This window comes from Dipodomys spectabilis, unplaced genomic scaffold (assembly GCF_019054845.1).
Source record: "Dipodomys spectabilis isolate Male_0828 unplaced genomic scaffold, ASM1905484v1 ptg000157l, whole genome shotgun sequence".
NCBI classification, from domain to species: domain Eukaryota; kingdom Metazoa; phylum Chordata; class Mammalia; order Rodentia; family Heteromyidae; genus Dipodomys; species Dipodomys spectabilis.
In genome coordinates, this window is record NW_024870834.1 from 5,855,446 (window position 1) to 5,914,076 (window position 58,631).

The window sequence follows — 58,631 nt, forward strand, 5'->3', positions numbered from 1 at the left end:
AATTTGACTAATGACAAGCCTGTAACACAGTCCCAAGTGTCCTCATTTGGAAGTTGAGGGAATTAAGGCTCAAAGAAGTTAAGTAACTTGTCTAAGATTACCAGCCTTACTAAGGACCCCACAGAACCTGGGCGCCTTAGACTCCATGCTCTAGTTCTTCCAAGCTATGTTGACCTTAGCAAATCAGTGTTAGAAATAAAAGGAGAGAGAGAGAGAGAGAGAGAGAGAGAGAAACAGGACAGAAGAGAGAGAGAGAGAGAAAAAACAGGACAGAAACATTTCAACACACTCTGGGGAGAGCAGAATTCGTTCAGAGAAGCCATTAAGCAAAAACAAAACACCTTCCCACAGCATACCAAAACACGTGCACACGCAGAGTATATCCAGGGTACTTGGGGGGTGGAAATTGAGAAGATTATCTTTTTTTCTCTTTTCTTTCTTTCTTTCTTTTCTTTCTTTCTTTCTTTCTTTCTTTCTTTCTTTCTTTCTTTCTTTCTTTCTTTCTTTCTTTCTTTCTTTCTTTCTTTCTTTCTTTCTTTCTTTCTTTCTTTCGATTGTGGACCTTAAATACTGGGCTTGGGTGCTGTCCTTCAACTCTTCAGCTCAAGGCTAGTGCTCTACCTCTTGAGTCACAACATCACTTCTGGGTTTTTAGTGGTTTATTGGAGATAAGTTTCATGGCCTTTCCTGCCCTGGCTGCCTTCAAACTGTGATCCTCAGATCTCAGCCTCCTGAGTTGCTAGGATTACACGCGTGAGCCACCGGCACCCAGCCAAGAAGATTGTCTTTTAAGGCTAGCCTGAGGGGAAAAAAAAATCATGTGACTCCACCTCAATAGAAAAAGCTGAGCACGGTAGTGTACATTTGTTTTCCAAGCTACATGAAAAGTCTAATGGGCCAGCTTGGGTAAAAAGTGAGACCCTATCTCAAAAAGAATCAGAACAAATGCATACAAGGTGGAGGGGTGGCTGAAGAGGTAGAGCTCCTTCAGCAAGTGTGGGGCCAGTTCAAACCCCAGTAATGATTTAAAAAGAAAACACACACACACACAAAACTACCAAACAAGCAAGGAGATAAGAATGATAAAATATGGAACTTCTAGAGTTGGAAACTATAGTAAATAATAGATGAGAATTTCACTAGACGAGCTCAATGAAAATCTGAACTATCAGAAGAAACAATTGGGGAACTTGTAGATCTATAGAGTGTCCAATAAATAAAAAAAAGAAAAAAAATGAAGAGGAGAAAGGAGTCTCAGAAACCTGTGTGACATCATCAAGCACAGCAAATATGTGCAACGAACTCCAGAAGGTGGAAGATATAAGGCAACTGAGTCGGTCATGAGGGCATGAGAATAAAGAAAGGACAAAAAGAAAACTCAACAGACCAACAGGCTTTATTTGGGAATGAAGTCTGGGAAGGGCGACCAAGTCTCCTTCAGCCTGGCTGAAGGGGAAATGGTGCCACCCCCTTACAACTAAGTCTCTTTCTCTATTAGGCAGAAATAGTGAAGCGAGGGGCAGGTGGAAGCAGGGTGAGGGAGGTGGAGGCAGGGTGGACGAGCAATGTTATGTTGACTGAGGAGTTTCAAAGTCTCCACAGCCTCTGTGTTTGTCAAGAGTTTCAGCATCAGGCCTTGGTCTCAGACTGTCTTCCAAGACTGCTGGTGCATTTGCTTAGGGATACAGGAAAAGGAGATGATTCAGCAGGTTGACAGCGAGGACAGTTCTAAGATGTGGCCATCAGGGGGGAGGGTGAATGCTCTCTGTGAAGTCTTTTTCCATCAGAAGGGACGTAGGGGAGATTTGAAGGAAAAAAATGACTCCCCCCCCCCCCCCACCAAAATTTACTGAAAAAAAATCCACCTCTATATACTCAAACCCAATGAGCTCCAAACAGGATAAACACAAGGAGTCCCCACTGGTGTACAGAAGACACAGAAAGGAGTAAATGGTTAAAACTACAAAGGAAGAATGATTTACCAACCCCCCCCCCTCTTACCCATACCACACACTCACCGGAACAGCTGTAAAGGATGACTTCACATGAAGAGTGCTGGAGGCAAGAAGGCAGGGGCTACAAACTGCGGGTGCAGAGAGGAAATGAAAGGCCAACTAATGATTCTGTTTCCAGCAAAACTTCCCTTTAAGCCAGGCACCAGTTTCTCATGTAATCCTAGCTACTCGGGAGTCTGAGATCTGAGATCATGGTTGGAAGCCAGCCCAGACAAGAAAGCCTGTGAAACTCTTTTTCTTTTTGTCAGTCATGGGGCTTGAACTCTGGGCCTGGGCACTGTCCCTCAGCTTCTTCAGCTCAAGGCTAGTGTTCTACCACTTGAGTCACTGCCACTTCTGGTTTTTTGGTGACATATTGGAGATAGTCTCACAGATGGGGCTGGGAAGGTGGCTCAGTGGTACAGTGCTTGCCTTGCATGCATGAAGCCCTGAGTTCGATTTCTCAACCACCACATAAGTAGAAAAACCTGGAAGTGGAACTGTGGCTCAAGTGGTAGAGTGCTTGTGTTGAGCTGAAGAGCTGAGGGACAGAAACTGCCCCAGAGTTCAAGCCCCACAACTGGCAAAAAAAAAAAAAAAAAGTCTCACAGACTTTCCTGCCTGGGCTGGCTTTGAACCATCATCCTCAGATCTCAGCCTCCTGAGTAGCTAGGATTACAGGGGTGAGCCATGGGCACCCAGCTGAAATTATTATCTCTAATTAACCATCAAAAGAGTTCAAAGTAGAGATGTGGCTCGTGATAGAGTGCCAGCCTGGAGGGGGTCAGGGGGAAGCTCAGGGACAGTGCCCAGGCCTTGACTTTAAGTCCTAGGATCAACACACACACACAACTTTCCTTCAAAACTGAAGGCAACTTTTTCACAGCAGGTTTGCTTGCAGAATGCAGGTGCCATAAAACCACCTCTAAGTCAAAGCCAAAATTGAAAAGGAAAAGACCCTTATCAACATTGTTGTCATTGGCCACCACTGCTGGACATCGGATCTACATTTGTGGTGGTATCCACAAAAGAACAATTGAGAAGTTCGAGAAGGAGGCTAGTGAGATGGGAAAGGGCTCCTTCAAGTATGCCCGGGTCTTGGATAAACTGAAGCCTGAGCACGAGCTTGGTATCACCATTGACATCTCCCTGTGGACATCTGAGACCAGCAAGTGTTATGTGACCATCATTAATGCCCCAGGGAACAGATACTTTATCAAGAACACAATTACAGGTGCTCACCAGGTGGATTGTACTGTCCTGATTGTTGTTGCTGGTATTGGTGAATTTGAAGCTGGTATCTCCAAGAATGGGCAGACCCATGAGCATGCCCTTCTGGCTTACACACTGGGTGTGAAGAGATATGAGGAAATCATTAAAGAAGCCAGCATTGCCAGGTGCCAGTGGCTCATGCCTGTAATCCTAGCCACTCTGGAGGCTGTGATCTGAGGATCTCAAAACCAGCCTGGGCAGAAATATCTGTAACACTGTTATCTCCAATAAACTACCAGAAAACCAGAAGTGGCACTGTAGATCATGTGGTAGAGTGCTTGCCTTGAGCTGAAGGACAGACAGACAGCAACCAGGCCCAGAGTTCAAGCACCACAACTGACCAAAAAAAAAAAAAAAGAACATGTCAGTCAAATGTGTTCGCCTGGGCAATGTTGTTGATGACAGCAAGAATGATAGAATGATCCAGCCATGTAAGCAGCGGGCTTCGCTGCTCTGGGGGGTCATCCTGAACCGTCCAGGCCAGTCCAGTGCTGGCTATGCCCCTGTGCTGGATTGTCACACCACTCACATGGCTTGCAAGTTTGCTGAGCTGAAAGAGAAGATTGAATGCCATTCCAGTAAGAAGCTGGAAGACGATCCTAAATTCCTGAAGTCTGGGGTAGCTGCCATCGTTCATTTGGTTCCAGGCAAGCCCATGAGTGTGGAGAGCTTCTTTGACTATCTTCCCCGGATCGTTTTGCCGTTCATGGTATGAGGCAGACAGTTGCTGTGGGTGTCATCAAAGCTATGGACAAGAAGTCTGCTTGAGCTGGCAAGCTCACCATGTCTGCCCAGAAAGCTCAGAAGGCTAAATAAATATTAGCCCTGACACCTGCCACTTCAGTCTTCAGCAGTGGTGGAAGAACTGTCTCAGAATAGTTTCTCTCAACTGGCCATTTAAGTTGAACAGTAAAAGACTGGTTAATGATAACAATGCATTGTAAAACCTTCAAAAGGAAAGGAAAATGTTTTGTGGACCAGTGTGTGTGTGTGTGTGTGTGTGTGTGTGTGTGTGTGTGTGTGTGTGTGTGTGTGTGTGTGTGTGTGTGTGTGTGTGTGTGTGTGTGTGTGTGTGTGTGTGTGTGTGTGTGTATCTGAGTTTTGAAAATCAGTACTTTTTAATGGAAAGAACATGACCAAAGATCTGTCATGGAATTTTGAGACCCATTAAAAGTTAAGTTTAGGGGCTGAGAAGGTGGCTCAGTGGTAGAGTGCTTGCCTTGCATGCCTGAGGCCCTGGGTTCAATTCCTCAGCACCACATAAGCAAAAAGAAAAAAGCCGGAAGTGGTGCTGTGGCTCAAGTGGTAGAGCGCTAGCCTTGAGCTGAAGAGTGAGGGACAGCGCCCAGGCCCAGAGTTCAGGCCCCACGACCAGACACCCCCCCCCCAAAAAAAACAAAAAACTTAAGTTTAATAAGAAAACAACAGCAACTACTACTACTACTACTGAAGGCAAGATAAATACATTTCCAGATAAACAGGGGCTGAGAGAAGCTGTGGCTAATAAACGTGCCTTCTGAATAGTAAAGAGTGCTGGGGTCATGGCTTAGTGATAGAGCATCTGCCTAGCAAGTTTTGAGGGCTTGAGTTCACACCCTAATACTCCAAAAGAAAGGGGGAGGGGCTGGGAATGTGGCTTAGTGACAGTGCTTGCCTAGCATGCATGAAGCCCTGTGTTCAATTCTTCAGTACTGTATAAACAGAAAGTGCCAGATGTGGTGCTGTGGCTTGAAAGTGGTACAGTTCTAGGTTGAGTAAAAAAGCTCAGGGACAGCACCGAGGTCCTGATTTCAAGCCCATGACTACTCAAAAAAAAAAAAAAAAAAGTGAGGGAGAGAGGGTAATAAAACAATTCATTTGGGCTGGGAAGGTGGCTCAGTGGTAGAGTGCTTGCCTTGCAGGCATGAGGCCCTGGGTTTGATTCCTCAGTACCACATAAACAGAAAAAGCTGAAAGTGGTGCTGTGGCTCAAGTGGTAGAGCGCTAGCCTTGAGCTAAAGAGCCAAGCTAAAGAGCCCAGGCCCAGAGTTCAGACCCCATGACCGACAAAAAAAAAAAAAAAGAATTCATCCAAGTGGCACTGTGGCTCAAGTGATAGAGCATTTGCCTTGACCTGAAGAACCCAGAGACAGCGCCCAGGCCAGAGTACAAGCCCAACCACCAACAAAAACAACAACTACATTCAGCCTGGAAGGAGATGCTTCTACTTTATTTGTTTTGTTCACTTCAAAAACATAGAAATACACTAGAGTACACTGATAATAATGTGGAAAATAGGCGAGGCATGCTTGCATATTATTTATCATTGATATAAATATAAATTGGTTCAAGCCTTATGGAGGTCAATGGAGAAATGTATATCAAGATATTAAATGCATAAACTCCTGCTGAGTTTTATAAGCTTATCAAAATAATTTTTTTTGTCCGGTCCTGGGGCCTGAACTCTGGGCCTGAGTGCTGTCCCTCAGCTCTTCAGCTCAAGGCTAGCGCTCTACCACTTAAGCCACAGAGCCACTTCCGGCTTTTTTCTTTTTGCTTATGTGGAGCTGAGGAATCGAACCCAGGGCCTCAATGCAGGCAAGGCAAGTGCTCTACCACTGAGCCACCTTCCCAGCCCTTAAATTTTAACTCCCACTTTCCCTGGAAACATTGTGAACCTGGCCTTGAGAGTAGATACTTGCTGCATTCCCTTCAGCTCCTAGATTCCCAGGGTGTACTTCCTTTTTGCATGCAATGCTCAAGAATTAAACTAAGCCTCAGTGTGTTTTTATCTTTTAGCAGCAGAGGGCGCTTAATACTTAAAAATATGGTCTGGGAAGGTGGCTCAGTGGTAGAGTGCTTGCCTTGCATGCAAGAGGCCCTGGGTTTGATTCCTCAGCACCACATAAGCAGAAAAAACTGGAAGTGGCGCTGGGGCTCAAGTGGTAGAGTGCTAGCCTTGAACTGACGAGCTGAAGGACAGCAGCCAGGCCCAGAGTTCGGACCCCCCGACTGACAAAAAAAAATCCAACAAAACTTAAAAATATGATGTGGATGTGTGTTATCCTATCCTGTTGTTTAGAGAGCACAGAGTATAATATTTCCATAAATGGACACTGGGTGATCCAAGGTTCATTTGAGTTGCATTCCTTTACCTCTTCTTCTCTTTGTGAATTTCATTCTTCTGTCCATTTTCTTCTGTGTCTGCCTCATTTTGTTTGATGTAGGTGTAATATCCCTTCACATCACTGTATGAAGTCATTGTTCTGTGGCCCCCTGTGGTAGAATCCACAATGTATGATAGAACTACTACAATGTGGCCTGAGCAGTACCTTGAATGGATAGGAGGAAAGGTGCATGCAGAGTGTGGGTGAAGAGGATGGACCTGAGCTGGGAACATCCCAGCAGGAAGGAAGGAAGGCAGACCAGACTATGGCAGGCCAGCTAGTTAGGGGCTTCCTTCTTTAGCATATCTCCTTTCTTTTGCATTTTAACATTGGTTGCAAGAAACTAGGTGACACATTCAACCTTTCCCTGGTATGTCCTTGGTCAGATTACTCAGGTGTTTAAGTAGACTTTCCATTCTCCATGTTACTCTGGTGGACAGCATTGCTAAGCTGTGCCAAGACTGTATACCATGTTGCTCTTTTCTTCTTTCTTATAATAATTTCTTCCTCTCTCTTAAAACCTTCAGTGTCAGTTTTCCCAAAGGCGATCATTAACACACTCCTCAAGATCCTTCCACTTTCCATTCTTTGCCCGATCTCAAAGCACTCCCCACATTTTAATATTTTTGTTAGGATAGCACCCGCATCTAGACACTCATTTTTGCGTTAGGTATCCATTTCTGCATAATTATCCCAAACCCTAGTGGCTTAAACATGCTATCCTCTCACAGTTTGCGTGGGCAGGGACTATTTGTTTGACCCAAGGTCTCACTAATTAGTCCAGCCTGGCCTTGAACTTGTGATCTTCCTGCCTCAGCCCCTCAATCACTGGGATTACATGCCTGTGCCTCATGCCCACTGTGGATAAGGACTTGGGGCTCAGACTCTTTCATGAGGCTGTTTGTGTGCTGTAGTCTCTTGGCGAGGCCTGGAGGACTGTCTTCTAAGGTGGCTCCCCGCTCATGTCCATGTGGGCCTCTCCATGGGGCTATATTTGCATTCTGCTCCAGTGGCAGCTGGCTTCCCTCACTAGGGACAGGACTCTAGTGAGCTAGAGAGCCACCTACTCCCAGGGGCACACAAACACACCCCACTACTGAGAATTAAAAAAGGCCTCTCTGGGTGCTATGTTTACACTCCCTCCCAGCCTAGTCTCCCATAGGATCTTATCCAAGAAACCAAGAAAGAAGTCAGAGTGGCTTTTCTGGTTCTGTCTGGGAAGAGACTATGTGAGAACCAGGAGGTGCATCTCATTACCAGCCATCTTAGTGGCGGACAGCCGCAGAGGAGATGGAATAATCCAGACTGCGGAGGATGTGGTGGAAGCACAAAGCAAGCAAGATGGACCATCACTCACTGGTGCTGACGCTGACTCATAAGCGCCTAGTGTCCCTTGCACAATGTAACACACGGTTGAGATTTTCATAAGATGATGTTAAATCAGCCAGCTGCCGGTGGTTCATGCCGATCATCCTGAGAATTATGGTATGAAGCTAGCTAGACCAGGAAAGTCTGTAAGATTCTTAACTCAAAAAAAAAAAAAAAAAAAGATTCTTAACTCAGGCTAACTACCAAAGAGCTAGACGAGGAGTTTCAGCTCATGTTAAGCACCAGCCTTGAGCAAAAAATGCTGACAGATAGTGCCCCAGGCCCTGAGTTCAAACTCCAGTACTGGCACAACAAATTCATTTTTTATTCATTCTAAAATTAAAAAACATAAAATGTGTCGGGCACCAGTGGCTCACCCCTGTAATCCTAGCTCCTCAGAAGGCTGAGATATGAAGATCATGGTTCAAAATCCACCCAGGCTGGAAAGTCTGTGAGACTCTTATCTCTAATAAACCACCAGAAAACTGGAAGTGGTGCTGTGGCTCAAGTAGTAGAGCACTCACCTTGAGCTGAAGAGTTCAGGGATAGCCCCCAGACCCAAAGTTCAAGCCCCAAGACACACACACACACATTCTTCTGCCCCTCCTTTCTCTACCTAGGGCCTCCACCCCACTCTCCACTATTTGCAACAGCCCGTTGCCTAGAGGCTAGATGAAGTTGAGGGTCTGGGTGGAACTGAGGACCTGTGTGTATGTCTGTGTGTCTGTCTGCCTTGTGTCTTATCTATTTAAAAACACACACACACACACACACACACACATACACACACAAAATCCAGGGGCTGGGAAGATGGCTCAGTGGTAGAGGCTTGCCTTGCATGCCTGAGGCACTGGGTTCAATTCCTCAGCACCACATAAGCAAAAAGAAAAAAGCCGGAAGTGGCCCTGTGGCTCAAGTGGTAGAGCGCTAGCCTTGAGCTGAAGAGCTGAGGGACAGCGCTCAGGCCCAGAGTTCAGGCCCCACCACCGGACCCAAAAAAAAAAAATCCAGGCACTAGTGGCTCATGCCTATAATCCTAGCTACTCAGAAGGTTGAGATTTGAGAATCACAGTTCAAAGCCAGCTTAGGCAAAAAGTCCCTATGAGACTCTTATCTCCACTTAACCTCTCAAAAGCCAGAAGTGGTGCTGTGGCTAAAATGGTAGAGCACTAGCCTTGAGCACAGAGAGGCTCAGACACAGTGCCCAGGCCCTGAGTTCAAGCCTCCCCGACTGACTGACCAAAGAAAAAAAGTATAAAAATTTCCAAACTGGGCACTGGTGGCTCATCCCCATAATCCTAGCTATTCAGGAGGCTGAGATCTGAAGACCATGGTTCAAAGCCAGCCCAGGCAGGAAAGTCTGTGAGATTCCTTTTTTTTTTTTTTTAATCATATAGTACATTAAAAACAACAAAGAAAAACCTCTTGTGTCTGTATCTTGGGGTTTGTGAGACTCTTATCTCCAATTAACCACCAGAAAACTGGAAGTGGCACTGTGGCTCAAGTGGTAGAGCGCTATCCTTGAGATAAAGAGCTGAGGGAGCGCCCAGGCCCAGAGTTCAAGCCCCATGACTGACAAAAAAAAAAATAAATAAAAATAAATAAATTTCCAGAGCACTAAATGTTAATTCCTGACAGTAGTAATTTTGGATAGAGATTGGAGGGACAGTCTTTAGATATCACAGGTGTGTAATTTTTTTGGATTATGGAACAAATCATCTCTCAGATGTATTTCTGTAATATATGCGTGTTAGAATATAGCACAAGTAAATACTATGGCATTAAGAAAACAGGAAATTGTTCTTGATATTTGTAGGAAAGAGGAATTGAAAGCATTATTTCTGAATCAGTCACACCACACGAACTTGACCAACTATGAGTCCAACAAACTGCACATTGCTTTGTATTCATAACCCAGGAGGACTTATGTTTTGGGCAGGCATGGCCATAGGAGGCACAGAACAGATGTTAGCATCATGATCTCATAGATTGGCAAAGTATATCAGATGCATCACCTGACCCAGACCAACCCACACCATCACATGACAGCCAATGTCTGAAAAATGCTTCTGCCAGAGACCAAGAAGTGCTTACTGGCAAAGAAGGAGATGTCAATTGTAGGCATAAACTAAAGTTCTTCCCTAAGACTCAGCAGAGGGGAGACATGTAACTTGTACTCCTAGGGTTGGCTTGAGAGCCATAGACTCTGACTCACACTGATTGCCCCTGAGTGTGTTAGAAACTCAGGAGATATACATATGAGACTTAATGCTATGTCCTGTAAGGCTGATGGTGGGTCTGTGGTGTTTATTTTTCTGTGGTCTCATTGGTGAAACATTTTATAATTATAAAGTAAATGATTTCTAGTAATGCCAGGACATACACTGCAGTGTGATGCTTTAATAGAAGTCCCAGCCAATGCAATAAAAGAAGAAAAAGAAAAACCTTTTACATTGGGGCAAACGAGCCACATACTGTCATAGTATTTGAAAAAAAGAAGAGACTTTTAGGGAGATTTGTGTAAAAGATTTTTTTCTGGTAATGTAGGAACATTTGTTCAGGGGTGGAGATGGGGTAGATACCAGAGCCTCTTCCCTGGCTGATAGGGAGAGGTAAAGTAAGGTGAAAGGAGGTAAGATTCTTAGCAGAAAGCATCTGTACCAAGTAGGATCTGAATCCCTCCAAATGATCTGCACAGCTCCCTCACTGATCCACAGGCTGTCTGCCACTCATTGGCTCAAGTAGCATGTTATTTAGGAGGCTCTGGTTGAACTCAGTGCTTTGCTAATCATTTACTGCTTCCTGTTTTGGACTTTTTAAAATTTCCTTGGCAGTGATCTGACTTTTAAACAAATGCTTGTTGTAGAGAAAGAAGGATTTTTTTAAAAGAAGAACTCTGTTTTCACATTAACTATTTTTAGTTTTGAACCAGTATTAGTTATTGCATACATTCACAAGTGTAGGATAAAGGAATCTTATGACTTTCACCATTCAGGACTGGTTTGAGAAGTCAGGGTTTCCATTATTCTAACTCAAAATAACAGGAGATTTTGCAAATGTCCCTTCAGGCTTGTTAGGGGCTGAAGATCAAAGTGACAAGAGAGAATACTGGTAGTATTTCTTTAGTTTGCCAAAATCTAAAGTTGGAAAAGTAGTTTTATTTGAGAGAGGAAGTACAAGAAAGGAGACAAGAGTGATAACAGGAACTCATTTCAACAGATAACTCTTGGGGTGTGTCTGGAGGTCAGCTGAGATTCACCCCAGAATCTCAGACTCTTTCACCAGTTACAGAGGCCCCTGGGCTGCACACAGGAAATGCTTTGTACTTGTTGCACGCTAGTAGGCACTGTGAATACTTTTTTTTTTCCAGTCCTGGGGCTTGAACTCAGGGCCTGGGCACTGTCCCTGAGCTTCTTTTGCTCAAGGTTAGCACTCTACCACTTGAACCACAGCTTCTGTGGTACTGAGGAATCAAACCCAGGGCTTCATGCATTAAGCCACATTCCCAGCCTAACTGTGAACACTTTAAGGGCTCCATTTCTTTCTTGGTAAAACCAGGATCATAGCTAATATCATTGGCCAAATCATTCCAGTTCTAAAAGTTGAAGGCCGAAAGTCAGAAAGAGATTTCATTGATTCTTGAAAGTCATCAGACGTTGGAGAAAGAAGACGCTTCTGCAACTCAGATTCATTTGCTATTCAGCCAGCATTTGCTAAGTGCTAACAGAGGGACTCAAGAGAAAGCCTGTATCACATCTTTGCTCTGGAATCAAGCAGTGATTTTTTTTTTTTGCACAAGATAGATTTGCAGAAAACAGGAAATCTATCAGGGATTGTGCAGAACAACTCTGTCTTCCTCAACTAGGACTTGGGCAAAGTGTTCTGGAGAACTTTAGTCTGGGGAAAGACCTGGTTTGAAGAACTTGAAAGGAGAATGGGGTTGGTACAGAGAAGAAGGGTCTGTGAAAGGCTTAAGCAGGGTTTTGTTTTGTTTTGTTTTGTTTTTGGTCAGTCATGGGGATTGAACTCTGGGCTTGGGCGCTGTCCCTGAGCTCTTCAGCTCAAGGTGAGTGCTCTACTGCTTGAGCCACAGTACCACTTCCAGTTTTCTAGTCGTTTATTGGAGATAAGAGTCTCACGGACTTTCCTGCCCGGTCTGGCTTTGAACTGCAATCTTCAGATCTCAGCCTCCTGAGTAGCCAGGATTACAGGTGTGAGCCACTGGCGCCCGGCTTTAAGCAGGTTTTTGATTTCATCTCTGGGGCAGCCTATCGCTGTCCTTGAAAGACCACCAGGGTGAGGATAAGAGCAGATGATCCTGTGTCCACTCCAAGTGTTAGCTTGTCCTAGCCTAAGCATCTCTCTCTCTCTCTTTCTCCTTCCTTCCTTCTTTCCTCCTTCCCTTCCTTCTTTCCTCCCTTCCTTCCTTCTTTCCTTCCTTCCTTCCTTCCTTCCTTCCTTCTCTTTCTTTTCTTTTATTTTCTCTTCTTTTGATTTCTTTTCTTTTCTTTTTTTTGCTGGTCCTGGGGCTTGAACTCAGAGCCTAGATGCTGTGTTGCTCAATGCTAGTGCTCCACCACTTGAGCTACTTCCAGCTTTTTGTTACTCTTTTGGAGATAAGAATCTCACAGACTTTCCTCCCCTGGCTGAATTCAAACCTCACATCTCAGCCTCCTGAGTAGCTAGGATTACAAGTATGAGCCATCAATGCCCAGCTTGGAGCTGTCTTTGTGAAATATGGATAGTGGATCTAGGTAACACCATCTTGTCCTCACTGCCATCTTGGTATCTTAATAGATGATGGGGAAGTTTCACCCAGTTCCCAGAACTCTAGAGGTGATATAGGTGTGTTTTTGAACTACAGCTGTGTTGTGGGTGGTTAAGTACTATCCAGGTGATATTCTTCGAATTGCAGATGTGTCATGAGTTGTTTAGCTCTAGGAAAGTTTTGCTCCAGAGAATACTTGCCCTTGTTTTGTAAAGCCGAATTCGGAAATCTTTACCCAAAAGACCACCAGGGACCGTCACCAATGTAAAAGCAAAGGAGTCTTTATTGCAAGCTCGAGCTTAGTCCCCCCACGTACATGGCAGCAGCCCATGACGCTGAGAGGCCCTGAGCCCAGGGTTACAGCACTTTTTATACATTTTTTAGGGAAGGCTGGGGCTTTGCATTCATCATAACTTCTTGTAACAAATGACTACAAACCGCGGGAAAATCATAAAACAACTCTATAGTATGATTGGTGCATTACAAAGTGGGAAAGGACCAGAAACAAGTTGTTGGTTAGATCATGGGGGCTGACTACTTTAAACTGGTTGGCTTGCGCCACAGGGGAGTCTCAAGAGGACAGGTGCTAAACTGCAGGGTGTCTGGGTTAGATAATGGTCACCAGACCCGAGGAGGGGCAGCTCTGGACTTTCAGATACCTTGACCTACTGTCTTGAGAAAACACTATCTGTGGTTCCGAGAATTGTTTGTGCAAGGCTTGCTGCCCTAATTCCTGGCAATGGGGCTGAAGTGGGTCAAGGGTTAAGTTGCAGAACTGAGATGGGGGTCTTAAGTGAAATGGAGTTGCTTAGGTTCCTCAGTTTGTCTTTGATTGTTCCCCCTAGATAGCTTGCTTCTACAGAACAAGCTTTGCTAGTCCCCATACCATATCACTTCTGCCTTGATGTGGGTTTTGCCTTTATAAGCTTTGTAATAACTGCATTCAGGGCTTCAGGTTCTTTGGGACACTAGTCCACTTGCGGTACGTTTCTTTCTAATAAGGAATCCCAATTTGACCTCTCAAAAATGTGACTTCTCTGCAGCTGTGAACGAAGTCCTGTATGACGCTTTTAAAGTTACCCAGCTGGCTCTGGGCAACTCATGCTTCTGTCACAGGCTGGTCCCCAGTTGCCTTCGGGCTCCAGGGTCCCAGATCTCTTTATCCTACCACATCCCTGCAAGGCCTCAAGTGCAGGGCAGGGCAAAATGTTAAAGATTTGTTCATCCAGGATACAGCTGAAGGGGAAATGCTTGGCTTTGTTTGGCTGAACTAATCTAAGTAATTCACCCCACCCAGACTAGCGCACACCATCACATGACAGCCAAAGTCCACGAAACGCATCTGCCAGTGAGTGACCAAGAAGTGCTTACTGGCAAAGGAGTGGGGGAACTAAGGGATCTTCTCCAAGACTCAGCAGGAAGAGGGGACCCGTGACTTGACTCCCTCACCCCTCCACCCCCGCAACCCACCCCCTCCCTTGCCTCCTAAACCACAATCACTGCTTCTCTCTCACGATGGTAAAGACAAAAACTCTCAGGCCCCAGGACAGTCTTGATACTCGGGGATGCACAGAAGAATCAGACCCTTCTGTTTATCACCCAGAGTGGTGCTAGGAAGGATTAAAGGCAGTTTTCAAGGATGCATAATATGGAGACCGATGGAAAGGGGGATGATAATGAAGGTTTTTATTCTCTCTTCTTTTTGCTGGGCCTGGGGCTTGTACTCAGGGCCTGGGCACTGTCCTTGAGCCTCTTTTATGCTCAAGGCTAGAGCTCTACCACTTGGGCCACAATTCCATTTCTGGCTTTTTCTGAGTAGTTTATTAGAGAGAAGAATCTTCTTTTCTGCCCAGGCTGGCTTTGAACTGGGATCCTGAGATCGCAGCCTCCAGAATAGCTAGGATTATAGGCGTGAGCCACTAGCGCCCAGCTGATAATGAAATTTTGTTAATACAGAAGAAGATTTTGTCCTGATTACTTAGGCCAATCTTCTATAGGAAGTATCCAATAGGCCAGGCACAGTAGCTCATGCTTGTAATCCCAACTACTTGAGAGGAAGGCAGAGAACTAGAGGATTGTAGCTTTGAGGATAGGCTGGCCAGAAAGTTCTCAATGCCATATCTCAAGCAACATATTGGTGTGGTGGTATACAACTGTGATCCCAGTTACATAGGAGGAGTTATGTAAGTGGCCAGAGACCAGGGTAGGTGAAAATCTTATCCAAAATATTACAGAAAAAAAGAAAGAGAGAATAATAACATAGCTCAATAGGCAAAGTGCTTGCCTAGCAAGTATGAGGCCTTGAGCTCAAATCTTTATGCCACAAAAACATATTCACCTAATATTTTCATATCTATGAATGTTTCCGTTGCTGCTGCTGCTGTTGCTGCCAGTACTAGGGCTTGAAATCTGGGCCTGGGCTCTGTCTAGGTCTCTATGTTCACGGCTAATGCTTTACCACTTGAGCCACAGCACTGCTTTCAGATTTTTCTGATTAGCTTATTGGAAATAAGAGTCTCCTAGACTTTCCTGCTTGGGCTGGCTTCAAACCTCAATCCTCAGATCTCAGCCTCCTGAGTAGCTAGGATTATAGGCGTGAGCCACTGGTGCTTAGCATAAAGCTTCTTTTAAAGGGATAGCTTTACGAGCTGGGAATGTGGCTCAGTGGTAGGGTGCTTGCTTAGCATACATGAAGCCCTGGGTTTGACTCCTCCAGTACCACATAAACAGAAAAACTTGCAAATGGTGCTGTGGCTCAAGTGGTAGAATGCTAGCCTAGAGCAAAAGATGCTTAGGGACAGTGCCCAGGCCCTAAGTTCAAGCTCCAGGAATTGCAGAAAAAAAAATAAAAAAATAAAGGCACAATCTTATTGGGGTATAGTTCACATGCTTTGAAATTCCATCTTTTTGTTTTTCTTTTTTGGACAGTCGAGGGGCCTGAACTCTGGGCCTGGGCGCTGTCCCTCAGCTCTTCAGCTCAAGGCTAGTGCTCTACCACTGGAGCCACAGCGCCACTTCTGGCTTTTTCTGCTTATGTGGTGCTGAGGAATCGAACTAAGAGCCTCATGCATACAAGGCAAGCGCTCTACCACGGAGCCACTTTCCCAGCCCTGAAATTCAGTCTTTTGAAGAATGCACTGAGCTGTTTTTGTATATTCACAGCTGTGTACCTCGCACTAATAGCAGTCACTGACCATTCTCTCCCAGCCCTGCATTTATTACAGCTGTGAGTCTCATGGATGTCCCTGGCTTCATTCTGCCTGACAGGAAGGTTCATATCCTCATACACTGTCTAAGCCTATGGGATGTACGACACCAAGAGTGGATACTACCTGAGTTGATGATCTGCTCAGTTTTTTTGTGAACCTAAAACTGCTTTTGAAAGAAGCCTATTAAAAGTTGGGAGAAAATGATAGAAGGGGTGACATTGATCAAGATATATTGTACTTATTTAAACTTGGGGAGGGGGAGCACAGGTGCCTCATGCTCACAATCCTAACTATTCAGGAGGATGAGATCCAGAGGATCACAGTTCAAAATTAGTTTAGGCAGGAGTCCCCAAGATCCCATCTTCAAATCAACCACCAAAAAGCCAGGCTGAAGGCATGGCTCAAGTGGTAACACAGCAACAGGACAAGTATGAGCTCTGGACTTCAAATCCTGGTACTGGCAAAAGAAGAAAAAAAGTCTTAGAAAAAAACCAGAAATGAGTTGACCTGTTGAATGGTCAGCTCTTTTTACAACTCCTTAAAGACAATAAAAATAAATAAATAAACCAGAAATGGTGAGCGCAACCAAGAGATGATCTGTAATGTAGACCTGAGTGTGATGTGCATGAGTCGCCATGACCTCAGTGTAGTGGATGCTCTCAGCGGCCGCCCTGGCCCTCTTCACGGCTCTCCACTACACTTTGCCCCTGTTTGCTATGGTGTCAGCTGCTGCAGGCTCCCTGTTTATCCTTCCCCAGGTTGGAGGGAGGGGTCACTTGGTCCAGGGGAGGATTGGGAAATGACACCCTCTTGTATGGCTGCTGGCTGGCTGAGGATTGAACTCAGGGCCTGGGTACTGTCGCTGAGCTCTTTTGTGCAAGGCTAGCACTCTACCACTTGAGCGAAGCACCACTTCTGGCTTTTTCTGTGTATGTGGTACTGAGGAATCAAACCCAGGGCTTCATGCATGCTAGGCAAACACTCTACCACTAAGCCACATTCCCAGCTCAGGGGCTGCTTTTATAATAAGCCCCCCCTCACTATATAACTCACCCACCTCTGAAAAAGAAAACATTAATCCTTTCCTGAGGTCAAAGCCTTCGTGACCTAATGCACTGTGAGGAAGTTCCACTTTTCAAAACTGTGGCATAGGGGACTGAGTTTCCAACATGTGAACTTTAGAGGGTGCATACTGGCCTTCTTCTCTCCTTTTCCCAGGAGTAAGCTGAGAGCCTGCACACTGCTCTGAAAGAGAGGAATAGACATCCCACATTTCCTCTGCTGGCTGGGGCATGTGTTTCTGCAGTTGCTCCTCTGTCTCCTTTAACTCTTATCTGGGTCCTGAGTTTCCATGTTGTAGCAGGGGAAAGGCAGGGAGGGGAGAGAAGGACTTCAAGTGCGAAATCAGAAGCTTCACGGATTCTTCTGTTTAAATCGCTTGCTCTCAGCTGGTTTGGAAAAGTGGCTTCGTCTTGCAGGCCATGTTCCTAGCAGCAGGAACAAGTGGCTGTACTCCAAGGTCTTATCTTTCTCTCTCCTGAGCCTTAGCCAGGTCTGCGGTCCTCAGTGCTGTCTCCGCTCACCTCCCCAAATGAACTGAGAAGCTCTGGCTGACGCGTGTGTGTGTGTGTGTGTGTGTGTGTGTGTTTGTGTGTGTATGTGTGTGTGTGTGTGTGTGTGTGTGAGAGAGAGAGAGAGAGAGAGAAAGAGAGAGAGAGGGAGAGGGAGAGGGAGAGAGAGAGAGAGAGAGACTTCTTTTATAAAAAGCCAATCATGATAGTTTAACTAATTTAGGGTTCATTCTATCATGTGAAGTGTAAGTCTAGAAGTACGAGACTTGGGTCAAATTTGGCAACTCCCCAGAGTCTCAGAGAGCAAAGTTGTGTTTGTCTTTCTGTTGTGTCCATTTCTCATGCATACAAATACAAATGGCCATCACCTCACGTAGGTTCCACTTCTTTTTTCTTTGTTTTGGTCGGTCGTGGGGCTTGACCTCTGTCCCTCAGCCAGTGCTCTACCACTTGAGCCACAGTGCCACTTCCGGTTTTCTGGTGGTTCATTGGAGATAAGAGTCTCAAAACTTTCCTGCCCAGGGTGGCTTTGAACTGTGATCCTCAGATCTCAGCCTCCTGAGTAGCTAGGATTATAGGCACGAGCCACTGGTGCCCAGCTTCTTCTTCTTTTTTCCTTGCCAGTCCTGGGCTTGAACTGAGGGCCTGGGCACTGTCTTTAAGTTTCTTTTTGCTCAAGGCTAGTGCTCTACCACTTGAGCCACAGCACCACTTCTGGCTTTTTTTGTTTCTGTGGTGCTGAGGAATTGAACCCAGGGCTTCATGCATGCTAGGCAAGCACTCTACCACTAAGCCACACTCCCAGCCCTAGTTTTGCTTTTTTGAGTCAGGGTCTTGCTATGTAGCCCAAGTTGGACTTGAACTCACCATTTCCCTGTCTCAGGCTCCCCAGTGCATGCGCTACCAAGCCTAGTTTCCAGGTTTATGTATCTTTCTGTTTTCTTGTTATATTTTTTGCCATATAAGCCAGTGAATAAGCTTAGGGAACTTTGTGAAGAGTCTTTTAGGCAGAAGAAAAAGTCCAGAAATGAGCTCAGAGTGCTCTGAGTTTTAGTAAGAGGCCAGTGTGGCTGCCCAGTGGGAGGCAGGAAACAAAAAGTGGTCAGAGAAGGGAGCAGGAAAGCCAGATGGCATGGTGAACTGTAATCAGGACAGCAAAGTGAGGCAAACATTTAAGACCTAAAATTGTCACTCAGACAGTGGTGAGACTAGATGGGAAATGAATACAATGGCTTGCGGGGGGGGGGGGGGGGGCGTGAAATGAATGAAGAAGAAAAGAAACAATAACTGAGTAGCTCCTATGTGTCTTTTCTGCCTTCAGTTTTTAAATGTTAACTGTTAAAAACGAACTGTTGGCCAGCTACCGGTCACTCATACCTGTAATCCTAGTTACTTAGGGGACTGAGAATCAGAGGATCGTGTTCTCCAAAGCCAGTCTGGGTTGAAAAGTGCATGAGACTCCATCTCCAAAATAATAACAACAACAAAAAAAGCCAGGCTGAAGTCTCTAGTGGCAGAACTCCAGCTAAGCAAGCAAGTTGGGTAAGCACAAGGTGCTGAGTTCAAACCCCAGTATCACTCCAATGTTAACCATTATTTAAATTTGTAAACAAGAACGTCTAGCTGGTAAACAGTTGAACCATGATTCACCTCTGGTCAGTTAGAGCGTATGCTGAAGACCACAGCCCCTGACTATGGGTCTGCTCACCTGAGCTTGCACAGCTCTCCTCTGCTGCACCCATGATAAGACTTCAGAGAAGTTGCTTCACTGTGAATTACAATTCACAAATGGCAGTAGCTTGGGCTCCCCTCTGGAGGCTCTGGGGAAGGGTCCCCTTCTAGCCCCCTTCTAATTGTTGGTTGATTCTGGTCCATTGAGTAGTGGGGCTACTTGCTGGCTAACAGCTAGCAGTTTTCTTTCTTTCTTTCTTCCTTTCTTTCTTTCTTTCTTTCCCTCCCTCCCTCCCTCCCTCCCTCTCTTCCTTCCTTCCTTCCTTTCTTTTTTTATCGGTTGTGAGGCTTGAACTCTGGGCCTGGGCGCTGTCCCTCAGCTCTTTAGCTCAAAGCTAGCATTCTACCACTTGAGCCACAGTGCCACTTCTGGTTTTCTGGTGGTTTATTAGAGGTAAGAGTCTCACGGCCTTTTCTGTTTGAGCTGGCTTTAAACTATAACCTCAGATCTCAGCCTCCTGAGTAGCTACGTGTGAGCCACCGGTGCCATGCTGGATCAGAAATCCTTAAAGTGGGGGCTGAGAAGGTGGCTTAGGGGTATAGTGCTTGCTTTGCATGCATGAGGCCTTGGGTTCAATTCCTCAGCACCACATAAGCAGAAAAAACCAGAAGTGGTGCTATGGCTCAAGTGATAGAGTACTAGTCTTGAGCTGAAGAGCTGAAGGACAGAGCCCAGGCCCAGAGTTCAAGCCCCATGACTGACAAAAAATAAAAAGAAATCCTTAAAGTGCTGTACAGGAGTACAACAAATTGTATCAACCTTCTTAGACCATACCACTTAAGCCTTTTGTTCTGAGGATTGAACCCAGGATTTTGTGCATGCCAGACAAAGGCTTTAGACCTAGTTACATCCCCAATCCTGCCATACCATTTACTCCAATGGATAGAAACTTACTACCTTCTACTCTGACAGCTACTACTTTAGCCATGAAGAAGGGTGTAGAAAATAAATAAGAGCTAGGCATAGTGGCTTAAGCCTATAATTTTAATTACTTGAGAGGTAGAGACTGGCTGATCCTGGTTCAAGGACATCTCAGGTATAGAAATTTTCCCATACTATATTACAAATAATGGCTGGACAAGGTGGTGTGCACCTGTTATCCCAGAAGTAAAAGGAAACACAAATCAGAGGATTGCAGTCCAGGCAAGCCCAGGCATGATAAAGCAAGAGACTATCTTGAAAATAATGCAAAAAAAGGACTGGAGAGAGTTCAAGTATTAGAGTGCCTGCTTAGTACACACGAAGACCCGAGTTCAATCCTCAGGACGACAAAAAGAAAAAGTAAGAAGATGAAATAAGATATGCAGAACCCTTGTCATCAAGCAGTTTACATATTAGTTGCAAGGCATTGAATTGATTTAGACATTCAAAGAATGAAGGCAGGTAGAAGGCTGGACTGATAAAGGTTTGTGTGCTATTTAGGTCACTGGCTCAAGATCGCTGCTGTAAAGAGAAGCTGCCCCTGGGGCCAGCACCAGCTGTTTGACTGAAAGGGGAAGGATTTTGCAGGAAATGAGAGCTTTTGGTACAAAGGAAGGCATGAAGACCCTGCCCAGGTGTGTGGAGTGGACGGGAAATGAGGTCATGGGAACAGGTGGAGCCAGGCCATATTGCCACAGTAAGGTTTTATTCTGGGAAAGCAGGAATGGGTTTTTGAGCTGGAGTTTTGGAAACAGTGGTGTCAATTGCACAGCAATGTGACTGTAATAGAAGCCACTGAACACACACTTAAGATGATTAAAATGGGAAGTGTCAGGTTCTATAGAGTTGCCAAAATTTAAAAAATTAAAAACAGGGGCTGGGAAGGTGGCACAGTGGTAGAGTGCTTGCCTTGCATGCATGAGGCCCTGGCTTCGATCCCTCAGTACCACTGAGTTCGATTCCTCAGTACCACATAAGCAGAAAAAGCTGGAAGTGGCATTGTGGCTCAAGTGGTAGAATGATAGCCTTGAGCTGAAGAGCTCAGAGATAGTGCCCAGGCCCAGAGTTCAGGCCCCACGACCAACCAAAAAAAAAAAAAAGAGCGAGAGAGAGAGAGAGAGAAAGAAGCAGTACTAGAATAAAATGTAAACCAAAGGAGTTAGGAGCAAACACTCAGAGGGAGGCAGAGTAAGAACAATTTTTAAATCCACCTGAAAGGGCCTAAGGGAGACTCTGGGGAGCTGGACAGGCTCAATTTACTGGTAGATGATGGTTCAAGGTCAGTTTAAGCATAAAAGTTCCCCATATTACAACTTTTCTTTGTGCTGGCACTGGGACTTGAAATCAAGGGCTGGACACTGTCCTTTAGCTTTTTGCTTAAGGCTGGCACTCTACCACTTGAGCCATACTTCTGGCTTTTTAGTGATTAATTGGAGATAAGAGTCTCATGAAGCTGGGTGCTGGTGGATCATGCCCATAATCCTAGCTACTCAGGAGGCTGAGATCTGAGGATCATGGTTCAAAGCCAGCCTGGGCAGGAAAGGCCATGCAACTTATCTCCAATTAACCACTAGAAAACCAGAAATGGCATGTGGCTCAAGTGGTAGAGGGCTAGCCTTGAGCTGAAGAACTCAGGTTCAATGCCCAGGCCCAGTGCTCAAGCCCCAAGACCAACAAAAAAGAAAAAAAAAGAACAACCCCCCAAACAAACAAACAAACAAAGCAGAAATAGCTCAGAGACAGTGTCCAGGTCCTGAGCTCAAACCCCATGGCTGACCAAAAAAAAAAAGGTCTTCTGAACTTTCTTTCCTGGGCTGGCATTCAACTATGATCCGAATTACAGGCATGAGCGACCAGTGCTGAGCTGTTGGTTTTACGATCTTAATTTCTCCATCTCTCACCATTAGATTAAAAAAAATCTGCAATGACTCCTCTGTGAATTTTTCTGTAGTGACTCAGTTTGCTGTCACACTGGGTGACAATCCTTGCTCATATCTGGCCTTACCAACCTCTTCTTGTTTAGTCTGGTGGCATGAGCACCAGCCATGGTTTTTTGGAGGCATTTGCTGGGATGTGTATGGTGGTGGTGAAGAGAGTCCTACATACCCAGGGGGCCCTGATGCCAGTCTACCTACCTTGCTGCCACCAGGGGGTGTATAGGTGGCCAGCTGAGCCAATAGGACTTCCCCTGGCACAGCATTTCTTATGCTATGCTGACGTCCCCTCAGAGGGCACCTAGAGCACAGGTGATGCCCAAGGCACAGATTTCCACCTTGTTTTCCTCACTGAAGGGGTTCCCAGAACCTAGGCAGGAACATGAATTTAGGGAGCATTTACTTGGACCTCAGCAATGTGTTAGCAAATAGAATTCTCTTAGCAAATAGAATTCTCAGAGACTACATGAAGTACGTACTGCTTTTCCCACTGGGGAACCCTGGACACAGACAGCAAAGGAAGTTGCCTGGGTCACATGGTTTGTAAATGGAGGAGTAGTCTTGTGCGTCCAGGCCTGTACTCGTCCTCTGCCTCCTTCTTGAGGCTGGACAACCCTAGCCACCCTGCAGCCTCTCCTAACCATCACCATGGCAACCCCCAGCAGCTCCTCCCATTGGTCTCCAATTATAGCCACTTTCCTGGTTGTAAAGTCAGCTCTTAGCCCTCACTGCGGTATGAAGAAGCTGTGGCTGCTCCCAATGTTTTGCCAGGTATCAGGCCCCTACAAGTATTCAACTGTTAAGGCCTAATCAGCCCAAGTCTAGCTTTTATTCCTGGTGAATGAGGGGGTGGTTAAGAACACATTTCTGTCTCTTACTAAACAGCACATTTCTAAGTGGTAGAAATGGAATCCTACTTATCTCAAGCTATTCCCTGCACACATGGGGTGCTTACTGAATGTGTGGCATGACTTTTTTTTTTTCGGGGGGGGGGGGGCGGGTCTGGTCATGGAGCCTGAACTCTGGGCCTGGGCACTGTCCCTCAGCTCTTCAGCTCAAGGCTAGCGCTCTACCACTTGAGCCACAGAGCCACTTCCGGCTTTTTTCTTTTTGCTTATGTGGAGCTGAGGAATCGAACCCAGGGCCTCATGCATGCAAGGCAAGCTCTCTACCACTGAGCCACCTTCCCAGCCCCGTGTGGCATGACTGGATGAATGAACTTGTAGTGCTCTGTACCTTAGAACTGGCTGTGGACTGGGATAGACCTGGGCTTGAGTCCCAAGGTCATTTCCAAACTGTGCTCTTGGTACACATAGCATGTACTTGACTCAGGGCTGGCAAAACTTTTTCTTTCAAGGATGGACCATAAATATTATCAGCTTTGCCAGGTGCTGGTGGCTCATGCCTGTAATCCTAGCTATTCAGGAGGCTGAGATCTGAGAATCATGGTTCAAAGCTAGCCCGGGCAGGAAGGTCTATGAGACTGTTATCTCCAATAAACCACCAGAAAACCAGAAGTGGTGCTGTGACTCAAGTGGTAGAGCGCTTGCCTTGAGCTGAAGACCTCAGGGAAAGTGTCCAGGCCCAGACAGAGCTCAAGCCCCATGATGGACAAAAAATAAGGTAAAATAAATATTTTCAGCTTTATGGGCTATGCAGTCTCTCACATGCAATCTCTTCTACAGCTAGAGAAGACACCCATGGATGCAGCTGTCATCCCATAAACCTTTATTTACAAAAATAGGTGACAGAAGCCAGTATGGTGGTTCATGCCTTTAATCCCAGCTACTTGGGTGGCCAAGATTAAGAGGATAGCAGTTTAAGTTCAGCCTGAGCAAAAAAATTAGCAAGATTTCCCCTTCCCTCATTTCCATAAACTAGATGTAGTGGTATGTGCCCGCATCTCAGATGGAGGTGTGGCAAAGAAGATGGGTGAGATACAGAATAATTGAATGACAGAGGAAAGCAGCCATGAATGTCTAAGGAGGCAATGCTGGGGAGTATTGTAAGGTGAGAAGCAAATACTTCTGGCTTTTTACCAAAGCATGGCAGAATTTGACCTCTCACTTAAAATGTATCCTTGTTTTTTTCCACATTGTAAGTCTAAAGGGATATTTAGTGGCACAAAAGGTCCACTAAAGTTGCTGGGAAAATGACGGAAGAGGAAGAGGAAGAAGAGAAGGAGGAGGGCAAATGAAAGCATCGTTTATCTGTCACCTTAGAATAGGGCAGCACCATGATTGATGTGGTATGGCTGTCCTCATTGGGTTTAATTTTAAAATTTGACCATGACCATATTGAAGTCTCAAAGTGCAAAAGTTGCCAAATGCTTACATAACTTGGCCATGGTGATAACTGAAACTGTAGCCAAGTTGCAAACATTAAAAAAATTCTCCTTGCTATTGGTGTGACAAAGCATTTGAAGATGCTCCTGGTATTTTATTGTCAATTGTGAGTGTGTGTGTGTGTGTGTTCCAGTATTAGGGCTTTTATTCTCACTTGACTTTTGTTCACTAAAGTCTTGTATGCCACGACTTGAACTTTTTTCCCCTTGTTAATTGGAGATAAGAGGCTCAAGAACTTTGCTTCCCTGGCTGGGTTTGAACCTTGACCTTCAGGTCTCAGCCTCCTAAGTAGCTAGGATTATAGGCATGAGCCACCAGTGTCAAGTTTTATCTATTTGTAAAGTGATGGTAAGGCTACAGTTATTGGCTAGAAATCCTGAGGTACCAACTGCACTTATCTATAGTTTGTAAAAAGAACAAAACAACGAAGGCTGGTGGTGGGTGGGGGATGTATTTTGTAGGGGCATGGTGTGGTGCACTGTGAGGCTGGAGCTGTTGACACTAGGTTGGGCATCCATTTAGCTTCAGGTTGTCTTGAAGACATAGTGACGTGACATTTTCTGCCATTCTTTTTTAAAAAATTTATTTTATTATTATTTTTTTTGGTCCGGTTGTGGGGCCTGAACTCTGGGCCTGAGCGCTGTCTCTCAGCTCTTCAGCTCAAGGGTAGCGCTCTACCACTTGAGCCACAGCGCCACTTCTGGCTTTGTTCTTTTCGCTCATGTGGTGCTGAGGAATCGAACTCAGGGCCTCATGCATGCAAGGCAAGCACTCTACCACTGAGCCACCTTCCCAGCCCTTTCCTGCCATTCTTAGCTATGGAAAAGAGGGACCCTTAGCTGGTGTGGGAAGTGTTGGATTTCCTTTTTAACTTAGGTGTGGTAGATTTGCAACTTTCAAAGCAAACTGTAGAAATAGTCATTGTCTACAAAGAAGCACTTGGTCAATGAAAATCAAGAGTCCATCTTCACTTATATACAATTTGCAATGTTTGTTATTTTTTGTATGTTTAGAATGCCTTTTTTTTTTTTTTTTTTTTTTTCCAGTCATGGGGCTTGAACTTAGGACTGATCACTGTCCCTGAGCTTCTTTTGCTCAAGGCTACCACTCTACTAACCACAGCGCCTCTTCGGGCTTTTTCTGTTTATGTGGTACTGTAGAATCGAACGCAGGGCTTCACGTATGCTAGGCAAGCGCTCTACCACTGAGCCACTTTCCCAGCCCCGGAAATGTTTTTGAAGTTAAATAAACAGTGTTGCACTAAAAGAAAACACCTGTAACAATACCAACTAAATCCTCTTGGGAAGTAGTATTGTTTAGGGATTGAGAGCAAAGGACTCAGCAATTGGACCACTGAGGTCCCGATTCTGGTCTGACCGCTTAAGACGTATTGTAACCCAGGGAAAACCGATCTCCAGGATCTTGCCCATCTCTCCAAGGGTTGTTGTGTAGGATTAAACGGTTTTGCACACTCGGATCACCTGGTATTCCTTTAGAACTTCTAAAACTCCAGGCACAATCCATAAAGATGACAAGTGCGCTTCACTAAATCTGAAAGATCCCCTGGGTAGTTCCAATCCCATCACCAGGTTGGAAATCAGGAGATCAGCTTGACCTTTCACCTCTCCTGAGTCTGGGTCTGCGCCAGGTAAGGAACCCCAAGTCCGGCCAAAGCCCCAGCCTCCCAGCCGGGGCCCGGGAACACCGCCCCGGGACGCTGGGATTTGTAGTCCTCCTGGCCGGCCTCACTCTCGGTTCCTATTGGTTCTCCCAGGTGCCCCACCCTTCCGTCCCACCAATCACCGCGGAGCAGCAGCGCCAGCGCAGGGAGCGGCGGCGCTGCGGTTCAATCTCAGCCGGGCGGGCGCCGGAGGGTTCTCACGCTCTCGTCGTCCCCGCAGCCGGCGTCACCCGCGCAGGTAACCGCGGGCCGGGAGGGGCGATCGGGGCCCGAGACCCAGGCTCGGGGGTGAGAGGAGGAGATGGAGAGGGCGGGGGGAAGATCGGGACCCGGGCTGCGGGCGAGGCGCCAGCTGCCACCACCCGTGGCCTCGCGTGCGGGGTTTTTTCGCGTTCCCCGACCACTGCTGGACAGGAATCCGAGGATTCCCCGGGGGGAACGTCCCGCCACCTCCCGGCCCTGAGTGCTGCGGGGTAGTGCCGGCGGGGCGGGCTCTCGCGTCGCGCATGCGTGCTTTGACAAAAGGGGAGAAACTGAGGCACACAAGGAAGCCACGCAGGGCTAAGCGCGTCCGGCCTTCCCCCCTCCCCGCCTCCCCGCACTGGGGAGGTGTCGGCCGGGGCCGCTCTCGGGAGAGTTCCGGCGGCGGTGCTTTCAGAGCGGAGGGGGTGGTGGTGGTGGAGGACTGTGGGGCGCACAGCAGAAATGCCCCGGGAGTCCCGCCGGGGGTCCGCGGCGCCCGATCTTCCCGAGTTGCGGCGGTGGGAATTCCAGGAACGCGTCCGGCCTGGCCAGCCCGGCGCTGCCCCGCCTCAGGCCGCCCCAGCCTGGCCCCAGCTGGGGGCTGCTAGGAGGAACTCTGGCTCACGCGCTTTGTCTCCTGGGTGAAAATGGGTGTGCGGGGTTGGAAACTCATCCTGGGGTATCGAGTGACCGGAATGGGCCAGCTCTTCTTACCCCTAGGTCAACAAAGCCAGCTCCCTTTGAGCGTTTCTAAGCTTTTGTTTTTAAGACTTGTTTTCCTAGTCCAGAATGGTCTCGAATTCTCTCCGTCGCCCAGCCTAGCCAGTCACCTGCCTCAGTCTCCTGAGTGCTGGCATGACAGGCATGTGTCACCGTGCCGGGACCTTTGCTGAGTGGAGGTGGAGGGATGGGCAGGAGCTGGTGAGGGTTTCATCCGTGGAGAAACAGCGAGGGGAAGACGCGGAGACCACCCTGCTTTTGTAGCTGCAGTGGTGGAGCCTGTGAAGCGGGTCGGGTGGTGGATGGAGTGTGGGTGCTGTCTTCAATAATGCCCTCGAGGCTGCTTCCAAGGAGCTCTGTGTCTCAGATACTTTGCCGGGTAGAAAAGACAGGGAGCTAGACGCAGTGGTCTCAGGGAGAATGGTGGTGAGTTTTATAGATGGTAGCGGTGGGAAGGGAGAGGAGGGGAGGGGCCGAGAGGGAGGGAGAGGGAGGGCTGATCTGTTGAGGAAGTAGAACAGACCGTGTCCAGTAATGCCGCCATGTGTTACTTAGAGGTAGGTTTGTCCTCCGAGAGGATGTCAGCCTATTTTATTGCTGTGCAAACATCCACAGTTTTTTTTTTTATACTGTCCTAAATGGGACAGGTTCATCCCCATTCACAGCCACTTGATATGATCAAAACATGTAGTACCCAGAGGCACCAGGCTATTTTACAGTGAGGGTTTTTTTTTTTGTTGTTGTTGTTTTGGTGCCTGTACTGGGGCTTCAACCCCGGGGCTGAGTTCTGTCTCTTAGCTTTTTCTTTCAAGGCTTGATCTCTACCACTTGAGCTCCAGCTCTGCTACTTCTGTCTTATGGATTTGTGTGCCTGGGCTGCTTTCAAACCACTATCCTCATATCTCAGCCTCCTGAATAACTAGTATTATAGGTGAGCCTTTGCTGGGTGCTTAGCTCACAGTAAGCATTTTTTTTTGTTAGTTCCTGGCTACTTCCATTTTTTCTGTTTATTTGGTACTTAGAAATTTAACTCAGTGCTTCATGCATGCTAAGCAAGCACTCTACCACTAAGCCACCTTCCCAGCCCAATCCTGGAGATTTCTGCAGAGAAGCAAGTTTGAATTTATTACCACCTTGTTTAAAATAAAGCCTTATCTAGCTATTCATATCTGAGATCTAAAAAGCTGCTAGTGGGGCTATGGCTCCACTAGCCTTGAGCAAAATAGCTAAACAAGAGGCCAAGGCCTTGAGTTCAGGCCTCAGTACTAGTACCATAAAGCAGTGAACACACACGTATGTATGTATGTATGTATTTTATTTTTTGCCAGTCCTGGGGCTTGAACTCAGGGGCCTGGGCACTGTCCCTGAGATTCTTTTTGCTCAAAGCTAGCACTCTACCACTTGAACCACAGTGCCATTTCTGGCCTTTTCTGTTTAGGAATGTAACCGGAGCTTCATGCATGCTAGGCAAGCACTCTACCACTGAGCCACATTCCCAGCCCAAGAAAATCTTTAATATATGTTCACTGGGGGCTGGGAATGTGGCTCAGTGGTAGAGTCCTTGCCTAGCAGGCATGAAGCCTTGGGTTCAATTCCTTAGTACCACAGAAACAGAAAAAGTTGGATGTGGTGCTGTGGCTCAAGTGGTAGAGTGCTAGCCTTGAGCAAAAGAAGTTCAGGGACAGGGCCCAAGCCATAAGTTCAAGCCCTGGGACTTGCCAAAAAAGAAAAAAAGAAAAAAAAGATTTTCTTAACTGTGCATGAGGAAGTTTGGGGAGGCATTGTGGCTTGGTCTGTGCGCCATCCCCTCCTCCTACCCCCCCCCCCCCATGGGTAATTTTGAGTAGAAGTACAAACAGGAGGAAAGCTGGTCTTGGGAAAACAATGCATAGACCACACACAGACTGAATCATTTTCCTGCTGGTAGCCAGGAATTATTTGCATTTGAGACTCAGAACTTAGTTTTTGTGGAACCTGAATCCTGTGGACTTCAAAGGTTTTTAAATCTAGAGTCTAGTTTCCCATTGAATCACTCATTCTCTATCTCTCTCTTAAAAGATAAAGTAACCTAAATCAAATACAAAGATAACTTTGTGAGGAAGTGGTGTTGTGGCTCTTTGTGTTAGCCTTGAGCAAAAAAGCTCAGAGATAGTGCCCAGGCCTTGAGTTCAAGCCCTATGACTGACAAAAAAGAAAGAAAGAAAGAAAGAAAGAAAGAAAGAAAGAAAGAAAGAAAGAAAGAAAGATCTAATCAAATTTTGCTTTGGTTGCATTTTTTTTCCTCCCAGTACTGGGCTTTGTTTTGTTTTATTTTGGGTCCGGTCGTGGGGCCTGAACTCTGGGCCTGGGCGCTGTCCCTCAGCTCTTCAGCTCAGGGCTAGCGCTCTACCACTTGAGCTACAGCACCACTTCTGGCTTTTTTTTTTTTTTTGCTTATGGGTGCTGAGGAATCGAACCCAGGGCCTCAAGCATGCAAGGCAAGCGCTTTACCACTGAGCCACCTTCCCAGCCCCTGGGGCTTGAACTCAGGGCATCCTACTTTAGCTTAGCTTTTTTCACTCAAGGCTGGTGCTCTACTACTTGAGCCACACCTCCACTTCTACCTTTTTTTGCTGGTTAACTGGAGATAAGAGTCTCTTTGATTTGTCTGCCAGTGATGGTTCTGATTTTCAGATCTCAAACTCCTGAGTAGCTGGGACTACAGGTGTGAGCTATAGTGTCCAGCTTGCTTTTCATTCTGTTTAAAGATTTCCCAGCATCCTGTCAAAAGCATCTCATGGCTGATTTGGCTAGGCAACGGCCACTAGTTGTGGGTTTGCTGTTACAAATAGACTTGCTCTTCACATCTTACAGTCTTCTCTATTGAAAAGGAATTCTTCCCCTTTGGTTGTAATCTTCCTTGTCTCTGCCCCACCTTTCTCCATGGCTGTCATTCCCATCTGACAACCTGGCCTGTCCCTTCCCTCTGGAATATCTGCTCAGTCTCTCATTTTCATCTTGTGGCTGACAGCCGTGTGTCTGGGCCACATTGTGTGGTGGATGTTGGGAGGATGGATGCGAGCTGGGGGGTGTTGGGATTGGGCTCATGGATTGTGGCTAGGTTGAAGGCAGTTGTGGGAGCCAGGTGAGCTAGGGCCTCGAACCTCTTCCTCTTTTTTCTTTTTTTTTTTTGGGGGGGGGCCCGGTTGTGGGTCCTGAACTCTGGGCCTAGACGCTGTCCCTCAGCTCTTCAGCTCAAGGCTAGCGCTCTACCACTTGAGCCACAGCGCCACTTCCGGCTTTTTTCTTTTTGCTTATGTGGTGCTGAGGAATCGAACCCAGGGCCTCATGCATGCAGGGCAAGCACTCTACCACTGAGCCACCTTCCCAGCCCGAACCTCTTCCTCTTTAGCTTTTCCCTGTGATTACAAATGAGAGAGTCGTGGGATGCTGCAGGATTACTCATGATGTCATTGGTGCTTTGACTTGGTCATGAAGAATATAATAGCTGATCAGAAAGCTGCTGACCTAGGCCAGCTGCTCTGAGACCAGCTGGTTACTGGCAGTAATGGAATGCGGTGCCTCAGATGTGTGAGCTCTAGCCGGGCGCTGGTGGCTCACGCCTGTAATCCTAGCCACTCGGGAGGCTGAGATCTGAGGTTCGTAGTTCAAAGCCAGCTCTGGCAGGAAAATCCATGAGACTCTGTTCTCCAATTAACCACCAGAAAACCATAAGTTGTGCTGTGGCTCAAGTGGTAGAGTGCTAGCCTTGAGCTGAAGAGCTGAGCAACAGCGCCCAGGCTTCAAGCCCCATGATTGACCAAAAACTAAAAGAATGGGTGAGCTCTGAGTTGGGGGAGAGCTGTGCCACACTCCCGTGGGGTGCTCTGGGACCTCCATGTTTTGTTTCTTGTTCTCTGTGGCCTGGACTCTGGATTGTTTCTTCACACATTCTTCTACATGCCCCTTTTGTAGTTAGTCTTAGAGAGGAACCTGCCTGGTGTGAGACCATCTTTGACCTCATCTTCACTTGTGTCTGGTGAAGTCTACTTTCTTACCTAGAACAACCATAGAAAGCAAATCTGAGGGCCTTTTATGGCAGTTACCCATCCATGGAACTTGCCCTGGGGCTAAAGAACTGTGAATTCTCCAGGAAATGAGAAGTTTTTGTTTCCTTTGTTGCTGTTTTGGTTTTCTTTTTGTCTTCTTTGGTTGCTTATTTGGGAAGGTCCGGGGGCACAGAAATGGAGGGACAAAGGGTGAGCAAATGCAGCCTGGAACTGGCCACTCGGTTGAAAAGGAATATACAACTTGTGTGTGGGGCTGGGAGGGAAAAACTGGGAGAGAGTGAGAGGAGGGGCGACATTGCCCAAAAAGAGATGTCACCCCTTGATACACCTCCTTTATAATAACAATAAAAACACTAAATAAGAAATGTGAATTCAGACCGGGCATGGTGGTCCTGCCGGTAATCCCAGTACTCAGGAGACAGGTGGGAAGATCAGGAGTTCCAGGCCAGTCTGGGCTACATAGTTGGGTCCCTGTCGAACATAAAACACACAAAAAGCAACAACTCCCTCCCCCCACCCCTCCACCCCCCCAACCAAAACCACCAAAAGATGTCAGGTACAACTTAAAAGATGCTTTTGCTGAGTCCTGTGAATTCATGACAAGTTCCCCAACTTTGTATCTGAGCTATTCTCTGCCACAGTCCCTTTGCACTCCCCTTAGGTTCCTGGAATGACCAGACTTGTAAGGCAGGTGGTCCCTCAAACAAGCAATGTCTTATCTTAAAGCCAACAGCCCAAATTCAGGAAACCACCTTGTTTTTGTTCTGTTCTAGTAATAAAGTGAGAACAATTCTCCACAACTCCTCCAAGGACAAAGACTGAGCTAATGGTCAACCAGGATAGACTTTTTTTTGGTGATTCATTGGAGATGAGCCTCTCACAGACTTTCTGGCCCCAGCTGGCTTCCAATCTTGATCCTCTGATCTCAGCCTCCTGAATAGAAGGATTACAGGCTTGAGCCACCTTCTTAAGGTTCTTTGTTCTTCTCAGTCCTTTTTATGTGGCTGTACACTTTGCTTCTCTGACTTTTGCAGTTGGACTCTGGAGGCACAGAATGGCGCGGAGTGCAGTGGTGCTGCTTCTCAGCCTGGTCCTGGGCGCAGGTGCCATTCCTGTGGGCGTGGACGACCCCGAGGACGGGGGCAAGCACTGGGTGGTGATTGTGGCGGGCTCCAATGGCTGGTATAATTACCGGCACCAGGTAAGAATGAGACTCTTCTGCTAATGATGCAGGCAAGGAAGGAACTGACCAGTTGGAACTATGCCTAGTAGAAAAGACTTGGCTTGATTTGAGATGGGGTCTCGGCTATCCTAGAAGGATGCAGAGATTTTTTTTTTTTTTTTTTAATTGTAAAGCTACTATACAGAGGGTTACAGTTACATGAGTGAGGTTATGAGTACACTTCCTCTTGAACATCGTTACCCCCTCCATTGTTTTCCCCCTACCATCCCCTCCCTCCCTCCCTTCCCCGAGGTTCTTTTTTTTTTTTTTTTTGATTGTGATTAAGTGATTACATAATTTCAAAGTCACAAGTTCATTCTAACTTCCCTGGAGCAAATTGTCTACCACAGTCTGTAATATATAACAGTGTTCACATGTTATATACCATATTTGTGATCAGCAGCATGAGGATATTTAGTAGTGGTTCAACCAGATGAGCGGGAGTTCTTTGTTTCTTAAGTCCTGTTAGTTTTGTCGTATCACCTAACATTTTGGATTTAGCATCCACTTATGAGGGAGACCATGTACCGTTTGTCTCTTCGTTCTTGGCTTACCTCGCTCAACATGATTCCTTCTAGCCCCATCCATTTCCCTGCAAATGCCATTATTTTGTCATTTCTAATGGCTGCATAATATTCCATTGTGTATAGATACCACAATTTTTGGATCCATTCATCTGTGGTGGGGCACCTAGGTTGTTTCCATATCCTAGTTATTGCGAACAGTGCTGCAATAAACATGGAGGTGCACGTGTCCTTGTATATTGGTTCCTGTTGTTCAGGGTAGATGCCTAGAAGTGGTATGACTGGGTCGTAAGGGAGGTCAATCTTTAGCTTTCTAAGGACCCTCCAGACGATGCAGAGATTTTTTTCTGTCTCTGCTTCCTGATGGCTGAGATTACAGGCATGCGCTAGAAAAGCCTTCTGCACGCCTGTGGGGCTGGCAGAGTGCTGCGGGTTGGGCAAGGGGGCAGAGAAACGGGAGTGCTCACTCACTGCTGCTATGCCGTGCGTGTCGTAACTTGGTAAATGATCACGTGGCATATTGGAAAGTGTCCCTGTGGGGACAGTGGCAGGTTCTCAGCAGTGCCTGCATCTAACGTGGGCATTCTCTCCTCCCGGTGCTGGTTAGATGTAGGTCATTTTTTTTGCTGCTGGCCTGTGCTGTGCATTGTTAGATGTTTAGCGGCATCTCTGGCCTCTACTGGATATGATATCAGCGTTGCCCATTCATTCCCCAGTGACACCCTAAAACACCTTGACAGGGCCAGAGGTCTCCGACAGCAAACCCAGCTGGGTTGAGACTCAGTGTCGATGGTTTTGTAGAGAAGGTCCGAGACTGAGACCTGGGTAGAGGAGGTGGCCATTGCAGGTGATACAGCATGTCCAGGCTGGTAGGATGGACGCCGCCTAGGGAAATGTGCACTGGTGCAGCCACTCTGGAAGTTCTCTGGCACTTTCTCAAGAGGTGAATTGTGAACTCGCCCTGTGACCCAGCGATTCTTCTCTGAGTTATATGCCCTGTTCATGATTGTTCCTATCAACTTTAGTCCTAATAGCAAGAGACCAGAGCCACTCAAATGCCCATCAACCAATGGGTGGAGAAACCCAAGAAAAGCCATGGAATATTACTCAGCCATCAAAATAGGGATGAAGTCATTATGCTTGCTTTAATATGAATGCACCTTGATGCTAAGAAGGCAGTCCCAGAGACCACTTATTTTATGATTCCATTGCAATGAAAGTTCCAGTTGGAGAAATCTATAGAGATAAAAAGGTTGCTGGGGCTGAGAGTGTATGGCTCAAGGGGAGGGCACCTGACTGGTAATCATGGGCCCTGAGTTCGAAGCCCAGTGCTGCTAATATAGGTATGTCTTCAAAAGTGGCCAAGAATGGGGCAGAATGGGGAATGCTCTGGGATAGTCAGAATGTTCTGGAATTATATATCTCAGTGAAGTGGTTAATTTATTTTGCCAGTCCTGGGGCTTGAATTCAGGGCCTGGGCACTGTCTCTGAGCTTCTTTTGCTCAAGGCTAGCACTCTACCACTTGAGCTTGAGAGTCACTTCTGGCTTTTTCTTTGTATGATACTTAGGAATCGAACCCAGGGTTACATGCATGCTAGGCAAGCACCCTACCACTAAGACACATTCCCAGCTCTGGCTTTGAGTCTTTTTTTTTTTTTTTGGTCGGTCATGGGGCTTGAACTCTGGGCCTGGGCGCTGTCCCTCAGCTCTTCAGCTCAAGGCGAGTGCTCTACCACTTGAGCTACAGCGCCACTTCCTGGCTTTGAGTCTTGATCCTCAGATCTCAGCTTCTTGAGTAGCTAGCATTACAGGAGTGAGCCACTGGTACCTGGTCAAGTAGCTGTGTTTGTATGTTTTTAAAACATTTAAATAAATAAGGTGAAATAAACTGGAAGATCTCATTTAAACTGGGAAGGCCAAACAGGATTTCAACACATCATCAGTATCAACTTAATAATCAGAGGCCTTATGTTCATGGCTCCTGATGAGTCACTGGATTCCGGGGTGTCCGTTTGCATGGCCACATTTGAAGGACTCATGTGCCACAAGGGGCTAGTGGCTGCCATGTTGGACAATGCAGGTGCCAGCTTGTGTCCCTGACCGCCCTGGGGCAGGACGGGGACACCTCCCCCCCCCCCCCCATCTGCTTTCCTGTGAGGGGCAGGAGGTTGATTTCTCTGCTTATACCTCATTTCTTGTGTGGTTTTGGAGTGCTAGCCAAACAGGAAATCTGACTTGAGTAAAAAGTTATTAAGGCAAAGCAATCCTTTTTAAAATTTAATGTTTAACCACAGGCCTGCCCCACAGGGTGAGAAGCAACTTCCAGGGAGAAAGATAAAGACAGGTCACAGGTCATGAACCCACTGATTCATCAGGTCGGCTTTTTTTTTTTTTTGCCAGTCCTAAGGCTTCAACTCAGGACCTGGGCACTGTCCCTGAGCTTCTTTTGCTCAAGGCTAGCACTCTACCACTTGAGCCACAGTGCCACTTCTGGCTTTTTCTGTTTCTGTGGTACTGAGGAATTGAACCCAGGGCTTCATGCATGCTAGGCAAGCGCTCTACCACTGAGCCACCTTCCCAGCTCCAGGTTAGCTTTTAAACAACCAATTTAACCAATCTCAGAGACACAAACAGCGCACATTTTCTCTCACGCAGAAGCTAAATCTAAAGTATAAGGGGACATGGTAAATGATAGAGGACTCTAGACATCACACACAGTGACACCAAAGGAGGACGCTCTTAGGGGAGGAGCCCAAAGATGCAATGCTACGGGCCTCTGATTGTATAAAATAGTACTTACCAAACCAAACTCCAGGAAATGGAAGCAAGAGGTTCTTTTCTTTGTGGCTGTTTTTGTTTTCTTTTCATCTTGTTTGTTTGCTTGTCTTTGGGTGGGTGAGGGGGACACTGAAGTGGAGGGACAAAGCGTGACCAAATGCTGCAGTGGTACTCGCCAGACACTATGTGGAAAATGAACTTGGGGCTGGGGATGGGAGAGAGAAATGAAGACAGCGAGGGAAGGAATGACATTGTCCAAAAAGAAATGTACTCTTTACCTGACTTACATAACTGCAACCCATCTGTCCATCACCTTTATAATAACAATTAAAACACACAAAACCCAACCAACTTAAAAGATATGTCAGTTAAACATTATTATTATTATTACCTAATTGTCCCTTAGCCAGTAGATAAATCCTTGCTACTCAGGAAGACTGAGATCCAGAGGACCATGGTTTGAAACCAGCTTGGGTAGGAAAGCCCCCAAGACTATAGCTCCAATTAACTAGTAAAAAGCCAGACTGGAGGCCTGGCTCAAGTGGAAGAGCACCAGCTGTGAGCAAGAAACCTACTAGTTTATCCAGGCAAGAGGTGAAATGTGCAGAGAGAAAGGAGATGAGTAAGGCACTGGCCACTGACAACCTAGCTTTGTCCCCAGTATGGGAGGATCATAGCACTGTGGCTGTGACGGTGAGCGCGGTGGCTTCGTGACTGTGGGGATAGATGAGCTGTGTGCCGTGTCCCCGCTGACCTGGCTCTGTCCCCAGCCAGCCAGCAGCATGTGCTTTGACTCTGGAGACTTCGTAAGCTCCCCCCGTCCATCAATGTTGCAACTGTGTATTCATTGGTTTCCGTTTGCCGGCCTGCATCAGTGCGGCCTCCATTCCCACAGCCTCTAGTGTTTCTTCTGTCTCCATGGACTTGGCTCACTCTTTTCCATTTGGCTCCCTGACCAAGTAGCGGTGCCTTCTGCGTTAAGTGCCCTGAGCTGAGTCTGGAGGGCATCTCTGTAAGCCCCGGGCTAGGGCGTGGTGGGAGGGGGGAGGCCAGTCTCCATCCTGGAGAATGGGAGCCTGTGGAGCAGGTGCGGCCGAGCTGGACCAGGGCTGGGAAGAGGACACTGGCGCTGGGGGGATGGGGGAGGGGGCTCCTTCCAGAATGAGCCAGGAGCAGCACGCCCCGCCGTGGTCCCCTGGCCGCCCTGGGGTGTGCCTGAGTCTGAGGCTGGGATTGCGGCTCACGCAAGGCGCTGTCTGGTAAAGAACGCTGCTCATGAGCGCTTGCTTATTTTCTCACTTGATCCTCAGAGAATGGCCCCAGCTGCAGACCCATTTTAGAATGGCTAAACTAAGCCACAGAGAGGCTAGGTAGCTTCTTTAAAGTCACACAGCTGTTAAGGGAGGGAGCCTGGATTTGAGCCCTGGCAGTTTGGCTCCACAGTGTGTTCACGTCTGCGCTGGTCCGGGGACACAGGCTTCTGAGCATGACTTTATCAGGTTTTGCTCTCAAATTTCCTTTCTTTACTGTTAAGAAATCCAAGGCTGGTGCTGGTGGCTCATGCCTGTAATCCTAGCTACTTAGGAGGCTGAGATCTGAGGATCATGGTTCAAAGCCAGCCCAGGCAGGAAAGTCCGTGAGACTCTTATCTGCAATAAACCACCAGAAAACCGGAAGTGGCGCTGTGGCTCAAGTGGTAGAGTGCTCACCTTGAACTGAAGAGAGCAGGGACAGCACCCAGGTCCAGAGTTCAAGCCCCATGACCGACAAAAAAAAAAAAAACCAAACCCCCCAAACCCAAAAACCTTGTAGAGGAAAAGAGGCCATCTGTGTATGTTATCTTCCTGCCTCTTTTAATCAGACCCCAAACCTTTTTGCTGGGAGCAAATGGAGGAGGGGGACTTGGCCTCTAGTGTGGCTGGCAAAAATTCCATCACATGGTCATGTTCAAACCAGTTCCTGTTGAGAGAATAGGGATTTCTGACTCAGGGAATCTCCTGATCCTGCTAGAAAGGAAGAAGCCTGTCCCGGGGTAGATGAGGACAGCACGTGGTTCAGATAGCTGGGGATGCAGAGGGAGGTGGGGAGAAGTAGGCTGGAAAGCTGGAGTCAGGAAGGCCTTCATGGTCAGGCTGGGAGCTGACGGCCAGTTAACAGCGCCCCCTTCCTTCCCTTTGAGGGAAGGTAGCCACTCAGAATCCCATAGAGAAGTTGGGCCGCCTCACTGCTGCTGCTTGCCTCAAGATGGGATGAGGCAAACTTCTTTAAAGGGCCATAGGAGGCAGTTGGTGCTCTTGACTGTAGTCCTACCTACCCAAGAGGCTGATCTCTGAGCATCACAGTTCAAAGCCAGTCTGGGCAGGAAAGACCATGAGACTGTTATCTCTAATTACCCACCAAAAAGCTAGAAGTGGTACAGCACCAGCCTTAAAGGAAGAAGTTAAGAGTCAGCTGGGCACTGGTGCTCACATCTATAATCCTAGCTATCCAGGAGGCTGAGATCTGAGGATCAAGGTTCAAAGCCAGTTTGGGCAGGAAAGTCCACAAGACTCTTATCTCCAATAAACCACTAGAAAACTGGAAGTGGCGCTGTGGTTTAAGTGGTAGAGTGCTAGTGTTGAACTGAAGAGCTGCGGGACAGTGCCCAGGCCCAGAGTTCAAATCCCAGGACCAAACACACACACACACACACACACACACACACACACACACACACACACACACACACGACAGTAAATCCTGTGGCTTTGTGGGTGACAGGCTGAAGGTGTGTCATGGGGCAGAGCTGCAGGGGTGCTGCTGGGCTGTTCCCACACCTGCCTGAGGCGGCATGGGATCCCAGAAGGACCAGACTATGGGCTTGTACCACTGCACGTGTCACTGCTGCTCTGCACTTCACCTGCGGGCTTAGAGTGAACAGATGGCATCATCGGTTCACTTTTGTAGGTTGATGACATCATCGGTCTCTGTGGAGCCAGCAGCGGGGGAGGGTGCAGGGATGTGCTGCAGAGCCCCAGCGCCTGACAGCCCCAGCGGCTGGGCACACCGCACGTCTGTCAGGAGGGGAGGGGCTGTGAAGCTTCCCTTCCCTGGACTGGAGCATGCCAGATGTAAGGAGCTTTTGCTCCCAGCCAATTAGCTCCTGGCGCTCCCAGCTGCTGGGGTGGGCATCTGGGGGCTGGAGATGCCCCGGAGAGACTGCCGGACGACTCACTGCAGCCAGGGCAGAGCCATCGCTGCTCACCACCGCCCAGCCCTCGCATAAGGTCTTGCTCAATCCTGTAGCCTTACCTCACAGGGCTCTGCTGATTTCCAGGAGGAAATGCAGGCAGGACAGATGGGAGGCTCTTTGACATAATTTCCCAACTGTCTGAGCTGGTCAAGCTCTACTTTCATTGCATAGTTGACTCAGCACAGAACGCCTTCAGCTTCACATAGGTAAAGGCGCCCCAGTGTCTGGGGCTGGAGAGAGAAGAGCCAGCCTCTTTTGGAGCACTCTGGGTGTGGAGCGAGGGGTGGAAGGCCTGGGGTCGAACCCTCGCCATCCTGAGCTCACACCCCCTGTAAGATGGGCACAAGCCGCTGGCAATGTGGATTATGGAGCGGGAGAACAACACCGCACTAGCTCCCCTTAAACATCTGTCAGTTTAGGGCTGGGTGTGGGGGTGCACACCTGTAATCCCAGCTACTTGGGAGACAGAGGCAGGGGGATCTTGGACTGTGGTTGGCCTAGACAGGAAAGTCCATGAGAAAGCTTCACTGAGTAATAGACTAAAAGGCAAGCGAAAGACACAGCAAACATGAGGCCCTAAGTTCAGTCCTCTTCCCACTTTTTTTAAATTTATTTTTTTATTGTGAAAAAACTGTACAGAGGGGTTACAATTACATGGGCAAGATAATGAGTACATTTCTTATCAAGCATTATAGCCTCCTCCTTTGTTTCCCCTTCCCATCCCTTCCAAGCCTCCCCCCCTTCTCCCCTCCCCCCTTCCCATTTTAAAGAAGCTATTAAATAGTTTCTCCATGTCCGCACTATTTGACATTTGCACAGCAATGGACGAGGTCCTGGTTGTCGGATTCTGTCTGGTTGGGAAGCCAATCTCATTGTGGTTTGAATTTGCATTTCCTTAATGAGTAATGGCATTGAGCATCTTTTTCATGTGCTTCTAGCCACGCATGTCTTAGGAGAAATGCTTATTCAAATCTTCGATTCAGTTGATGCAGTCTTGCTGAGGCGTAAGACTTAACGCATGTCTGGGTACGGGTCCTCTGCCAGATGTGTGCTCTGCAGATCTGCCCTGCTCACCCATTGCTTGTCTTTTCATTCACTACGTGGAGTCCCATTGTCTTCTCTGGTACTGGGAGGTGGGGGGGTCAAACCCAGGCCCTTGCACGTGCCAGGAGAGAGCTCTGCCACTGTAAGCTATACCACCAGTTGATACTGTCTCCGCCCCCCCCTCCCAGTCCTGGGTCCTGGGGCTTGAACTCAGGGCCTAGGCATTGTCTCTGAGCCTCTCTGTGCTCAAGGTTAATGCTCTACCATTTGAGCCACAGTGCTACTTCTGGCTGTTTCTGTTTATGTGATACTGAGGAATCAAACCCAGAGCTTCATACATGCCAGACAAGCATTCTACCACTAAGTCACCTTCCCAGCCCCTCAGTAGTATCTTTGGATGCTCTAGAATTTTACTTTTTTTTTTTTTTTTTTTGTTCATCATGGGTCTTGAACTCTGGGCCTGGGTGCTGTCCCTCAGCTCTTCAGCTCAAGGCCAGCCCTCTACTACTTGAGCCACAGCACAACTTCTGGTTTTCTGGTGGTTAATTAGAGATAAGAGTCTCATGGATGTTCCTACTGGGCTGGCTTTGAACCGTGGTCCTCAGATCTCAGCCTCCTGAGTAGCTAGGATTACAGGGGTGAGCCAGGGGTGCCCAGCGAATTTTACTTTTGATGAGCTCCTCCTAAATTTTACATTTTTGATGAGCTTCTTCTAAAGGGCAAGCTTTTCTTGTCATATCTATGCCATCTTTGAAGTTTATAGTTCTAGATGCCCAAATATTCTCCTTTGTTGTCCTGTGCACGTTTTATTAGCGCCTTTAAGTCCCTGGTCCATTCTGAGGTAGTTTTTGTGTAGGGCATGGGAGGAGAGTCAGCCTCCAACTTTCTGATGATCTAACTTGTCCCATATGGCTCGATCCATCCCTGACCTTTCCCGGCCTTCAGTGAGAGGCCAGCCTTTTCCCGGGGTCATTTTGAAGTCAGGGTGAAAGGGTCCCACCTTTGTTCTTTCTCAAGATGGTTGTACACTTTTGCAATTCCATGTACATGTTTGGATCCTCTTAATTTTCCAAAACAAGCCTGTTCATCGTTTCTTTCATGATCACTTTTATAGTTTTCAATCTCCTGATCCATGAACTTGAGCTCTTTCTGTCTCTAGTACGAAGTACCTGGGATCATTAGCTTATACAAAGAAAAGGTTTTATTCTTTTGCCTTAGTGTTTCTAGAAAGCTCTGGTCCAGGCTGTCTTTCTGACAGGGAGGGGATTCTCCCTTCCCTCCACGCCTCCTCAAGCTTTTGTCCCAGGAAGGACAATGGACTCTATGTGGGCAGAAAGTTAGGCAATGTTTTTTCCCTTTTGTCCTCAAATGATTTCCATGATGTGAAAGGCAGCCAGTGTCATCTCAAACAGGAAAGCAGTGTTTCTCTTTTCTGCCGGCCAGGAACTGTGTGTGTTTTAAATTATTATTTATGTCTTTAGTTCTTAGAAGTATTCAGCTTTGAACTTAGGCCTGGAGATTATCTTTTTTATTTTTTTCAGTAAAGTTACATTTCACACAGGGTGCCGGTGGCTCACCTTGTAATTCTATATACTCTGGAGGCTGAGATCTGAGGACCCCAGTTCAAAGCCAGCCCAGGAAGAAAAGTCCATGAGTCATATCTTTAATTAACCACCCAAAAGTTGGAAGTAGAGCTCAAGTGGTAGAATATCAGTCTTGAACACAAAGCTTAGGGACAGTGCTCAGACCTTGAGTTCAAGCCCTAGGACTGGCACAAAAAAACCCAAAAAAACAGAACATTTTCCATTCCAGCTCCTGAATTGGACCCTTGCCTCAGAGTTTTCAATAGTGTCTGTGGCCGAGGCTGAGGTTCTCTGCTCAGGAGGGGCCGTGGGGTACGGACCGCCCTGCCCAGCTGCTGAGTGTCATTCCGAGTGATTGGTTTTGAGGCCTGCCCCCGTGCTTTCGATTTGTGTGTGGTCTGAAACAAGGGAACAAGTCACTTAGCACTTTCCAAGGGCCAGGCACCTGTGGGTGTGGTAGTAAGTAGCCCATATAGACACCCACTTCCCGTTGGGTAACAGGGTTGGGTGAAGATCTTTTAAGATGGAGGTTAAAGAAACATGAGCCAGGTGCCAGTGGCTCACACCTGTAATACTAGCTACTCAGTAGACTGCGATAATGACAATTGCAGTTCAAAGCCTAGGCAGGAAAGTCTGTAAGATTCTTATCTTTTGGCACCCAGCCAAAAGGCAGAAGTAAGCTGTGGTTCACGTGGTAGAGCACTAGCCTTAAGTGAAAAAAGCTAAGTTTAAGTACCAGTCCTGATACACACACACACACACACACACACACACACACACACACACACACACACACACACACACACACACACAGAGTTCAAAAACTTGACCAGTGAGTCACAGGAGACAGAACCCCAAAGCTTAACACTGCTCTGTGGTTCCTTCCAGGCTGACGCATGCCACGCCTATCAGATCATCCACCGAAATGGGATTCCGGATGAGCAGATCATTGTGATGATGTATGACGACATTGCCAACTCGGAAGAGTAAGTGGGGTGTGCACTGTGAGCTTGCTGTGGGGTTGGAAACCATCTCCGCATCTGGACTCCAGGGACTGTAGATGGCTGATGTTGGGAGAAGGCGGGCCCTCGTGTTGATCGCTATGTCTTGGGGATCGGAGGTTTCATGGCATAGGAAATGCGGGGGAGGTGCCACTAGGCTTGGCCAGGGGCACAGGGCCTGTGCCCAGTAGAGGCTTGTTTGTGTGTAGTAATCTCCTAATGCCATCTTCAAGTTTGTTTGTTTTTTTTTTAAGTCAGATATGGGGCTTGAACTCAGGGCCTGGGCGCTGTCCTGAGCTCTTTTGCCCAAGGCTAGTGCTCTATCATGTTGAGTCACAGTGCCACCTCCAGTTTTCTGGTGGTTACTTGCGAGAGAAGAATGTCACACAGGGTTTCCTGGCCAGGTTGGGCTTTGAACTGTGATCCCCAGATCACAGTTCCCTCTGAGTAGCTGGGATTACAGGTATGAGCCACTGGCACCCAGCCCCTCAGTTGCTTTTTGGCTTGTGCATTTTAGTGTGCAAAGGTTCTCTTGACCTCTCAGCACAGCACTAAGTTTAACCGTTCTATCCCCTGATCACGACGTCTCTGCTGAGGTTCTGGGAGGGAGCTGGTCCTGAGATCAAATCTGGGTTCTCCCAGAATTAGTCCTACAGCTTTAGTGCTGTCAGTTGTTTCCTAAGCAAGTATTTCTCCCCTTTCCAGTACTGGCTATTTGTGTGCACGCACACACACACACACACACACACACACATGCTAATATTGGGGCTTGAACTCAGCACCTGGGTGATGGCCCTTAGCTTTTTCTGCTCAAGGGTAGCACTCTCCCACTTGATCCACAGCCCCCTGCCAGCTCTTCGGTGGTTAGTAGGCAGTGAATCTCATGGACTTGTCTTTCCAGGCTGGCTTTGATCCGTGCTCCTCAAACCTCAGCCTCCTGAGTAGCTAGGATGAGTACTGGAGATTGAACTCGGAGCCCCACCCGTGCTAGGCAAGCACTTTAGTCATGCCCCAGTCCTTTTGTTTTTGCCGGGAGTCCATGATTCATGGATTTACCCCATGTGGTTTTGACCAAACATTGCCAAAAAGCTATTTTTCCCGCCGTGTGCAGCGGGCATCTGAGCTTGCATGGGGAGAGGTCAGGCCTGTGTCACTGGCAGCTGCGTGTAAACACAGCACCGCTGTCCTGCTGAGCGTGGGCAGCTGTGTGTGAACACAACACAGCCGTCCTGTTCAGCGTGCCCTTGTCCTTCCTGCCTCCCCAAAACCAACGGTACTCAAAAAGGGGGTGCCGGAGTAGGCGGTCAGAGGAGTCCTCCACACGGCCGTTTGGTTTTGTCCCTCCTCCGCGGGGCGTGTGTGGAAGAGACACTGGGGAGCTCTGCACCCAAGCTGTGTCTTTTCATTCTCAGTAACCCGACCCCGGGCGTCGTGATCAACAGGCCCAATGGCACGGACGTGTACAAGGGCGTGCTGAAGGACTACACGGGAGAGGTGAGCGCCCGCCCGCCCCACCTTCGTGCCCATTCCATTGGTCATTTCCCCCTCTCTCCTACTTGTAGACTCAGAACCTTGCTACTTGGATTTTTGGTCAGTGTTTCTTGTTTATTTGTACTGGGCTTGCACTCCTGGCCTAGCTTTTTTTGTTCAAGACTGAGGCTCTGCTACTTAGCCATATACCTCGACTTTCGGCTTTTTGGGTGGTTAATTGGAGATAAAAATCTTTTGGAGGGTCTAGGAAGGTGGCTCAGTGGTAGAGCGCTTGCCCTGCATGCAGGAGGCCCTGGGTTCGATTCCTCAGCACCACATAAGCAGAAAGAGCCAGAAGTGGCGCTGTCGCTCAAGTGGTAGAGTGCTAGCCTTGAGCTGAAGAGCTGAAGGACAGCGTTCAGGCCCCAGGAACAAGAAAAAAAAAAGAAATCTTTTGGATTTTTCTGCCTGGGCTGGCTTTGAACTAGGATCCTCCAATCTCTACTGCCTGAGTAGCTAGGATTACAGGCATAAGCCTAGTGTTTGATGTTTGGATTTAGATTTTTGGTTGTGGAGTGAATTAGTATTTTGTGAGGGGGACAAGCTAGGGATAGAACCCAGGGCCTCTCCTATTCTAGGTAAGCAATGTACTACAGAGCTACATCTCCAACCCTATTTTTTTTTTGCTGGTTTCGGGGGCTTGAACTCAGGGCCTGCACAGTGTCCCTGAGCCTCTATGCTGGTGCTCTACCACTTGTGCCACAGCAACATTTCTGGCTTTTTCTGTTTATATGGTACTAAGAAATTGAACCCAGGGCTTCAGGAATGCTAGGCAAACACTCTACCACTAAGCCACATTCCCAGCCCATAGCCCTATTATTTTTTTTAAAAGCAGTGTCTCCCTGTATAGCCCAAACTGGTTTCAAATTCCTGGGCTCAAGCATTGGAGGGCTATTAGTACGCATTACCCCTGGATGAATTATAAAAGCTTTGAAAGAAAAGAGAGAAGTTAAAAAGAGAAACTGCTCATAATACATTGACCTTATTGAATTTTAGTTTCTAGCCTTGGCATACTTTAAGCCAGGTAATACAGTTCCTTCCATGACAATCTGATTTTTTTTTTTGGAAGGCGGGGAGGGTCATTTGTGGGGCTTCAACTCAGGGCCTAGGTGCTGTCCCTGAGCTCTTCCATTCAAGGCCAGTACTCTACCACTTGAGCCACAGTGCCACTTCCAGTTTTCTGGTGGTTAATTGGAGTTAAGAATCTCACAGAGGGCTGGGACTGTGGCTTAGTGGTAGAGTGCTTGCCTAGAATGCATCAAGCCCTGAGTTTGATTCCTCAGTACCCACATACACAGAAAAAACCGTAAATGGTGCTGTGGCTAAAGTGGTAGAGTGCTAGATTTGAGCAAAAGAAGCTCAGGAACAGTGCTCAGGCCCTGAGTTCAAGTCCCAGGACTGGCAAAAAAAAAAAAAGTCTCACAGACTTTTCTGCAGGCTGGCTTTGAACTGTGATCCTCAGACCTCAGCCTCCTGAGTAACTAGGATTATAGGTGTGAACCACCGGTGCCTGGCTAGCTCTCTCTTTTTTTTAAATTCTCTCTCTCTCTCTCTCTCTCTCTCTCTCTCTCTCTCTCTCTCTCTCTCTCTCTCTCCTTTTGAGGTATTGTGGTTAACCAGTTTTCTCAGCCCCATTCTGGGTGTGAAATAGTTAGGGTTTTCCTGAACTTCTAAGACTTCTTATCTTCTTACCAGTTGACGGAGACTGATAAGTATTTAACAATACCACAATGTCTTTATACTCAAGATCTCTTAATCTTAGGAGCACTTATCTTTGTGATAAACTTTCATTTATTTTTACTTTGTTTTACTTCATATTAAAAATTTAAATATAATTAAGTTGAATATGTCATCTGTGTAATATAACTGCTTCCTTTTTTAAAAAATAAATACCAGGCTTAAGCTCAAGAACTGAACTTGGCTTTTTGGCTTATATTTGGTGCTCTACCACTTGAACCATATCTCTATCCCAATTTTTTTCTAGTTTATTGGAGATTTAGTCTCATGAACTTTTCTGCCTAGGATGGCTTTTTTTTTTTTTTTTTGCTGGTCGTGTGGCCTGAACTCTGGGCCTGGGCGCTATCCCTCAGCTCTTCAACTCAGGACTAGTGTTCTACCACTTGAGCCACAGTGCCACTTTTTTCTGCTTATGTGGTGCTGAGGAATCAAACCCAGGGCCTCATGCATGCAAGGCAAGCACTCTACCACTAAGCTACCTTCCCAGACCCCTAGGATGGCTTTGAACTGTAATCTTCCAGGTCTTAGTTTCCTGAATAGCTAGTATTACAGGAAGGAGCCATTAGTGCCTGGCAAAAGTCTGCTTCCTCTCTCTCTCTCTCTCTCTCTCTCTTTCTCTCTGTCTTTGGTGGTAGTATTATATTCAGCGCCTTGTGCAAGAGGCAGGAATTTACATGGTACCATTTTGGATGGTTGTTTTTACATTGTCCTTTTTTTTTTTTTTGTCAGTCGTAGGGCTTGAACTCTGAGCCTGGGCGCTGACCCTCAACTCTTGAGCTCAAGGCGAGTGCTCTACCACTTGAGCCACATGCACCACTTCCTGTTTTCTGGTGGTTTATTGGAGATAAGAGTCTTGCAGACTTTCCTGCCCAGGCTGGCTTTGAACTGTGATCCTCAGATCTCAGCCTCCTGAGTGGCCTCCGGCACCAGGCTTTTTTTTAATTGTCTTTTTTGGCATGGCTTTTTTAGTACGAAGGCCTTGAGCTCTCTCTCACCTGGCTTTTTCTTTCAAGGCTGTTGCTCTACCCCTTCAGCCTCAGCTCCACTTCCCTCTTTTTGCTGGTTAATTGGAGATTAGCTTGTCATGGATTTTTCTGCTGGAGCTGGCTTCAAACCGTCGTCCTCAGTTCTCAGTCTCCTGAATAGCTAAAATTACAGGTGTGAGCTACCAGCACCTAGCTTGTGTTGTATTTATATTTATTTATTTATTTATTTTTGCCAGCCCCGGGGCTTGAACTCAAGACCTGGGCACTGTCCTTGAGCTTTTTGCTCAAGGCTAGTGCTCTACCACTTGAACCACAGCACCACTTCGGGCTTTTTGTGTTTATGTGGTACTGAGGAATTGAACCCAGGCTTCATGAATGCGAGGCAAGCACTTTACCACTAACCTACATTCCCAGCCCCTTGTATTGATGGAATATAAATTTCATAAAATCCCCTCTTAAGCACACCGAATGTGCTCAGGACTCAGTGTCTGAGGCAGCAGCTGTGTGTACTGGGCGGCCCACAGCTCCTGGTCTTCCTCCTTCTTTGTGGTCTGAGGGCTTTACCTCTTCCCCTGTGGGTTCCCCAGCTGCCTGTATCTTGGGGTGTCTTCATGGTGCTCAGGAAGGAATGGCAGACTTGCTGAGTTGTCATCTCAGAGCTGGGAATTGTCTGGGGGTTATACACAGGATCCAGGAGCCCCACCCTCCCCGGGGTCCTCCTTGGCTCCCAGGCTTGCTTCAAAGCTTGGACGTGTGTGGCAGGAAGCCTGGGGAGGAAGCAGAGTCTCATCGGATTTTGACTTCTGGGTTTCTTATAGGATGTAACCCCCCAAAACTTCCTTGCCGTGCTGAGGGGTGATGCAGAAGCCGTGAAGGGCAGAGGATCTGGGAAAGTCCTGCAGAGGTAACGTCTGCTTTACGGACATGGAGTGCTCTCAGTAAGCTAGAACCCAGGAAACCTGTAAACCGATGTCATTCTTTGCTCCTGATCACCTGAGAAGTGACAGCATGGGACTGTCCTCACCCGGGAGAGGATGGACAGGGGGAAGTGTCCATGGTAAATCCTGACAGCCCATTTCAAATTAGCCCTGTGATCTGGTGTCCCTTACCATTTCTTTTCTTTTCTTTTTGCTGAGCCTGGGTGCTGTCCCTGAGCTCTTTGTGCTCAAGGCTAGTGCTCTACCAGTTGAGCCACAGTGCCACTTCTGGTTTTTGTTTTTGAGTGGTTTATTGGAGATAGGAGTCTCACAGGGACTTTTCTGCTCTGGCTGGCTTCAGGTGATCTTCAGATCTCAGCCTTCTGAGGAGCTGGGATTACAGGCGTGAGCCACCTGTGCCTGGTGACTATCATCTCATTGCTTTTGTCATTTGTGGCTTGTGGCACTGGTGTGTCCCTACCCTGGGGGGCACAGTGAGGCAGATGTGAGTTCCCACGGGTTAGTCAGGTTGTGGGCTCCCAGCTTGTTGTCAGCCTGTGCCCTGATCCCAGGTCAGCGTCCCAGGAAGGCTAAAGATCATGTTGAAGAACACTCCTCCAGAGTTCCCCCCGCTGGCAGTGGGCAGGTGCTTGTCTGTGCTTATCTCTTAGCCTGTCTCCTTTAGGCTGGAAGCAGCTTGCAGGAGTCAGAGCCGAGGTAGAGCCACACAGGGTGCACTGACTTCTGGTGACTTACTGTGGCCAGGGAGGCGAGCTCTCTGAGGGATCCATGGGAGGGGTGGTAGGGGCATCGGAGGATGGGGCCCACGGGAGGCCGTGGGGTGCCAGGCATCGACTCCTCGGGGCGATCTGGTTGCAGACGGTGGCTCTCATGGGACTCCACGATCCCACTCACACCAGCGTGTGCTCAGGTCACCGACTGCCAGCACCTTGCCAGGGCCCCTTCGTTCCAGCTGTCCTTCGGATTTGAGGGGTTCCGGATGAGTTGCGGTTCAGAGTAACCTTTGGAGCCAGAGGAAGGGGGGGGGGCTGCACCAGCCTTCTCCGTGATCCTCACATATCCTCTTCACTTTTGGGTGAAGAAAACCCTGCAGAGCTGGGTGCCGGTGGCTCACACCTGTAATCCTAGCCACTCAGGAGGCTGAGATTTGAGGATCACGTTTCAAAGCCAGCTGGGCAGGAAAGTCCAGTTATTTCCAATTAACCACCAGAAAACCAGAAGTTGCGCTGTAGCTGAAGTGATAGAGCACTAGCCTTGAGCTGAAGAGCTGAGGGACAGCGCCCAGGCCCAGAGTTCAGGCCCCACGACCGACAAAAAATAAATAAATGGAAAAAAAAGAAAGAAAGGAAACCCTTCAGAAAAAAAAGCAATGGAACTAGAGCTAGAGGCTACCCGCCTCCGTTCTCATTCTCCACTCTTTGTCTCTGCAGTGGGCCCCGGGACCATGTGTTTGTTTACTTCACTGACCATGGTGCTACGGGATTACTGGTTTTTCCTAACGACGATGTGAGTTTTTTCTAACCGTGTTGATCTTTGGGCTTTTTGTGCCAGGGATTAAATGTGGGCTGTAACACATATTAGGTAAATCTTCAAATACTGCAATTATGTCCCCCAATTTTTTTTTTTTTTTCCGTAGCTTTCTTAGTAAGTAGAAAAGATGACGCCTGTGGTGTGTATATTCAAACATCTCACCAGGCTGGGTTTGTTGTGGCACTGGGCTTGGGGACAGGTATGCCAGTGGACAGTCCATCCAAGGATGGCTCTTCTGGTTCTTCATTTCCTGTCATGGGGCCATAACTGTCCAGGGACCAGATGTGTCGGTGTAGACCCAGTAGAAATGAGTGTGTGAGCACGCATGGACCAGCGTGCTGTCTCCCCTTCTAATGAGTGGATGAGACCCCAGGGCTTTGGCTGGGCTGTCCTATGAATTGAGTTTGCCTCTAAGGACGAGTGAAAGGGGATTTATGAAGTGTGGGTGGGTGGGACACAGCAGGTGGCTTCTTTTGGCGAGTTGATCTCAACTGCATGTCCCTCCTTTTCAGCTTCACGTCAAGGACCTGAACGACACCATTCATTATATGCACAAACACAAAATGTACCAGAAGGTATTGTTGGCCTGGGTGGGGGGGGAGGGGGGAATCTGCCAGCAGACCTCACAGCATGTGTACCTGGCCCCGGACCGGTTGGACGGGTTTTCTAGAAAGGGATCCTCCGGTCAGCTCTGATTAACCATGTAGGGGCACTGGCCATTTGATGGAGTTCAGAGAGAGCTTGGGAGGCATGGAGTGTGAATCAGCCCCAGGTGAGACCTGGGGTGGGAAGCCCGGGAGCGGCTGCAGGTCTGGGAGCCACACCTTCATGCTGTTCCCAGGACTATCCTGTTTCAGGGGAACACTCATCCTTGTGTGCACTCTGGATCTCTCCCCTGTCTGGCACCCTTGAGAGGCTGCCCTGGGGGGGGGGGACATAGTGGAGATGCAGAAAGATGGGGTGCCCTGCGGTTTTCCTCTTTGGAAGGAAGATCAGCAGCAGTGGCTGATGAAACTCGTTCTCTTCCTAAGTGTTGTACAGTTCCATCTTTCCTCATGTCACCTGCTAAATCATTTATTCCATTAGCGATCCATACATGGCACGCTTTGTCAAATGGCTTCTGTGGCCTCTGGCAGCAGCCTCTTCTAGCAGCAAGGTCTCCCAAATGCCAGAGTAGAAAGGCTCCAGAAGCATGGGTAGAGGGGGCAGCAGAGCCTCAGGGGCCTTTGCCTGACAGGGCAGGCGCTCACGTGACTCCTCTGCCCCGCAGATGGTGTTCTACATCGAAGCCTGTGAGTCTGGCTCCATGATGAACCACCTGCCTCACGACATCAACGGTACGTAGGGGAGCCTTGAACTGGGATCCTCTGATCTCTGCCTCCAAAGAAGTGAAGGTTGTAGATCTGAAACCACTGTGCTGGCTTCCCTAATCTGAGGGCTGGTGGACAGCAGGGATGGAAGAGCCCAGCTCCAAATGTAGTTCCAGGCTGGGAGACAAGGCACAACTCGAAGGTACCTTTAATTCCTCGTAGTTTATGCGACGACCGCCGCCAACCCCAACGAGTCGTCCTATGCCTGCTACTATGATGACGCGAGGGGCACGTACCTGGGCGACTGGTACAGCGTCAACTGGATGGAGGACTCGGACGTGGTGAGCCCTCGGCGGGGGCCGCCCCCTCACTGCGGGTTCTCCAGGCTCCCGGCCTCTGGACATGTCCGTGTGTTCCTTCTTGCAGGAGGACCTGACCAAAGAGACACTCCACAGGCAGTACCAGCTGGTGAAGTCCCACACCAACACCAGCCACGTCATGCAGTACGGAAACAAGGTGAGCGAGGCCCTGCACGCTTCTGTTCCTCCACGCACCTGGGACACGGCTTGGTGCAGAAAAATGGGATCCAGGTTTGCGAATGGCTGAGGCTTAGAAGGGGCGCAGCCTCGCACGGCCAGTCCAGAGGTCCTGGGGGCTCTCGTCAGGCCCCACTGGGTTCAAGCTTGCAGACTTTGGGTAAGAGACAGAATATCTCTGAACCTACCTCATTCCTGGTGAGAACCATAGCTCTCCTGTAGCTAGGTGCATAGGAGGAAGCCATGTGGGAGAAGCATGCATGCTCTGAGTGTATCACGCCCCTCAGCTTCCTGAAGAGGGGCTGGGCCCACACCTGAACTATGCATTCATTCATTCATTCATTCTCTCTCTCTTTCCTCAGTCCATCTCCTCCATGAAGCTGATGCAGTTTCAGGGCGTGAAGCACAGAGCCAGTTCCCCCATCTCTCTGCCTCCAGTCACACGCCTGGACCTCACCCCAAGCCCCGAGGTGCCCATGGCGATCATGAAGAGGAGGCTGATGGCCACCAACGATTGGGAGCAATCTCGGCGTCTGGTCAAGCAGATCCAGCAGCATCTAGATGTAAGTGTGGTAGAAGGCTCTTCCTGGGCACTGTGCCAGCCGCTGCCCTGGGTGGAGTAGAAGCCAGTGGGCGATGCAGTGCCCATCCTCATCCTTTCTTAGTAAACCTGACCTTGGCTTCGTCAGGTAAGGACTGGGAGCCGTCTCTCCTGTGGCCTTCCAGGTGGACGTGGCATGTGCCATCCCCTCTTTTGCAACCTTGTTGCTTGTACAGTATTTGTATTTGCTGTTTGTTGACGAATCCAGTCCACAAGCCGGACTCTGGGGTCTCACAAGTACCATCCGAGCTGCTCAGGAAGCTGAGATGTAAGGATCACAGTCTGAAGCCAGTCCAGGTAGACAACTCTGGGAGTGTCTTCTTTTTCACCAGCAAAAAGCAGAAGGTGGAGGCATGGATTCAGTGGTAGATCACCAGCTGTGAGTGAAAGGGCTGAGTGAGAGAATGAGGCTCTGTGTTCAAGCCCTCTTATCAGAGCGCATGCACGCGCACACACACACACATATGCGTGCACACATATCCAATCCATAAAGCACTTCTGCTACCTTACGACAGTGATGATCGCAGCTAGAAGTCCCTGCTGAGGTTCCCGGGTAATCCTACTGACCACCGAGCCTGTTTGGTGGTTTAGAATCAGAGTTAGTTTCAAACCACATCTGTGCAGACACTGGCGTGGCAGGAGGTCATCTGTCCTTTCCATCCCCACGGCCCTGGATTAGCACTGGTTCATAAGTGACACTGACACAGGTCACTGGAGTACGGACGGCCCGGACTATCTAGGAGGGATTTCAAACTCCACGTGTTGGCTTCAAATGAGCATCCATCATTATCCCAAGTGCCACACCCCAGGGGAGACCACCTGGTTTGCCAGGACGTGCTTCAAGCTGGTGTCCGACACCACGGTCCTCATGCTTTTTCGGTCGGGGGCCTCCTGACCCTGTCGTTCTTGGTCCCAGAGGGCTTTGTTCTTGGTGGGTTGGGTCTGCTGATGTTACTGCACGCAACATTGAGATGGCACAGAAAGGCATCTTGTCCTTAACCTTCCAAGAGTTCATAGCCATGGAAACCTGGTTTTCTTGGTTGGCTTTAACAGCAGCATGACTCATGCAGGGTTTCTTTTTCTTTCTTTCTTTTTTTTTGGGGGGGGGGGGGGTCAGTCGTGGGGCTTGAACTCTGGGCCTGGGAGCTGTCCCTCAGCTCCTCAGCTCAAGGCTAGCGCTCTACCACTTGAGCCATAGTACCACTTCCGGCTTTTTCTGTTTATGTGGTGCATGAGAGCATCATGCATGCAAGGCAAACGCTCTTACCACTGAGCCACCTTCCCAGCCCCTCACACAGGGTTTCTTTAGTGTCTGCTACAAATTCAAAAATGCTTCCCAAAGCTGGGTGCCGGTGCTTATGCCTGCAATCCTAGCTATTCACAAGGCTGAGATATAAGGGTTAGAAGCCAGCTCAGGCAGGAAAGAGTGAGACTCATCTCCAGTTAACCTTTGCACCACATTTTTATGCAAAATAATTACTTTTAACAAGGAAATCCTAGATTTAAAATCACTCATTCAGAAATAGCCAAAAGAAACTCATTTTGGTTGTATGTGGCATTGCACACCTGTAATCCCAGTCCTGAAGAGACTGAAGCAGGATCTCGAGTTTGAGGCCAGCTTGGGCGACATAGTGAGATCTTATCTTGAAACAACAACAACAAAAATCCTGTAATCCTCGCTACTCAGGAAGCTGAGATCTGAGGATTGGGGTTCGAAGCCAGCCTGGGCAGAAAATCTATGAGACTCTTTATCTCCAATAAACCACCCAGAAAAAGCCAGAAGTGGCACTGTGGCTCAAGTGGTAGAGTGCTAGCCTTGAGCACAAAGAGGCTCAGGGACAGTGCCCAGGCCTTGAGTTCAAGCCCCAGGACCAGCAAAACCAAAAAAATTCAGGTGAAGGAACTGATGACACTGTACGAAAAGAAATGTATTTATTACCTGACATATGTAAATGTAACCCCCTTGTATATCACCTCAGTAAATTTTAAAAAAAAAGCCAGGTACAGGTGTGGCTCATGCCTATAATCCTAACTATTCAGAAGGCTGAGATACGAGGATCAGAGTTAGAAGCCAACTCAGGTAGGAAAGAATGAGCGTCTCATCTCCAGTTAACCAGCAGAGAGCTGGGGTAGAGATGTATGCTCAAGTGGTATAGTACTAGCCTTGGGTGACAAAGCTAAGGGACAAGTGCCCAGGTTCTGAATCCAAGCCCCAGTAGTAGAAACCCCTCACCAAAATAACAGTACCCGCCCCCCCCACAAAAATAACCCCATTTTATGTTCTTGTAATTTGTATGGAAGTGTTGTAAAGTGAATCATCCCAGAAGCCACATTTTGGAATATGGAATAGTGGAGTCTTTTTTAAATTTATTTTTATTTATTTATTTTTTGGGGGGGTCTGGTTGTGGGGCCTGAACTCTGGGCCTGGGCACTGTCCCTCAGCTCTTCAGCTCAAGGCTAGTGCTCTACCACTTGAGCCACAGCACGACTTCTAGCATTTTTTCTTTTTGTTTATGTGGTGCTGAGGAATCGAACCCAGGGCCTCAGGCATGCAAGGCAAGCGCTCTACCACTGAGCCACCTTCCCAGCCCTGGAGTCTTTATTACACAGTTAGCAGGCTGCAGGCTGCCCGCTGTTACAAAGGCCTGCAGCGCCCAAATACACAAAACACAGCTAGGAAACAGGCTAGAGAGGGAAGAAAGAACAAAACAATCCCAACAATCCAAGTCAGCTCCAATGGAGAGCTGAATTGGGATGCCATGATGACTAGAGATGAGCCAGGAGCCAGAACACGGGACAAGGTCAAGGAGACATGCGTGGCGTGGAGTAATGGCGGCTAGGCTGGTCCCGGCCTGAATAGGGTCTGAAGCAGGGGTCAGATCCACAGGAAATTCCCAGTCCCAGGCACTGGACTGACAGATTCAGTAACCTATCAAATGCCCACCCTTGGGCTGGGATGTCATCCACCATGTAGCCAATATGGCGCCAGCCAGACCCAACCCTACTCCAGAAGCCACGTCCCAGCGAGCAGAGCAGCCTTGCTTCCCGCTGCTTCTGTCCTGACTGCCAGCTCTGCTGCTGGGGTGGAAGAAGCCAGCGTCACGCAGATGGGTGGGGAAGGGCCTCGGGACCCCATGTCGCGCGCCACAGGCTGGTCTGCAGGGGACAGAGGAGGGCCGGCACCCCGTGGGATCCCTACAGGGTAGAAGCAGAGCGAGGCGGGGCGGGTGAGGTCGGGTGTGTAGAGCGGTGTCCTCTGGGCCATCTAGCGAGTGCCTGCACCCCAGGGCAGCACGCTGGCCCCAGCGGATGGCAGGGCAGCGCCACGCACCACCGCCGTCTGCCCCGGGACACATTCCACCACTCCCTCCTTAGATCAGTCACAGCACACTGCACACGTACAGACACACCACATGCACACACGTGTACCCCCCCCCACACACCACATACCCACATACCCACACATTCCATACGCACACCACGCAGTGTGCCTTCTCAGATTGCGTTTCTTGGCTTCTCTCTCCACTCACTAGAGGCCATATGAAGACAAGGTTTTTCTGTTTATGTTTTGGTGCCATCCTAGGGCTTGAACTCAAGGCCTGGATACCATCCCTGAGCTTTTTGATTCAAGGTTGGCTCTTTACCTCTTGAACCACCGCTCCATTTCTGGCTTTTGTGTGTGTGTGTGTGGTTCATTGAGGATAGGAGTCTCAAGAACTTTTCTGCCCAGGCTGGCTTTGAACCACAATCCTTGGATCTCAGTTCCTTGAGTAGCTGGGATTACAGGCGTGAGCAGGCACGGCCTGGCTTTGAAGATGCATTTCTATTGCGTTCCTCTCTATCTCTTTCTCCACAGGCCCGACACATCATCGAGAAGTCCGTGCACAAAATCGTCTCCTTGCTGGCAAAATCCGATGCTGCGGTGCAGAGGCTTCTGACCCAGAGAGCCCTGCTCACGGAGCATGCATGCTACCAGAAGGCGGTCACTCACTTCCGCACCCACTGCTTCAACTGGCACTCGTCCACGGTGAGCCCCCAAAGCGAATCCCACCCCGTGCCCCTCGAAAGGGCCATCCCGGCCTGGACTCTTTGTGGGGGGGGGGGCTGAGTTCACTCCCCCCACAGCACTTCCGGTCAGTCCATCCGCTTTCATGGTTGTTTATTTCTCTTCCGGCTGTTGCTGCCCCTGCCAGGCCCCAGCCCTTACCCCAGCCACGCGTGGGCTCTCCCTGCTGGCCCTTCCCCGGCCCACGGAGGAGATGAGAGAATGGGGTTTCTGCAGATTATACAGTGTCTGGAGTTGGCATTTTCTAAAGGCCTGTGATCAGCACAGCGGGGTCGTGCTGAAGGAAAGCTGGCAGACTGTAACCTACAGACAAATGCTGCCTGCAGCCTGGGTCTCCCCCCGCAGCCTGCGTCTCCCCGCAGCCTGCTACTGCATAGAGTTTTCCTGGAACCCAGCCATGCTCTGCTCATCATGTGCTCTCTGTGCTGCTTCCATAGCGTGCCTCAGCATTGGGGGCCAGCTGGGGCCACTGCAGCCTAAGGGCAGACCTAGGGGAGGTCCCGCTGACCAGGCAGGGCCCTTGGGATTCTCTGTCAAGTGTCCTCCTTGGGGCGGAGAGCACAATGGTCTGCTTGTATTGCAGACCTTGGCCTGCAGGCATTTTTCTTGGTAGACACTCAAATGACTGTCACTAGATTATCAAGAGAGCTGGGCATAGTGGCTCATGCCTGTAATCCCAACTACTCAGGAGGCTGAGATCTGAGGATTGCTGTTCCGAGCCAGCTCAGGCAGAAAAGTCTGTGAGATTCTTATTTGCTTTTAACCAGCAAAATGCTGGACTGTGTTCTGGTTCAAGTGGTAGAGTATCAGCTATGAATGAAAAATTAAAGTGAGCACAAGGCCATGAGTTCAAGTCCCAGTAGCAGCAGAAGGCAGGCAGGCAGGAAGGGAGGGGAGGGGAAGGAGAGGGAAGGAGGGAGGAAGGGGCCTGAGGTCCCCAAAAGGTTAAGGAATCCCTGACTGACATCTTTCATTTCTGTGGTGTTTTCTGGAGCTCAGGGTTGATTGGCAGGAGGCAGAGATTGAGAAGATCATAGTTCTAGATCAGCCAGGCAGGAAGCGAGATTCCCGTCCATAGGAGAGGTATAAATAGAGGAGGTTCGATGTCTGAGATTGAGTTGCTAATGAACAAAGCAACACAAAAAGCAAAAAAAAGACCGGGGCATGGTTCAAGTGGTAGAGCACAGGCTTTGTCAGTGCAAAGCCCTGAGCTCCAACTCCAGTACTGCCAAAAAGAATGAGTTGCGTGATGAGATGATAATGCTGATGGTATGCTGATGGTAATGCTGGGCTCGTTTCCTTGCAGTATGAATACGCCTTGAGACACCTGTATGTGCTGGTCAACCTTTGCGAGAAACACTATTCCATTGAGAGGTAAAGCAGCCTGTGGCTACGTTTGGAAAGTGGGGGGGGGGGGTCCCCTGTGGGAGCAGGCAGGGCACGCTGCTGTCCTTCCCTGTGGGTGGCAGGATACTTGCTGGCGGACGTGGGCTTTGCTGAGTCCTCCGTGGCCATGGCTCGGTTGGATTCCTTCTTCGGGGCTGGCCTGGCTCACCACATTCTTCCTGTCCCTTACAGAATAAAGATGTCCATGAACAAGGTGTGCCTTGATCACTACTGAAGAGCTACCTTCTGGAAGCCTCTCCAAGAGGGAATACCATCCACTCCTTAGGATGTGTGCTAGCCAGAGGTTGCAGAAGTGGGGTCAGAGGGCAGCTGTTGCTGGGCCATCCAGTGGGACCTGCCCTGCCACTCTGGTCCTGCTTTTCCGCCCCCTGCAGGCCCTACGTGAAGCTCTAGAGACTACGGCTGGAGTAGCCAAAGTTTTGAGAAACGGGCGTTTGCTTCTTGGGAGTTTTTTTTTGCCATGGGTTTTCAGGAGCAAGAAATTCACTGCGGGGTGGGGAGTGGGGGGGGGGCAGGGGGCTTCTGGGACCAGTGTGGCATTTGTTCTGACAAATTTGCTGTTCAGGCTTTTTTTTTTGGATAAAGCTGTAAGCCCCAAATGGAAAAAATTATTTTTAGAAAATGTTTTAATTTTTGATTGCCTTTCTATTTTATTCTGCGATAACAGATAAGTTGTAAAGAAATAAAAGGTTTCTGAGTGAAGCCTGCTTTCTCTTCTGGCCCTGGCAGTGTGGCTGGGGCTCCGGGAGGACTTCCTCCACCGTCCCGCAGCGCCGCCTCCGGTGCCTTCCCGACTCAGGCGCTCTTGCCTGGATGTCTCCTCACCTTCCAAAGCCGTTCTTCTTCAGCTTTCCCTGATTTCTCTTCCTCCTAGTTACGTTTTGACTATGAAACATGCTCTCTTCCCTTCCTCCTTCCTCTCCCCTCCCCTCATAGGCTGAAAGCTTGGTCCTTATGAAAAGGTGCTCTTCTGAAAAGTGGTGGGCACTTCGTGAAGCCCCCGAGATACTGGTGTGGGCTTTGAAAGTTACTCCCAGTCCCTTCCTCTTTCTACTTCCTGGCCACCATGAGGTGAAGCGTCTCCCCGCCCTCTCCATTTGCCAGTGAACCCCTGGGCCACGGTAAAGAATTCAGTGTTTGGAGACAGTGACAACAGCTGACTCACAGGAAGCCACTTCCCCTACTGCCATCTCCTCCGCCCCTGCAGGTCACAGGTCTAGCAGCAGGCTCAGGGCCTGTCCCTCACCCGGTGTGGGGCAGCGAGGGGACGCTGGAAAAGGTGTTGCTCTACAGCTCCTCTCTGTGTCCTTGGCTTGGCAGCCACCTCCAAGGTCTTCTGATGGGCCTGTTGTGAAGTCAACGCCAACTGTGCCTGCCCTGCGGAATACTGAATGGCAGTGTAAGGGAATGTTGTGTCCTATTTGTTCCAATATTAAAGCACAGCCACACAAGCCCACCCTGTTCCATTTATGGTGAGGTGTCCAGAAGAGCAGATCCACAGATGGAGGGAAGCTTGGAGCTTTCATGGTACTAAGGCCTCGTGAGAGGGAACTAACCAGGAGTGCATGCGCATGACTAGCGGGTCTGCCCTCTCCCCTTCCTCTCTGTTTCCCTTTCTCCTTCCCTCCTTTTCTTTCTAGATTAAATCTTTG

At 48.3% G+C, this 58,631-nt stretch overlaps 1 protein-coding gene across 2 annotated transcripts; it reads left to right on the forward strand.

Annotated features, from left to right (window-relative positions):
- Positions 1-26,088: 26,088 nt before the first annotated feature.
- On the forward strand, positions 26,089-57,684 carry Lgmn (legumain). 2 transcript variants are annotated; one of them, XM_042692621.1, is made up of 14 exons: positions 26,089-26,179; positions 31,988-32,154; positions 42,226-42,323; positions 43,751-43,832; positions 47,410-47,495; positions 48,960-49,035; positions 49,572-49,634; positions 50,330-50,396; positions 50,592-50,710; positions 50,796-50,885; positions 51,268-51,468; positions 55,363-55,533; positions 56,879-56,946; positions 57,151-57,684. In XM_042692621.1, exons 2-14 carry the CDS (start codon positions 32,008-32,010, stop codon positions 57,191-57,193), a joined length of 1,311 nt encoding a protein of 436 aa, XP_042548555.1. In that variant the 5' UTR covers positions 26,089-26,179; positions 31,988-32,007; the 3' UTR covers positions 57,194-57,684. The 2 variants fall into 2 exon arrangements, with proteins under 2 accessions (XP_042548555.1, XP_042548556.1); XM_042692622.1 differs by lacking the exon at positions 26,089-26,179 and having other exon boundaries at positions 31,939-32,154; positions 42,226-42,320; positions 43,748-43,832.
- The last annotated feature ends 947 nt before the right edge of the window (positions 57,685-58,631 follow it).

Coding starts and splice junctions, on each gene's coding strand:
- Lgmn (XM_042692621.1), top strand. CDS start 32,008: ATGGCGCGGAGTGCAGTGGTGCTGCTTCTCAGCCTGGTCCTGGGCGCA. Junction 32,155..42,225: donor GGTATAATTACCGGCACCAG/GTAAGAATGAGA, acceptor GGTTCCTTCCAG/GCTGACGCATGCCACGCCTA. Junction 47,496..48,959: donor TCTGGGAAAGTCCTGCAGAG/GTAACGTCTGCT, acceptor TTGTCTCTGCAG/TGGGCCCCGGGACCATGTGT.